Source organism: Phoenix dactylifera, unplaced genomic scaffold (genome assembly GCF_009389715.1).
Source record: "Phoenix dactylifera cultivar Barhee BC4 unplaced genomic scaffold, palm_55x_up_171113_PBpolish2nd_filt_p 000190F, whole genome shotgun sequence".
In the NCBI taxonomy this organism is placed as follows: Eukaryota; Viridiplantae; Streptophyta; class Magnoliopsida; order Arecales; family Arecaceae; genus Phoenix; species Phoenix dactylifera.
In genome coordinates, this window is record NW_024067717.1 from 346,355 (window position 1) to 397,743 (window position 51,389).

Below are 51,389 nucleotides of genomic sequence, written 5' to 3' on the forward strand. Positions count from 1 at the left end.
CTGTGGTTTGGGAAGGCTAAGCAACAGCTATATTTTGTTGTTCACTAAATATTCATCTGGTTGGTTCCTATTGATGTATAATGTCAACCAGCAGTGAAGCAGCGCTATGCTTCGGTTTTTTAATAGATAGAGAAGATTAAGAGTGGGAGTGAGAGTGAGAAAGAGAAGGCACAAGAAGGATTGAAGTCGAGTGGGTTGGGCTGGATCAAAGATAGGGCTTTTGCATGTTACAACACACATAATCCAAGCCCGGCCTAATCTAACCACAACCCAATAAGTGTGGCCCAAGAGCAGCCCAATGAACTGTAGGTGAGCTCTTGCTGAAATTGGGCTAACCCAATAAGTATAGTCATGCCCCTCTGCAATCACAATTGTATTATTTCAAAAGTGCTTTAATGGCTTGATTGTAGCTTGTGATTGGAAAGATATTCCCTACAATGACCACTAATTATGAAAGCATTGTAAATAAGTACATTTACTATCTTATTGTAATAAGTACATTTACATTGGAATTGTAAATAAGTACAATTCCAACCCAGTTCTTAATCGGTCAGAAAATTATGACCCGGCCTTAGCCTGGCCCAATGCGTGCTTAAGAAACAAACCAACGGGTGAGAGAAATTTTTGGACATGAAAGTAGATGAAGGTTGCCACCGAGGTGGTAGCACGGTTGGAACGGGGTTTAGATTCTACCGGACTGACCCATGTTCAAAACACGCGGGTGTCGATTAAACGTGGGGACCGGATGCCCCCTACATGGTTTGTCTGGTAGAATCACTATCTAGTCTGTCGGTACCAAGGTTGTGCTGGAGTGACGTTCTCACACGTGGGTAATGAACTAGTAGAGGAACCCACAGGTCGGAAAGGATGCGCGGAAACTTGCGGCCTGCATTGAATATTTCCTAGTGAAAGGGAGGCCTAGTGGGGGCTGCTACGCGGGTGAGATTTCCTCTTCCGTCTTATTTTTTATCAAAGAAGAAGAAGAAGAAGAAGAAGTAGATGAGGTTTCTTGCCATCTCAGCAACAAATTCTTCTACATTAATTTTTGCGATACACTGTAGTTTAAGCCTTTTTTCTCTTACCGGATTTCAAATGATTCTAATGCTGGGACATATGAGCATACCTACTTAAGTTTGATATATATTGCTGATCGATTCTGTATCAATTTAAGTTATTGTGGTGTATATGTTTGAAGAGGGCAACGGGCCTGCATAACTCTCTACCTAAAATCCTATCTACCTCATTATGTAATTGTTGTACCAAAGTAATAATTCTCTAAGGGATATAATAATCTCACCTTCTTCCTAACCTTTTCTTTTGCATGTGGGAGCTGCATAGCTAAGATCTTATTAAAATCAAATGATTGGGCATATATGGTCATAATGGGTTTTAGTAAATTTTCACAAGTTCAAACTATAAAAAGAAGAGGGAAAATAAATGAATGTGGATTTGGACAATATAGTAACAGAATCAATTGAAGTTATCAATGTCCCATATGTATTTGCATACAAAGAGAGAGAGAGAAGATGAGCCTTGGTGCGACAGTTAGGTAGCTTTATTATGTCTTGAGTGTCAGGAGTTCAAATCATGAAAATAGTCTCTTCACATATAGAGATAAGAGACTAGATACCTCTAGGACTTCCTAAATCCTGCAATGGTGAGAATCTCATATACTCGACTACATTGAGAGAGAGAGAGAGAGAGAGAGAGAGAGAGAGAGAGAGAGGATAAGCCTTGCTGTTATGGTAAAGTTGTTCTATTATATCTTGAGTATTAAAAGTTCAAACCACGGAAATAGACTTTTCATATATAAGGATCAAACTGCATACCTCTAGCCTTTTCCAGATCCTGCAATGGCGAGAATCTCATACACTCGGCTGCTTTGATATAAAGAGAGGAGAGAGATGCCTGACTACCAACTTTAACTCTCATCAGACATAGAATTGGATTTAATGCAGCCAATAGAACTCCTCCAAACTTTATTACTCTAGCCTACAATGGGAATGCTAGTTTTTTTTTATTTACCATGCAAGGCTGAAAAACTTTTAAGACTTGTTATCATATATTCATACATAGTCGGGCAATTTCCCTCGTCTTGATAATGTATTGTTGTTCGAAAATCTCTAGTAATATGAGGGTTAGTTGTAAATTTTAATGATTAAGATTTATCCACAAGCTCAAAAGGTTGCAAATAGCCTCTCTCTTTTTTTCGTTTTCCTTTTTCAGTAAAAGTTGGGTGACTTCCATCAATTCAATTCATGAGAAAGGCTGTCCTGTAGAGAAGTGAAAAAAAAAAAAAATCCTGAGAAAGGTTACAGATAGCCTTGCCAACCAAGTTAGTTACTCTTCTAATTCTTTCCATCTCAAGATACTGGATGTTATTGCTTATTCCAAAGGGATAAGAACCCATGGTCTTCACGTCTTCACCTTCTCATATTCTTCTCCACTGACTATATATTTTCCACAAAGCAAAATGTATATCTTATATAATCCTCAAGCATATTCTGTAAATTAGAAAAAAATTCTTTTCTGAAAATCCTCTTTTATTAGATACACTCTCTTAACTAGCTCTTAACTAGAAAGAGAGAAAAACAAAAGAGATTCCAACATTCCAATCAAAAACAAGAGAATATTTATTAAATATTAATAGAAATTAAAATTGACAAATCATAGTTGTCTCTTCTTCCTACATGGCAAATGCCAAAATACTTAATTATTATCACTTTCTTGGCTTGATTCATATTTTTACCATTAATGGCTCTACTAATAGTCATTAATGTGTGTTTGGTTTTAGAATTAAGTAAAGGTTGAATAGCAATAGTAGGTAAAAAGTTATCCTATTTCTGTTTGACTATAATTTCTAAAAATCCCCAGAGGCGGAGATCAGCCATTAGGGCGTCTTGTACAGCATATCAGATATGGCTGGCCAGGAACGCCCGGGTGTTTGGGGAGCGGCGGCTATCATAGCGTTTTGTGATGGAGCGGGCCTGTGCCCAAGCTGATGAGATTATCCATGTAGAGTCTGCTCATAGACCTTTGATAGCTCGGGACACCTGAGGCTCCCACATTGCTTCGGCAGCTCCGCATAGGGTATTCCTTACCTGGGAGCCCCCACCCCCGAGTTTCCTCTAGGTCAATTTTGATGGCTCTATCTTGGACGGTGGCAGGAGGGGAGGGGCCGGATTTACTATCAGGGGCCCCGATGCTGATGCGATGGCAGCAGGGGGCTGTCAGATTTTTTGATACTTTGGTTCCAGGGGCAGAGCTGCGCGCGGCCTGGATGGGTCTGTCCTACGCGCGGCGAGTGCTCCACGCGAGCTCGATCCTGCTCGAGGGTGACTCAGCTACGGTGGTCAGCTGGATCCGTAGGGGCCCGAGCAGTCATGGTGGTGCCCATCCCTTACTTCGTGACATTTGGATGACAGCGAGGGAGGGGGTTACATTACAGGCTATGCATGTGTATCGGGAGGTTAATGGGGCGGCCGACTGGGTGGTATCGTATGTAGCATGCCACTCGGAAGGTACCCTATGGGCTGGGGAGAGATATATGCCCGGAGCACTTTGGGACCTTTTGTATTCTGACTCTATAAGGTGTATTCGTACCCGCTATGTATGAATCGCCCGCTTTAGCCAAAAAATAAAATTAAAAAAAATAATTTTTAGCTGAGAATATTTATATTCAAAATAAAGAGAAATAAATATTAATGACGACTTTATATAAGGCATAGTTTATGGCAGTTTTTTTCATATAATAAGTATGTCTAACATGAAAGCTTAACCAATAATTCGTTCATTGCTTATCATTCTCAGAAAATTTGGTCTAGGCTTCGTGCCAGCTTTTGTTTTTTTTCTGGCATCATCCCATCAACCGGATCGGATCTACTGATCCAACGTTCCCCTCCTCTGAGGCGGCACCACAAGTGATTCCAGCCTGGCCGAAAAGATGGGCAATTAGGTTTTAATCTTGCGTTATTATTCGGTCTATTTTTTTTATATATACAACAAAAATGAAGTTGGTGCAGAGAGAAAAAAAAAAAGAAAAGGGAACAACTGTAGTGGTAGTCCAGTAAAAGCGTGGCCTTACTTCCAACCAAATGATTCTGAGTTTGAAACGTACGGATATCGATTAAATTATAAAGATCGGATGCTCCCTACTCGGATACGGGGTCTGAAAGAGCGTATAGCTCTGCTGGTAGCCTCGGTGGTGTCAGGTGTGACGTACTCACACGTGGTATTCGTGCCGGAGCCTAGAGGGGTAACCGAGCAGGACCCATGGATGGAAAGGGTATAAGTAAAACCGACCGGGGTGCCCAACACACGGTCATTTTTGCCCGCATCGAATATTCTCCTGGCGGGGTGGAGGCTGCTACGCAGGGGTGGGCTTGTCCCTTCCTCCTCCTTTCCTTATAAAAAATAAAAATAAAATAGAAAAGCTTGATTCTCTCCAAAAAAAAAAAAAATATATATATATATATATATATTTAATAGTCTAAATATATTGTGAAATAATCACTGCCCGTCAATATTATTATAGTGGTATCGAATCCACTCGACCACCTAATTTTTTTCAAAATAAATACAGAATATAGAGAGCGGAATCAGCCTCTCGACCTTCTCCCGTGCCTTGCCGGTGTCGGGAAGGGATCTGGGCGAGCTGACGACGAAAGAGAAGATTAAGAAGAAAGAAGTGATTCGACTCCTCGGATCATTTGTGCTTCGAATTTGGGTTTTTCTTTTTTCCTGGTGAGAACGAATTTTTGAGAAAATTTCTTGGTTTCGATATTTGTGGAGAGTTTTTTTTTTTTTTTCCAATCCCGCGGGAAGCAGGCCCTGATTGGTTTTATTTGCCTATTGATTAGGATTTTCTTTTTGATATTTTTCCTACGTGGATTTCTGATCAGTTGGTGCTCGATGATCATAAAAGAGTTTGTTTTTTCTAGAACTGATGTGGAAAATTTCGATTGTAAGGCAGGATTCTTGAGCAGGGATCATGGATTCGATAAATGGATCTGAAGCACCTCAAGAATCTGATGTGAAATCCTTCTTCGACTCAGCCCCGCCTCTGAGAGATGGCGATCTAATCTGCCGGAAGTTGAAAGAGTTCATGGATGGGATCGCTCGATCCTCAGGCAAATTTTACATTTAATTTATTGTCGACCATTTAATTGCGTACTCTTTATTAGGTTATCAGTTCTTGGTCTGTCTAATTTGATTGTTTTAAAGACGTTTTTTTTTCGGATTCTGATTGGTTTTTGCTCTGATATTATTCAGAAAGTGGGAGCCCTGTTAGGGTTGTTTGTGTGACTTCTGGTGGCACTACTGTTCCCCTGGAGCAGAGATGTGTGCGATACATTGATAATTTCAGCTCAGGTTACAGAGGAGCAGCATCTACAGAGTATAAATTGCTTTTTTTTTATTTTTTACAACTATCTTTTGGTATATCTATCTGAGCTTGATCCATATCATTCTATTTTAATTTAATTTATCTGAGTGTTTTGCAGGTATTTTGTGAAGGCTGGATATGCAGTTATCTTTGTTTATCGACGGTGAGATTGATGTTCAAATGTGTTGTGGCTCATACTTTTCTAAGTATCATATTATTGATTTTCTTAGAATATAATTTGTTTAGTTTTCATTTGTTATAGAATTGATTTGCATACTGTCTTAGATGGGTGCGTCATTGGTTTCTATCCTTATGTAACTAAGATCAGTGGCCTGTCCCTCTGCCCCTAAAAAAAGTATAAATCACAGTTATGTCTATTTTCAGGGGAAGCTGTCAACCTTACTGTAGTTATCTTCCACAAGATTCATTTCTTGAGTTCTTCGATCTCACAGAGGACTCATCAATTCAAGGTTTGCAAATTCAATGACTATTTGTTTGCATTATCCAGGATTGAACTTGCAAAACAAGAAAAGAAAAAGAAAACAAGCTTATCTTTGCTTCTGTTCCCATTCTTATTTCAAGTGGCAGATAAGTCTGAACTAGGAAATTGCAAATTTTGCAATTGATTTCTTTTATTATTATTATTGTTACTATTACTATTATTGTTATTTTTATCGATATTATTGTGTTAGATAATTTGCTGGAACCTTTTTATTGATCCCATAATAGAATTCTGCGTTAGTTTAGCAAGGCAGAAATCCATAATAGATGGAGGATGAGATGTTTATGAGCAAAAGATAAAATAAAATAAAATTATTGTGAATTATTTGTTTAAAGATTAGGACTTAGGGGAACTTCAAATATCTAAAATAACTCAGATCACCCACACAGAGCCCAAAAGTTAGGAATTTGTATTATGCTGCAATTTTCACAGTTAATGGATTTTCTTGTACTTAATTATATTGTCATTATTTACTTTGCTCAATTCTGACGTGAAGCTCAATTAATGAATAACACAAGATGGAAACTAAGATTATCTGTTTCAAGGATATGGGCTTTATGTATATGATAGTCTGATGCTACCAGTGGTTGATTGTTTTCATAATTCTCCGACCTGCCCCATTTATTTTATTAATTAACTTTTTAATTTTTCTCACTATAATTTGTTTTATGTTGCAAGTGTGCCAGTCACATGCTACGGTGGTCAAAAAGGCAATCAGAGATTACCGTAAGGTGACTATTTGTGCATACTCTTTATATTATTCAACCCCTGCTCCCCAAGCTGTTTTATTCAGTTCTTGGTCTTTATCTGTTAGGCAGGAGATGTGATTTGCAAGAAATAGTAATCAGCGAAAATTATCTCTTTTTGCAGGCAGTGGACGAAGGCTTACTGCTGAAACTTCCTTTCACCACTATTTTTGAATATCTCCAGGTTTCCCACGTGTTCACTAGCTATTATGATATTAGCTTAATATTAGTGTATGAAGGACACATTTGTTTGTTAGGAATCTATTATTTGAACCAGACTATTAAGATTTGTTCTGCCACAACCGTTAGCATGTCACTATGAGCTAAAAGTATCATTTATAATTTATGTGCATCTCCCTAGATGCCAACTCAATGACTGTCAAGAAGATGAATGCAACTACCAAAAAAGGGAGTGCATTTATAATTATAAATCGTTTTAGACCTAATACTGCAAACAGCTTCACACATATTGCATGCTATTTTATAATAGTTAATTGCTCAGTTTCTCAGAATTTGGAACTGATTCTACAAGGTTAAAATTTTGCATACAATAGAATTTAACATGTCCGAAAATATTTTATGAGCAACTCACAATTAGTTATGAACTTAAAAAAATAATTTTTCAATACTTACTGTTTTGGCAAGTAACACTTTGATGAGAAGTTCAATAACTATAGAATAGTTTTCTGAAAATTTGAAAATTTATTTGACTTGAAAAGTCATCATGTATTCAGAAGAAAAAAAAAATCTGTGTATCAAGCTAATGCATTGGACTTTAGCCGTCAATTTTATTCTGAAGTGTATCAAGTATTGATAACTGTGCAGAATTACAATGGAACTCGAAACTAAAGTTAATTATTCATTTTCATACATGTATTTTATATATCTAGACACAATGCACTGCTTAATTCAGAGTCGTTTTGCTGCATAGCAATAATCTGCAGGACCCACTGTAATAGCCTAAGCATGGATATAACTTTTCTTGTTTTTGATGGGAATGAGCATGCACATAGTCACATCATGTTCTAAGGAACTATTATAACTATTAATATGTGAGAACTCTGGATCTTTGTTCTATTTTAAGCCACTGTAAAAGACGGAGGAATTGTCTGGAATTGGAAAATGAAGTCAGCCCGAGAATTTTCCGAGATAAATATTTTATTACAGCCCTTGAATTGGCATCAGCCTTTACCTGACCAACGACCTAATACTACGCAGGCTCTAATCATGCCATCTGGTTAAATGATGCAAATAGCTTTTGGACAGTTTAGTATATAGAACATAGGCAATTTGTTAGAAGTGTCAGTATGCTGAAAATAACAACACTGGTTATGTTTATCTTAAAGAAGATGTATATTATGCTAGTATATCAGTGGTATCTCTGCAAGTAATGAAATATACTGAAATATGCTTACATATATAAGAAATTGTTTGTCCTCACACTTGTATTTGTTTAGTATATATTTAGTTGGGAGTTTGTGAAGTAAGAAAAAACTGCCAATCAGTTATGCTCGCACTTATTATCTAGGAAGATTTTGAAGTTGAATGATAAATGGGTATTTTAGCAGATAAAGAATTGAGTCCATTCTAAGAAGTGGAGCACTAGCATATCTGAAAAACTGCCAAGTGATGAGATTCTTCATCATGCTTATACTGGAATCAGACAGTTGTATCATTGTAGAAATCACCTAGATTGTTCTCAGAATGTTTGTTTTGCCATCTTATTTTGACATAATTGCTCTTGATGTTCTTGCTATTTGAATGCCGGGTGGTTGGGGGGTTGGCAAGTTAAAACTAGATATTCAGTTCACGTTCTGTCAGTTGTAACTTAATTACTTCCTGTCCATCATTTTCGCTTTATGATTGATAATGAGATACTAGGTTGTGCTTCTGATCATCCTTACTGGCCTTCATATTTTGTTTATCTTCACTTCTCTTCTAATCTGTTGATACCTGCATTTTTTTTTTGTTCAAAAGGTGTCCGGTAGCTTTCCTGTAATGTACAAAATTAGTTACATATAGTTAGTCCTTAAAGAATATGAAGACTTATTTTATAGAGATTGTTCATGAGCAATGGAGGGACTCCTCATTTTATAGACTTATTTTATTGATTTCTTAGAAGATTTGAGGATTCCTTATACTTCCATATAATACTCCAAGGAGAACCGGTCTCTGAATTGTGAAGTGGATAATTTTGAAGTCTTAAATGTTATGAAATAACTCCAAGGTGGAAATTGAAAAAAATGGAGGGAGTATATTTCCCTGATAAAGTCATCTTGTGAGTTTTTTTGATTCGGATGTCCTTAGTATTTTTGGTGGCTATATGCATGACGCTTGCTTTGGATTCCATTTATTTCATCTCTTTAAGATATTTTGTGATTGTTGTGCAATCAATTGTAAACTTTTAGACATTGACTCCATCCTTCTTCACTGTCACATATCTGTTGCTTTGCTGCAAACTAAAGTCTGGGCATCCTCATCTTTTTTGGGTTTTTATCTTTGTTAACAGATATTAAAGTTGGTGGCTACATCAATGAGTTGTACTGGCACACATGGGATGTTTTACCTTGCTGCTGCAGTGTCTGACTTTTATGTCCCATGGGAGAGCATGGTATGATTACGGCAGTATTGCATGTGTTATCATTTTATCAGTTATAGAAGTTACAGGGTACCTTTCTGTCACTTTAACATTGGTAGTCAGTAGTGCATACTGCAAAGTCATGTCTACAATTTTAGTATTTTGAAACTCTCAAGTCAGGTCAAAAAGGAGAGCCAAGTGTGAGAATGTAGGTAACCGAAGTTCTAAACTCTGAGACACTAATTTTGCTTAACACTTGTCTTCTTACAGAGTTACTATTATCATTAAAACATAAGCCTTTACAGTTTCCTAGACTTTTACATGATACATTCAACTTCTTTTTTTACTTTCATAATTATTAACCACATGTACTGCAATGATGAAGACGGTTTTTCTTTTGCAAACAAAGACAACTAATTTAGCAATCAACTATTCTGATATTTGATTCATTGGTGATACCATGAAAGTTTGCAAGTGGATGAGTTAAGATTTCTGCATGTTTCTTAAAAGCTGGGGAGATAGTTTAGTCGAAAATCTGCAGTTTCAGTGGTACTGTGCCCATACTTGAATTGTATGGTACTATACCATACTGTATTGATACTCAGTATGCAAATGTGTACCAATTCGTACAGCTACAGCATTTTTTGGCTTTTTATATTTTTTTATTTTTATGTATTATTTTAAGGTTTATGGATGCTTAGAAGTATTGCAGTGTACTTTTAAAGTTCTCAATTAAGCCTTAGTTACTTTTCAAAGAACCAATTAGGATTTTATAAACATTCAAATTACTTAAATTTTCTATTAGACAATTTGCAATTTTGAAATTTGAACAAAACTAGTAGTAATTAGAAATTCTAAGGAACACTTTATGGTATTATATATCTGTACTGTTCAAACCACAATCATAGATAGCTGGTACCAAAAGCTTCTAAGAACAACCCAAAAGTAATACTATCTTAACTCTTAGATTACGCGGTCAACCATGCTAGTAAATACCAAGAAAATCATCAAGCTTGAAAAGTTCCAACCTTTTCCTTAGACATTGTCTCAAAAGACTTGTACAACATTGGTGCTTGATGTCTCCTTCAAAAATAAACTAAAATAAAAATTAGACTTGGTAAGACTTGATTTATATGTCACCAAGTACTTTGATCATTCTCAAAATCATTTTCAAACTACAACCATTAGCCCTCAAAGAATTGCAATGGAATTAGAAAAAATAATGCCATTAGCGCTAAAACTACATGAAAGCACAAAATACTTATAAACTAGGTCTTTTAATGTAACAACCTATTAGAAAGAACAAATGGTGATACATCAACAGTAATTTGGAACATTCAAGTCCAGCAGTTTTGTATTTACTGATACATTGTTAGATGCTCAAAGTTATAATACTATCCTTATAGATCAATCAAGGCACATGATGCATTTAGATGATTAAGATTTATGATTGTTTGAAGTCTTCTAGCTAGAAAAAGGAGAAAAAGAAAAGAAGGAAAACAGAGGAAAAGGTAAGAAAGAAATGAAGGAAAGAAGAAGAAAAAAGAAAGAAAGAGAGGAAGGAAAGAAGAAAAAAAGGAAAGAGAGAAATAAAGGGAAGTAGACATGGAAGAAAAAGGAAAGAAAAAAGGAATGGAGGAGAAAAAGAAATAAAGGAAGGAAAAAGGAAAGAAAGAAGAAGAAAAAGAAAGAAACGAAGGGAGAGGAAAAGACAGGAAAAAAGGAAATAAAGGAAAAAAGGGAAGAAAGAAGAAGGAAAAGAGGAAAAAAGTAGGGGCGAATCACTCTGAACCGAGCGGAAGCGGGTGGTCCCATTCAGTTCAGGCCAGTTCGCCCAGTTCAGACCCCTTACCGAGCCGAACCACCTAATATTGTGCTAGTTCGGGTCAGTTCGGCATGCCTTGGACTTTAGTCCCATAGAACCAACAAATCTAATAAGAGAACCTGTTGAGTTTAGATAATGTGATTAGGTTATTGAGTTTATGTTGGTTCTCCATTTCTGGTTTAACTTTTGGAATCACATATTTATTAGCAATCATGGACAGGAGTTGCGGAACATGCCTTCCCTTCAAAATGAAAGCTGTAGTGATCTTTCCTAAAGTTCAGAATTGTCTTTTATTTCCTTAAAACACAACTAAAGAAAAAGATCTCTTGCTTGCATGATGTAATTTATGGCTGAGAGGTTATCAGCTGAGTCACTTATGGCAGAGATTGTTTATCATACAATCTTGTCAGAACTTGATTCTTTGATACTGTTGGCCAGTACTACCATAAGAGTGAGAACCATATGGTATGCCTTTTCATCCCATCCATTAGCATTAGCTTTCTGAATACTGCTTCCTTTTTTATGCTCAACTGATTACACAGGCAGAACATAAGATCCAGTCAGCGGTTGGTCCTTTGGACATGCGACTCACCCAAGTGCCTAAAATGCTCTCGGTGCTGAGAAGAGAATGGGCACCCTCAGCATTTTGCATATCATTCAAGGTTGGTTCCTTTTTACTACAATATAAACCAAAAGGAAATGACTCTATTAAGAAACTATCATATTTCCGTCCAAGCAAAAGAGGAAAGAAAAGAAACAAAGATGCCCTGTATGGTTATACTTTATAGAAATACATGAATATTCAATATCATTGGTGCAAATCGAGTTGCATTTGCAAGTTCTCTGTTGAGTGCAATCTCTAGTATCATATTTTCATTTCATGTTTTGAAGTTTAAGCAGAATTACTGTTAAGCAACATTTTGACACTTACTTGGAATGCTTAAATGTGCCAAGAGTACCTGTTTTTAGAAAGAAGACATTCTTTATGTTTTGGATGGTAACCCTGGATCTTTGAAGTTGATGAGAAAATCTGATCATCTGAGATTTCTCCATGTTTAATTGTCGCGTAGGGCTGCTATTTTGCTTTTTTCTTATTTTTTTCCCTTTGTTGTGTTCTTCTGTATGGCCATGGTTTATATTTTTCACTCATGCATGCTGCATGATCACATTGAAAAAATTAATTTCTGTATTATATGACAGAAACTATATAGAGAGGGCTCTTTGTTAAGGAACTAGATGTTGTTTCTGTTCCTTCAATAAGAACCTGTGAGTTGGACAAAGAGATCATTTTTGCTTTTAAGTTATAAAGACAAAGTCTGGCATCTAGCTGAGTTCACAAGGTCTTGAGTCAGCTTTCATGCTGCTTTTGATGCCCATTCATATGAACTAATATTTTATCGGCTACAGTTGGAAACAGATCCAGATATCTTACTTCAAAAAGCTGACGCGGCTATGAGAAAGTATGGAATGCATGTTGTCATAGCTAACGCGTTGGCAACATACAAGGAGGAAGTTATCTTTGTCACAAAAGGTGGGAGGACTACTGTTCGCAGGCACAATAAGGACAGTGACTTGGAGGAACAACTTACTGATCTCCTTGTAGAGACGCACTCTGAGTACATCAAGCAGCCTGGAGTGGAGCTCTAATGGGGCATGGTCACCAGCTTGGCATTAGGGACCAATTTTGCTCGGTGCAGAACTTTGGAATTTGGAAAAGAAAAATGCAGAGAAATTCCAAAAGTTTGGACAGATTTTAGATAATAAAAAAGGCTAATTATAAGTAACATATATAGCACAGAATTATTGATATGTTTGTACGTGTATTTGTCTAAAAACAAGCATGGGAGAGCTCATATTAGTGAGGGTCAGTGTACCTCTAAAAAAAGTCAAATAATATTGTTTTGGATAAATCATAAAATTTTTAAATAATTGAGTAAGTATTCATTGGTTTGATTAGCTCAGAACAATTCAGAGTATTATTCAGGCAATGGAAATATTGCTAATAATTCAATGGTTTTTTAGTACTAAAAGAAGTCATGGTGACTCGGTTGCATGTATGATATGCTTGGTTTAGCACAAAACAGATTACATATTCTGGCATTTCGCGTCTGATGTTGCTGTTGAATTTGCGATGGTTAGTTGACAGTGTTCAAATGAAAAGCGTTTCGTTATGTTTTCATTACTTTTTGATGTTTGAACACAGTAGAGCACCTTATCATTGCGCACTTCTCATTCTGCGCTAATGATGTAAACAGTGGTGAAGATGAGGTACCTATCTGCTGCAAAGGTAATTATGTTAATGCTATTTTAATTGACCAAACTCTTTTAAGGGAAAATTGGAGGAAAAAAAATGCAAAAAAAATGAGTGCTTTTCTGTTCGTTGATTTTCTAGTTTGCAATTTGTTCACTGAGTTGGGTATTGGATGCGTCAACTATTGATCCATAGGGTTTGTCATATCATACTTAATTGGATGATACAAATCGTACAATATCATATTAGTTCAGTACCAGTATATAGTACAGAGGATATATCAATATTTGGTGCACTGAATTAGATCCCATCCAAATGTACCAATATAATGATGGGATGACACCAACACAAAGCTCGATACTGAGATTGATGTATTTTGGTCTACAGAAATTTAGGTAACATGGATATAGCCATGATGGACGCATCATATCCAGACATCCAATTCACCCTTAAACGTCATCACCATCTCCTCCAAAAGAGGTTCCACCTGAGCGAAAGAGAATAGCTTGACAGTAGCCGCCAACTTTAAAGGCACGAGCACCTGCCCGTCAGGTCCCAGAACGATTAAACAGCAGATCTTACGCTGAACCGCTAATGGATTGGTGCCGATCCAAAGTGGAATTCTTTTCAATTCAGTTCATCTGCGGGATTAGTAGGTATGGCAGTACCCATTCTTGTTATTATAGAGCTATTGGGCTCCGTTAGTTGATCAAGTTGCATGCACAAGCGATACTGAGATGGCACGCTGCCAGTTCTTCCCACCAGCGGTCACGACAACGTATATCTCACAACTGAAAATTTTGAACTGTAATTGAACTAATTAAAAAAAATTATGGTGCTCTGATGCTTGCAGAGAAACGAATGCTTGATGCTGCAAATACTCCTTGAGTGAGAAGAAATTGATATAAAATCGATGTCAAGCGGGATCTAATAATATCAAGATCTGGAAGAAATTGTTTACATTTTTCGCTAACTAAAACCTCAAATGAGCACTCTAAAAATTTAAAAAGATGACCCAGAAGAAAGGGAAGTGCATGGGTCCAGGTGTGCTTGCAAAATCCACCTATATTATATATGTAACACTGAGCAAATTCACGAGAAGATATTCAGCATTTAAACAAAAAGAAACCAGAAATACAAGCATGCCTGATGACCAAAAATGAAAAGGGAACGACAGCACCGATGAAGCACCACATCAATCATTATCTGTCCCTTCCATTTAGATTGCTCAAAGATTCACTTTCGGCCACCAGTTCCTATACGCGGCTTCGCTTTAACCTCACTTTCCTGTTTCAAGGGAAAAGAAAAAAGAACTATATTAGCATCTAAGAATAGTTACGATCAAGAAAAAGGAGCCATAAGAATAGCAACTGCCGCAAGACGATCAAAGTGTAGCATCTAACCAAAGTGGGTTGAGAAACCTCGAACAAGATCATTGATATGAGTGGAAGAGGTGCATGGAACAATGAACACAAAGGTAAAATTGAAATATCAGAAGCTACTAGTTTCCCCGACCCTGATTCAACTAAAAATGGGAAGAAGAGATCTTAAACCTAGACTGACCTGTGGGCTATGAAGATAGATATACGTCTTTGCTGTAGCTGGATTATGATTTTCAGCACCTTTGCTCCAGTCATAGCAAACCTGTTTCATTATAAATTTGTAAATCTGTGAATGAAACAAAAAACTAATAAATCACAAATCACATGCGGTCATTAACATATATCAATTGTTAATCATAAAAAAAAAGTTAGTAGTTTTAATAATGATGCTCTTGTGTCTGGATTACAGATTTACAGCAGTTCACAGTTGCACCAGTGACAAGTGAATTATATATATATATTTCTGTTTCTCCTTTATCTAAACAACCAGTAATAGATAAAATTCTCTGCTGACTTGGTCATGTCTTTATTAGAATATTTTATAAGTATAAATTTTTTAACTATGTTTAACTCAGATGATTTTATGATTCCACAGTTATACCTAATTTTTCCAATTCTACTTTCAGCTTTCCGGTCCTAATTACTTGAAGGAGCAGGCACAAAGCAGATTCAGATGGTTTGTGAAGAAGTGGATCTCTCAAAATAAGATACTTGTTCCATTTCAGATAGTGAATACCAATATGTGGATTTGTTTTAGTGTTGCAGCAATAGTAATCCAAACTGTAAAAATGTACATCCCATAACATTTTAACATTATACAATTACAGTAGTACCCAAAATATTCTATAAACATAACATACTCGTGCCAGGGACCACTTATTTTATGTGTATGGTTTCATCCCGGTCCGTAGCATTGTAGAAATATTAGCAGTCTCCAGCTGCTGTAAAATCTTCACAACTGCGCTAGTCATACTGTCTTCAAGAAAATACATAAAGCTCTCACTTTCACTTTCTAGGATGTTTAGAGTCTATCAGGGTATAAATAAAGCCTAAGTAACATCACCATCACGATGGTGGGATGCCCACCATCCCACCAGCATTTAAAAACTTGCGTCAAAGGACTATTATGAGATAATACAGCAAAATCATCATATATAGGATAAGAATCTCACTGAATTAGTTGTAATGAGAACAACATATGGTTACAAATAAAAGCAAATAGGAGAGAAGTGCACGCCAAGAATCCAAGTGCAACCATTTCAAAACCAGGAGAGCGTGATCATTTGAAAACCAAAATTTTCTCTATAGCAATAATTACAACATGAAGAAATACGACTCACTGCATATGCAAAAATTGATCCATCATGGTTGAAAGCGCTGCATGGGATAGGATAAGGGCACCTAGCCATTGCCTGTCAATTTGAAAAGGTTGGAGTAATTGAAATGATGCAGCCTGATATCTATAATAGAAAGAGGATTAAAAAGGATTCACAGTTTATCGTTGTAACTAGTAGTCACAGATTGAACAAGTATAGCATAAATATTACTTGCAAGAGGAAAATATCAATGCCCATTTTTTAGGGCATATTGTATAAATCAAAATCTGAGAGGAATTATAAACAATAATAATGGAGTTGCAGTACATTAGAATATACTTAACATTAATCCTAGTGAATTTTATACTATAACTAGAATTCAGATAAGCCTCCAAGTCCATCAAAAAAAAAAGTAGTAATGCATTGCCTCCAGAAATTTAAAATCAGCGCGCTCAACAATAGCCAGATACACTTAGAATCATCAAACAGGTCTTCCCAGTACAGATACTATTATTTCTGGAAACTAGCCAAGAAGTTTGATCTACTTAGGAAAGAAAGAAATCTAAGTATCAAAAAAGGAAAAAAAATGTGCTACCTACAAAAATGTTTTTTAAGACATTTTTTTGTGATGCATCACAAGATAACAGATGAATAAACGATCAACAAGATGCTTGCTAACTGATCTAAATATCTAATGAATATATTCTTCCTTTCAATTCTCAAAGAGAACATCGTAGCCGCGTTGCAAATGGGTGCATATTGAATACCAGCAACTGCATGGTGAGACAAACCATTGAGATGAATAACAAATGTGCAACAAATTGCTTGATGGCTGATGTAATCATCAGATACATCCTATTGGTTCTGTATGCAGAACTCAATCCATCTTCTATTAAATGGGAAAAAGTTTTCAATTTCCTTCACAAACATTAAATTCAAAATCATGAAAATCAAAATACAAGCATTAGAATTCATGGACCCAGTATGTTTGGGACAAGCGATAACTTCCATAAGGTAGTGCAAGTTTAAACATAATTTGAATTCCAAAAAGTTAAAAAGAGCATTCAGTGACCCTCCTAATACTTATGACCATATCCTCATCCCTCACCATTCTTAGAGTGAATCATTAGTTTCAGAACTTATCATCGATCTCTGTGGTTATGGGTGTCATCACAGAATGAGAGAAGGGAAAGTCTTTGTCAAAAGGAAATGACGGAAGTGGATTTATGTCCTACAAATAGCTAAGCTTACCCATATTGTTATAAACATACGATCAAGGTGATGCAGTGAGAATGTGATGCAACTGGCAAGGCCATCTTTTCTGTGATTTCATCGAATGGTGATGATAAAGAGACAAGAAGCTTAGTAAAACACGAAAAAGCAAAACTTCTAAAAAAATCACCATAGGGGAATAATTCATTTAAGAATCTAAATATATGTGGAAAGGTGGATATTCAGAAAAATGATAGAGAAACCATCAAAAATAAAGAGCATGTAAATATTATTGTCTGCTGTCCTAAGCAGACCTTCAGTCTTTGTTTGCTGTCCTTGTCCCAAAAGTTGAAAGCACCATCAGATCCTGCAGTGGCAAACGTATGATGTACCTGTAACAAAGAACAACTAACTGAGATCCTAAATGTAAATATAAACATAAGTGGTTGAGAAGAAGGATATGGAGAAACTTAGAATGACATCAGATCTGGCCCTGAATAGAAATACTTGGCAAATAAGAATCCATAAAGCCAACCCAAAATAGTTGGGAAAAGGTGGATGGTTATGGTTATGCTTACAAATAGATGTATTCAAGTACATCACTGATTAGTAGGGCAGGTAAGTAATATCAAGAAGCAGAAATATATGAATTTTGGGTACATATCACACATTATAACATCCAAATGGAAGATTGCGTCATTCATCATAATCTAAAATTTATAAATTCCTCCTCAGAAATGAATCTCAATGTTTCTCACCTTCCCATCAAGCACTCAGAAAAAAAACAATATCTGACACATGCAATTAAATTGACGTAACACATATTTTGAGATTTTCTAAACAGCCCCGTATTGAACCAAATTGGTTTTAAAAATTGTATGCCACGTTAAATGGTGTAAACTCTCAATTTGGGTAGCATACCTAAAGAAAAAAGTGACCTACGAGTACTAAAATCACTGCAAAATACACATATATACAGTAGGCTTCCTAACAATAGAATATTAGCCCATGATCCTGTACTCACATAACCACACATTCTCCAGGTAAGATGTTCAGTGGCATTTTTCATAGATACGCTTTATGAACTTAGGAAGGCACATATCGTGTAAGTAAACTACTAGGTTTACATCATTTGTAACACAATCCCCCCCTTCAATATTTCTATCAAGAATCAGAGGAAAATGCCCCTGAGCTCTTGATATAAAGAAGTAGCTTCACATAAATATGAAATATTGGAAATGGATATTATCCCCAGATGAGATTGCACCATTTGATCTGTTTATCTAGGCAAAAGTACGTCAATTGTCTGCTTATTTCCCTCACCTAATGGCAATGCATATTCCTCTCTGTTTCTCTAGCTCTGCAATTTGCCAAAAATTCTGAAAATGAAATGAAACAATTAAATTTCAGCAGAAATTGATCTAAATTTGGGCCAGCAACGATGTTTTGGCAGAAAATTACAGGGTTAAATTAAGGTGGCATTTGGAGTAATCAAATCCCCAATGATCTAAAATCATCATATTTGATATGCTATGTTCTAGTGATTAAAGATCCTCAAGTATCCATGATTAACCTGTTTGGTATGCCATGGGAATCCAAGATCACTGGCTATGTAATACCAAAACTAGCCCTAATATATTCCATTTATGTTGCAACTATTAAAAAGGCATTCTCAAATAAATTATAGGAAAACACACATGAACATAAATCAAATTATCAAAACCTTTCATTCCAAACCAATTCAACAAGACCAAAAGCTAATCAAAACCTGTCAAAGTAACTCTTGGGGATTATCAAACCTTCCAACTAGAAGAAAAAAAATTTATTGGATTATCAAACCCTTCCCAGCTAGAAAAAGTTTCTCCAGAGATTGGCACTTGTGGAAACATTCTTTTCCTGCTGGACTAGGACATTTTTGTCCTCAAATTTTAGCCCAACATCACTGCCTTGGGGTGATCTTGGAAACCTTCCCTCAAGGATGGGTTTAGCATAATTAGATTGGATGGTGATTTTAAAAATGGGGGTAATTAGGGATTACTACCACAGGATCACTGAGATGCAACCAAACATGGTGATTTTGTCACCTCCGCTCACGTCACCATTGATACTGGGGTCTTCACCCCATACCAAACACCACCTAAGCGTACATAAGACCTATCTTGTCTATGTTTTTTAAGTGTTGGAAGCATTTTCTCCATATTAAACTTAGATTTCACTAGGTTTGGCAGGATTGGAAACACTGCAACATTGGGTTCCAAAAAGATTTGAGAGCAAATTTTGTCATAAATTCAGTTATCCCACAACCTGAGTTTAATATGCATGAAGATTATGGTAGTGGAATCAAACAGGTGGAATTACATATTATGCTAAAAGCGGTTTTTAATGATTATATTTTTAAAAAAATTTATAGTTTGTGCAAAACAAAAGGCTCCCAAACAATATCATATACTTTAAAATAATTTAATTGATATTTCTGGAACTATTATATTATTTTAAGAAAACTTTTTAGTAGTTTTAAATTTTTTTTGTAATTTTAAAATTCCAAAACTACAGCCAAAAATACCTAAACAGCTGAAACTGAAATTCATTTGGTCCTTGTTGAAACTAAAAGAAAAACTGAATGTTCTAACCTGTCTCCCTTCCCAATCTGGAAAAGTTAATCATAGCAAATGAAGCAGCCACATGCCTCCGTTCTACCTTCCAAGTGATCATAAATAAGAGGCGAAAATACTACACCCCTCACAAGGAGCAGCAAGAAGCAAATTCTCTTACCATGGTAGCTTGGCTACATGGTTTGGAGTTTAACCAACACTAACCCAATTCAATTGCATTCCCACCACAATTGTTCATGACAAGCAAACTATAATTGCTTTTCTCCTTCAATTCTGTATGCACTTCCCAGTTCCAACCAATTCATTCCCCTGATGTACACAAATTCTTGGCAAAAATAGAACGCCAGCTTCACTTCTGGCCACCTTCAGCTTCCTTGTCCTCTACTCCCATGATCCCATGAACACTTTATGTTTCCTTGCTCGTGGCCATCCAACCCTGACCTTTTTTCTAATTCAATCCCATAGTTACAAACTCAATTTGGCAAGAGAAAACATATGAGACTTAGAAAAAAACTTTAACAATATTAAAACAAATAAAGAGGTGAATCCAAGATGAAAGAAATAAAATTAAAAAAATGAGGAAAGTTGATAAAATGTCATGCCCTATTAAAACAAGAAAGAATACCAAAATGTTCCTGAACACTAATTCAGTCATGCTGCTGAAAATTCAAAGAAAAAGAGTACATCACAATTAGTCATGGTTAAACTTCAGAAAATCTTTAGGTTATATGTATGCTGATCATGTAGTAACAACTGCTCTGTCGCGTATTTCCTGATCCATCTTTTCCTTCAATCCCTTCAACTAGAGAAAAAGTTTGCCCGCCTTCTTATTGTTTCATCCTGGCCTCTTGGGCAAGGATGACCAATTAAAGTTCTTGTTTTTTGTAAAAGCATTGAGATCCATTGTGGTCCAAGTAGGTGATAAACTTGTTGGTAATGCCAAATGTTATCCTTATGCAGGACGACAACCAAATCATAATCTACCATCTAACAATGTAACCAAAATGTAAAAAGGCCCTCATTTAATAAGAAACATGTAGTAGGAATTATGGATATCTTCAGGCAAACCACATTAGGCTACAGCAATATATCCAAAATATCACCTTTCCAAACAACCAGGTCTGCCGATACAAGTAGAACACATGACCACTATTTTGTTGAATCGGGTGATCAGTAACATGGCCATGGAATTTTGATATGTCAAAAATCAGTCTCACAGCCACCCATATGATCAAAATTATAATATCCAGAATTTTAATATACCTAAAACATCTACATTGTCACCAAAATTATTTGGTATCACGGCCTCTGAAACCACTTAAGGAAAGTGCTAATTAGAAGCAAAAGATCATAGTAGTCAGGTTTAAAAGAGGGGAGGGCGGGTCGGGGGGGGATGTTCCATGTTACTTGAACTTGAGACATGATTTAATTGATAATAAGATGAAGAATTGTGCCAGACCTACATGTGAGAAGGTTTCCAGCAAAGACAAGCATCGTCTATCACAAACTACCCCTAACTACATTGATACCACAATCTCGTACCAGGGGCGAGAACCATCTAGATTTCAGGGAGATTCACGGTACACAGCACACGTAGGCACTAGAGACCATGCACCTGTAGGTTTAGCACACTTCCAAGAGATCTCAAATAGTCAATACTATGTCTCTTAGCACTTAACAAACAAATAATCAACAGGATTTTATTACAAGAAAAAAATAAAGGTATGTACATGATGTATGTTTCACTCAAAGGAGAAGGTAAATTGAATAATATTTGTAACTAGTAGCCTTGAAAAATGTGGTACTTTCTCTTAACAATAGTAACAATAACAAATGACATCAAATCATTACATGGCTGATGAGATAAAGCCAACCCATTCAGTCCGTTTGCAAGAACTAAAATGAAGTAAAAACTAAATTGGAAAGAAACATCACTGTGATCGAAAAGTAAATGTAGAAACTTACAGGATGAAAGTTCAAAGAATTCACAGAATAAATCTCATTGCCTTCTCTGTGGCATTTAAATGTGAAGTTTTTGCTCTGCTGTGCATCATCTAGATGGTGTACACCAACTCTTCCCTCTATCGATCCCACCTTGAAGAAGAGACACGGTTCATTAATATCCTTAAGGCACATAAAAGCTGTATTCAGACGAAAAACCATTTAAAAGTTCTGTTTCCTATTAATTGATAACATCAGAATTCAGGACTGAATTCAGCAAGTAACAGAAAGACTGCAAGCACGTGGCTGGGAGAAGGTAATTTGTCTGTGATCAGCAAGGGAGAACCAAACAAACCAACATAAGTATCAGATATGTTTCAAATGCACAAAAGTAAAAGGTTGAATTCAAATTTGTCAATTAGCACAGGACAAGATATATTTTATAAGCAAAAAACTCTAGCATAAGATATTCATAATCCATGTTACAAGAAAATACTTTAACAAGAATCCATGTTACATTTTATTAACTCGTTAGAGAAAATAAGAAAACAAATAGAAGGAAGAAGAAGCTTGTAACCTACAAAGAAAAGACTTAGGGACTCAACAGACCTCAAGCTACTAGGCTCCCAACCTCACCCATCACAGACCAGGCTCATAGGTAGTTTTTTCATTGGATTGAGGAAATACTGTTCTACCATGTCATAATGAGTAAAAGCTTGTACACTTATGTGTCTGTTCCATCTGCCTTGGGTGGGTTATTTTTTTAGATGTGAATATTTGTGGAAGCAGCTGATTGGGGCATGTGGAGCTGGCATTTTAGGCTAGAGAACAGAGTATTTGATAAAAGATTTAGCTTCTCTTGTCAACAGTAATTATCGTTTTTTATGAATCCACATATGTCATATTTTCTAGATCAGGCTCCAACTGTTGCACTTGAGAATATTGACCACTTGCAGAGATTTCCATAAAACAAGGAAATGTGAGAAATCCTGAATGAGTACTGCACATAAGAGATGACAGGAGAAAGAAAAATGGGAAGAAAACAACACCTACAAAGAGGATTTCCATTGGCTTACATGCATGATGGATACCATTACATTGTTTACATAAGTCGCAAAGATTTAGCCAATTTATCTTTAGACCACACTATACTCCTAGAAACTATAAGAGACAATAGATACATAATCCTCAGATTCTACATAGAATCAAGCAACATTGGAACGAAATCCCAGATGATTGAGGTGACAAGAAAATATGAGGGCTGTATACGATACTCAGTACAGCTCTTTGAGAAAAAGCTATTAATTCATGCTTTCCGACTCCAATTAAGATCAGAGGGCTGTGTTTGAATAACAATAGAACCAAAATGTTAAAAATGTCTGAAAAAAGAATTGTGGATATAAATGTGTGCAAGCATGAGGGATATATCAATATATACCAAAAGACAATCAGCACAGCCACATATAATAAGCACAATGTACAGGAAGTGAAATGCAAGCATACATGAATCTAAAGGACAAAACATTACCAAAAAACCTTGTTGATCAGGAAATGCAGCAAGGCATCTTGTCTGGTACTTCAACGGTGACGTGATTCTCTTGAACTCTGTCTGTTAGTCATAAGTGGCAAGTATTAGACTCATAATAACCTACATAAATAAGAGAAGAAAAGAAAAATAAGGAAAAGAAAAAAATAACAATACTTTTACTAGGTAGATAAACGACAAGCACATCCATTCTTTCTTTCTTTCCAATTAACTGGAATGCTGAAGTTCCCTCACTTGTCAGCATTCTGTTCTTTAACTGTAAGTGCCAAATTTGCCTTTTAAGTACATACACTGAAAAACTAGACTTACAACCCCTCAAATCCTCATCTCCAACCGACAATGTATGCATAAGAAATAGGCCCCATAATATTTTCTAAATCATTTATAAAATAAAATTAATTTATTTCATGTTATCACTGATAACGCTAGTAAACCAGTTCAACTAGTTCTCTTCTGTTATCATTTGAACTTCCTTACCTAAGATGGGAGCCATTTCAAATATGGGATCAGGGAGATAGAGCTTAACAAAAGAAAATGCTAGCTTATTCAGGCATGGCAACCTACATACAGGATTCCAACTACCGAGCTTCTGCATCTCTTTTGGTATAACCTATTCTTCTAAATATCTTCATTTCTTCCTTATAGTCTGAATAGATAGGCAAGTCTTTGCTTGAAAAGTTGTGATTATAATAACAGATAGGACATTTATGGTAAGTTAGTTTATGTGCTATACTTCCATAACAATGGGTATAACAGTCATCAACATGTAATGCAGACTATAAGCCCTGTTTGGAATTGTTATTGGTAGTAGAGCTTTTGTTAGCAGAGCTTTTGCTAGTCGAGCTTTTAACAAAAAGTTGTTTAATGTTTGGTAACTATTTGTGAAATATTAACATTTGTTTGGTAACCAAATTGAGAAAATGATTTTAGTATGAAAAAATGATAATAAAAGACATTATTCATTTTTTAAGTCCTTGTACTATCAAAAACTATTATAAAGTATTATTACTTTATAATTATTTATTTTCAATAGTACAATTATTAGAATAGTATAATATGTTAATATAGCAGTATAATATTATAGGAATATAACAATGTTATACTATTAAAATATGATTATTATGATATAATAATGACAATAACATAGTATTATCATAAAATATATTATATTATTGTATAGATAAAATAAAATAATATAATATACACCATATTATACCAATGTAATAATATTTTATGATAATATAATATATTATTATATTATAATAACTATAATATAATATAATGTAATGTTTATTAGTGAATAATTATAGTACAATATATTTGATATAAAGTATTGCAATTATTATTACATTAAGATATTATTACATATTATAATATTATTTTCATATTAATATAATATAGCACAAAGTTTAGGGGTATTTTGGTCACATGAATAGCTTCCGACAGGCTTCAAAAAGAGCTTTTGGGGAGAAGCTCTAAATTAAAGCTTTTGCCAAGTAAAAGATTTTCAACGTCTAGGATAATCATAAAGCTTTTAGGTTTTTTTTCCCAAACATCATATATCGTCTAGAAGTGTTTTTTAGGCTCCAAAAAGCGCTTTTGGCTCCTCCCAAAGTGATTCCAAACGCTCGTAGTACAAGTGTCAGAAAGCAAGAAAGGTACTGCTTAAGCCATCAAAATGAGACTTCACATGGATATATGCATGTTTTTGATACTCAACCATCATTCTTAAAAATCCATCAAGTTAAACAATTATGAGGGTGTTTAATTTTGGTATATGAATGTGTATATTGGCTAGAATTTTGATTTAGGAATGTCAAAATCCATTGTGTGCTTTTTCCGGTCCTACCCCACAAAATTGTTTTAGCTCATAGTTAACACACCGTAAGGTTCCTACAGAGCTTTTCAAGTGCAATTAAAATGTCAAATAAAGACTATAGCACTTTAAGAAAAGCCAAATCATGGCTAAGATTTGACCATACATATCCACTGACTAGGCGTCTCACAAGAATCTCATGCATGTAACTTATACATATGCATATGTAAAAATTACAATCTATAAAGTTTTGACAATTGATTTCAACTTAGAAAGATTTCCTTGAGTATCTGACTGGATCAAGGGCTTTAATGAAGCCAGATAATATAAACAATTGAGACACATAACAATAGATATAAAACTGATGTATCATCAATTCATCACATATACAAGTAACAGCCATAATTAATATCATAAAGTGCATAATCAATTCCAACAAATCTGTGACTAAGATGTGACTTACCTCCATATGTCTTTACTGGGGAAAAAAAGGTAAAGGTGCAGCATCTTATTTCGCATTGCTTTTAATTTATATAAAAAATTGATATACCTCCTAACCTAAGATCAGAAAAAACTGATCAGTAACATCCTAAGATGATGAGTATGAACTTTTTAGTGACAACTAATATACATATTGGATTCAGATGGGCCCTATTTCCAACTCCACCTCAGCCTAAACGACTCCTCTTTAGGTTGCCTCACAGCTTTGAAGACCAGAAGATCAAAGCATAAAATTTATGCTAATATACCAAGATGTTTTGTTTTTCCTAAATTCTCCTCTTCTGACTATACTATAACAAGAATTCAGGATGCTAGGGGGAGAGAGAGAGAGATTGTGCTTGTGAAGTAGAAAAATAAGCTTGAGAAAATGGAGCAGTAAAAGGTTGACATGGCTCAGGATGGTAACATGGACCATCAAAAAGAAATCAAGGAAGTGTCTCATTCACAAGTATAATATAGACTGATTGAGATTTATTAAGCAACCAATTTTTGTAACAATAACTACCATTAAAGTTTTGAAGCCTACATATTTTCTCAGTTTCACGCAATATAAACATGTCCATGGATACACATCAATCAATTATGATCACAAACTATAACATATGATTCAAGTCTTGGATTTTACTACTTCAGGTACAGCGTAAATAACTTATCTATCATAAAATCCATTGTACAAGTCAACTTGTCTCATTTTTATCTGAATTACCTGAGGATTTTGCAAGTTATATATAATTAGATGTCGATCTGCAGTGCCAACAACCATCAGAGGATACTGCACTGTTAGAGCATAACAGCGCTCTGGAAGTTGCTGAGTATGAACTGGTTGTGCTTGTCTTGTATCCCAATACCTGAAAAGATTGCACAAGCATGAGATAAAATGAAAATTAAACAGAGTGTTGTATCCTCTGATGGTTGTATCATAAGATAATATATGAAACAGAGTGTTGTATCATAAGGAAAAAAAATGAATATAAGATGATGGTCAGCGTGCTTAGGGTTTTGTACCAACCAAAGAAGACAAAAATGAAAACATGATGATCTCGGAACCAAGATTGATATTTCTCTATGAAAAAGCTTAAAGGCCCATGTTAATTCATACACAAAATGTCAATTCTGTAGTTATATGTCTTCCTACTCTGTCATGTTTCAATATAAAAAGAAGATTGCCATCCAAACTCTTGCTCCAGAAAAAAAACAAGAGCGCTTTAGAGCATTAACTGAGAACATAGGGCACAAAAGGAAGAGAAGGGAAAGACCATCAATGTGAGCAATATACATATATCATATATACATATATAAAAAGGACTACGAATTAGATTGCTCAATACAGTAATTAAGAAAAGACAGACTTTAAACTACTGAATAACTTAAATGCCAGGGCTCTGAAGAAACAACTACTTGGAAAACTTTCATATCCACCAGGGTGTTTATAAGATGAAATTCTCTACTTAAACTTACTGAGAAAGTCATAATACTAAGAAACATGTTGTGAGACCAAGCCAGCAGCACTCATAAATCAAGGAATCTCACAGATTTGAAATGAAGTCGGAAGACTGTAAACTGCTAATATATCTTCAAGATATTGAAATAGTAACAAAGCAAATTATGCATCAGAACGTAGAATTAAATGCTCTAAATTGATTTTGCTACTTAATAAAACCCAGTTATTAAACAATTATGCATATCAAAAGAAATTTTTACCTACAAGAAATACGATAGAATAATAAAGTTACCAAAAATTGATACGGTGAATCAAGTTTCACATGCCTCAGTGTCTTGTCCAAGCTTCCTGTGACAAGGAGATTCATCTGTTGAATCCAAGCCATTTCTTTAATGGGTGCATCATGCGCAGCAACTTGGGTGGGTTGGCCACCAGACATCAAAGGCCACATTTTAACCAGCTTATCACAGCCTCCTGAAAACACAGTCGTCCCATCATCCTTCCATGTCGAGCACAGAACCTAATGTAGAAAACAGACTAATTAGTATAAGATCAACCAAACAGCAACAAACAATGCCGTAGATTCTGCCACAAGTTCTAATTGCCACTTGACATGGAAACATCCACCATACTGGATGGTCATGTGATATCGATGCCTTTGGCTGACTGCTCCCTGCCAGAATTTCCCAACATCTGACCTATAGTTCACAAAAATAGTAGAAAGCATGAACTTTAATAACAGTGACCATGACATAACTGAAACCCTTTCAACAAAATCATCACAGAGCTACCGAAGATTATGTTCAGATAGGAATAGACCAGATACCTGATTATCCCAAGAAGTTGCCACCAGGTAATTACCCTTGGGACCGAAGCTAAGGCTGGAAACAGAGTCACTAGGAGCCGGAAGCACCTGTAGTAGACGTTATAAAAATAATTGAAGGCAACAGCAAAGCGAAAAAGAGTCAACTCTATGTGGTTACATGTCAATTTATATTCAAACAAATGGGAACAATATGGTACAGCACTAAAAAATTTGATCAAATAAGATAAGCAAATATAATACAGAGCCTTATACCTCGAATGATTTGTTAGGGTTTGGATTCACCGCTCCCGCATTTAGCCCAGAAAGATTGGCCATCGCTCTTTCCTAACTAAACTCTACAAACATGAACAACTAAGTAAACAATAAATCACATTACAAAATAAAAAAAGAGTCGATTCAATAACTAGTATATCTGCAAGAACCACAAGAAAAACTCTAAATTACTCACTAAACCTAGCAATATTCAACAATTTCCTTGCTCAAATGTCCACCGCGATTCATCAAATCAGAGTAAGAAATACCGTATTCCGTCAAAATTCTGGTTCTTTTACTTAATAGAACCGCATTTTTGGTAGAATGAAATCAAATCAATAAAAAAGCAAATATATCAAAGATGAACCAATTTAGCCAGCGAGTCCAGGCATAAACACTAACGATTCGGTGCAAAACCCTAAAGAAGAATGATATAACTGAGAAAACCCTAACAAAGAAAGAGATATCTACCGCGTTTCTTCTGCTGCGATCGCGTTCACCGACGAGAGCTCTCAGAAGAAGAGAAGAGGCGAGAGGGTTCACAAGAGACTTACAGTAACATTGCGGAGAGGTGAGGGAGGGAAGTGGGAAGCACATATAGCGATATAGACATGGAGAGAAGAGGACGGAGGTACGTTCATCGGAGGGCTGAGGAGGCGCGATCGTTGAGGCGGAGATCAACGGTAGATAAGGCGTCAGCGGGTTCCACCGCGTGGCGTCGGATCCACGCTGCGATCCAAGTAGGCCGTCAGGCGCCACGTCGTCGGACGTCGTGGGAGATGACTATCAGCTGGATGAGGCAAAACGCGAGACGCTGGAGCTAGCAAATAGGGCAACGCCAACTAAGGGAAGGGGAATGGCTTCTGGATTTGTATATAACGTGGCATTTTATGGCTTCAAATGTCCCAAGCAAATATATGCATTAAAGGATTGTAGTTGTATCCTTCGCGCGAAAGAAGGATTCACCTTCCTTTGCATCCATCCGCTATTGGATCATCCACTGCTCACATTGAGATTTGCACGTATCGATGGATGATGGAGTTCGGAGTGCTTTGAGAGATGTGCGGTGGATGATCCAATGGTGGATAAGCGCAAAGGAAGGAAATCTTTTTTTAGCGCATAGGATTCAACCACGGTCTATGCATTCAAAATATATTTAAACTCTTAGGGCTCGTTTGGTTCGCGAGAAAAGGAGGAAAAGTATGGTTAACGGAAAAGTAATAAGATGCCTCTTGTTTGGTTGGAGTTTTCAAAGAAGAAAGATAGAAAAGTTGTATTTCCATGGGAATATAATTCTCATATTTCATGAAAAAGTCTTTTTCATAAGAAACATGGAAAAATTACTTTCCCATAAGCTGGAAATCACTCTATTTTTATTTTTTTCAAAAAGGCCCTTCAGCATTAAAAAGTCATTAAAGACCTAATTTTTATTAAGGGTATAATAGAAATTACACATAACTTTTTCAGAAAAGTGGATGATCAACCAAACATAAGCACTCTGAAAATCTCACTTTTCCATGGTCAACCAAACATGCCAAAAGTACTTTTCCAAGCATCCTTTTTCTAAGAATCTACTTCCCAGAAATCATATTTGTAGGAGGAAAAATGCTTCCCACGAACCAAACGAGCCCTTAGAGATATGCTCTGGATATTCTACTTCTCAATAGGTATGTGCCTCTGTAGAAGTGTGAAGTTCTAGTTCTTATACATGACTAGTAGATCCGCCATGTCATTGCACCAAATTCGGATACTCATTCTCAATGCCAAGCCAAGATCAACTCCTATCGACTTTCAAAATAAGTCGCTTGTTTTCTAGTTTCCCGTCATAAAATGTAGTCTTTTACTTGAGCCCTATTCTGATTAGAGAAGCAAGTGTTCTCCATAAGACAAAGAGGGTATGGTTGTTCATTGAGTCGAAGTTATACATGGAACAGTGAGTTGCAAATAGTTAGTGCTATAGAGCAGTGCAAAAGGTATTCGATAGTGGCATAGTGCTTGTGTTGGTAAGAGAGAGAGAAGAAGGGAGAGAGAGGAGTAGAGATGGAAGAGAAGAAAATTCTTTTCTTGAAGTTTTATACCTTCTTCTATGATAGATCTCCCGGTGAGATCTATTGTGGTAATATTTCTTGTATTTTCTCTAGATTGATTTCTCTTGGCGAACATTGTTGAGGATTATGTATAAGGTCCCACATGGAATAGTTAGTGAGAGGTAAATGGATTGATAAAGTTAATTGGGTCCAAAACTTAATGGCTTAAGCTTTCAAGTAGAACTAGGTTCTGGCTTGTAAATGAAGGCTGAATTTGAACTTCTGTTGTCATGCATGAAGGGGAGAAAGTTGAGGATCTGGTACTAGATTTAGTTCTCTAAGAAATAATTAGTGAGAGGTAGATAGATTAGTACCCATCAATACAATCCCAAAATAGTTAAATAAAATAATAAAAAATAATAGAAAATTAAAATGGACACAATGTACCAAGATTTAATATGATCCACCTAAAAGCTAAGCTACATCAGAATCCACCATAAAAAATAGAGTGCGAAACCTTTTACAAGACTTCACCGAGATATCGAGACCGAGATAAAACCCAATGAATCTTGTTTCACACCTCATGTGGTGCCCAATCATGGCCCCTATATTTAAGGAAAGAGAGTACGAGTGTCTCTCTCTTTCTTGATCCGAGTCACAGAGGTCTTACCTCTCCCGCAATGGAGCCAAGTAACAGTCCTATTTGGACTCAACCAGTGGCTAAAGAAGCCACTTATCCCAACAAACACTTGTAAAAGCCTTGTTCACTATTTATTATAGTGGATTTCTCACCCCCTTAGTAGATCTAGCCTAGATCTCGAATGGTGCACATTAAATCTCAATGTGCCGTGACAATTTTATTTTCTATTATTTCTGTTATTTTATTCAGCTATTCTTGGGTTGTAACGATCGATATCATTGTTTACAGCCGAGGTCGAGAAAAATAGTAGATTGTTTGTTACATATAGCAGGCAGTTCAACCAAATTCGAGATTCCAAGATCAAATGGCACCAACTTTACACTTCAAAAAATTAAAGATTCAAGCTGTATTGGTGATGCATGCTCCAATGTGGCACTTGAATGTCAAAAGAGAAACGCTACTATGAAATGAAGAGCTTGTTAAGAGGGATAAGATGGCAACGGTTGATTTTTATCTAGCTATAAACGAGCCAGTCCTGTTTAAAAGAAAAGTTGAGAAGCATGTACTTGGAAAAATCCGCATCAAATAATTTTTTTCTTAGGAGGCAGTCGTATATCTTGAAGATGCAGGAGAGAGCTTCATTACAAGAGCACATGAATCAGTTTAACACATTAATTAGCAAGTTAGCTGCAGCTGAGGTTGTGATCGAAGATAATGAGAAAATTCATGGATTCCATCTGTATCTTGATGCACATAACTAGAATTTATATAAGCCTGCAACCACGAGCTTAGACACGGCATCGAACACCATATCAATTTGTCACAGAATATTACAATACCAGTATGATCAAGATAGACCGACTGACAAAATCGATATGAATGAAAAGCAACCAGCAGGTAACCAATGCGATTGGTATGCATTGTCAATATGCATACATCTTTGCAAAATACCCCATTCAGATTTCTCATTGTAGGATTCATCAGATCATTGTATCAATATTAACGGTGCCGCTTTCCTTACATCAAAACAAACAGCTGTAATATACTGTCCAACATACATCACCATAAATAGATACAAGAGGCACTTCAGGCATGCTGTTCTCATGGAGCTTTGAAGAATATATACATATATCCACCCTTCTAAGGCTCCTGTTTCCAGTTTTTAAGGGGCCAACAAATCGTATGTAATGTGGATAACACTAACAGCCATTTTGTTGCCACTGCATTTCCTTAGCTAGATGGTTGGTCACAGATTCACTTCAGAACATTAAGTTACCAAGTGATTGTTCCAAAAATTACTATGCTGGTTCATGAGGGCGAGCAGTCCATAGAGAACTCAGGGCTCGAAGTCGCTGGAAGTAATCACCTAAGACGAGGAGGCCTCGTGCTGCCTGGCGGGTTGTGAGAATCTTGTACATTTGCTGCAGGGTTTGCTGACGGAGGTGGTCTGCCTGTTTAATGAACAATGTCAAGGTCAGTAACATTATAAATAACCTCTTGCTCAACCCTCTATACATCAGCCAGGGGAGCATTCCAACAGAATAAGAGTATATGATCAAACTAGTCTCTTAATAGCAACAAATGCACATACCCAGATTTAAGAAACAGATATTATCAGCTAAAGCTCTAGGAAACCATCAAGGGATGGCAGTTGGTCAGGTCAAACCAGGGTCTGGTTGGGTCAGTTTAGAGGAATAACATATGCTAATTTGACTCATAGCCGACCTTGCCCGGTTGGGATTCCTCAGCCCCAAACCTGTGCAGAGGGCAATTCCCAATTCGACTCATAGCTGACTTGACCTGACATTGGGTAGGGATTCCTCAACCCAAAAACTGCCCACAGGGCAATTCCTTGCACCCAGCAATAGCTCAGAATACTCTCTCTGCACAACCTAATCCAACCCAGCCATCGTGACCCAACCTACCTTGCCTGAACTTTACCAGGCTTTTAAATACCTAACTTGATAAGGATTTAAACTTCACCCTCGTGACCTGAATCAAGTCAAAAACCCTAACATGCATCTGACATTTATAATTTGGGTAAGAAATTTAACCTAAACCTGACTCAAGCTGAAAAATAAATAAATAACCCAAGCAGGATCTAGTCAACTTGGAAGTTATGCCAACCTTACCTTTTAGTCAACCTAACATTTTTGAAAGTAATGCTGAGCATGCTAAAATACTACTGTAACATGAGGGCCTTACTAAGATCATGTTATGCAAAGTCAAATGAAAGAGGTTGTTTTAATATAACAGATATTGTATACTCTACAAAGCATGGTCGGCAGAACCGTCCTGAACCGAGTGGTTCGGGGTGTACCGAGCCGTACTGGCGGTGGACTGGGACGGTTCCAGCAACCGAAACGAAAAGCCGTTGATGGAGGGGAAGAAGGAAAGAGAGAAAAAGAGAGAGCGAGGGAGGAAGGGAGGGAGAGGGAGAGGAAGGAGGAGAGAGGGAGGTGGAGACCGGCCAATGGAGGACCACAGAAGCCCGTGAGCCGTGCGGAGGAGGGGCTCCGCCTCCAGGTCCCCTATTTCAAAGAGAGAGGGAGGTGAATGCCGGCCGGCGGAGGGCCACAGAGCCCCTCCTCCGCCTCCTTTGCACAGCTTGCGGGCCCTACGCCAGCTTCCGCCACCCTCCTCTCTCCCTTCTTCTCTCCCCCTTCTTTCTCTCTCTTTTCCTCTGCCTTGTTCTCCCTCTCCCCTGCCTCCTTTACTGTTCCGATATGGGCTCGACACGGAACGGTACGAGGGCGTACCAACCCATACCGCCGGGCAACCAGTCCGGGCTCCGGTTCCGGCACAACAGACCTTGCTACAAAGTATTATAGAAGCTTAGAGACTACACTAATGGAGAATTAAAGCAATTGATAACTAGTAGAGTCAACAAGATTTAGTGTTATTATTAATAACCATAAGGGACCCTATTCGGGAAAGACTTGGATATGTAATTTCAACTTTCAAGGGTCATAGATTGGACCTAAACCTCAAAAACACTCACAGACGATGATTACAAAGATATTTATATAGCCCATTATTGAAAACAACAGAGAAAATTATTAGCTTGGCCATACATATTTTTCCTTTATGGCCATTAGCTTAAAACATGAACTTAAATCCTCGAGAATTAGATGATAGCATTAACCAATTACTAATGGAGATCACTTTAATCGTCCCACAAATTACCATAATGTAACCTGATTTCATGCCATCCCATCATTGACAAAGGGACTCAGACACCAAAAAGGCTGCCAATTAGAATCCTTGATCTTTCCAACTGATGGTAGCCATATATATCCCTATTGGGATCCCTTGGCTAATGCACTATTACCATTGAGAATTTCAAAGAAAGCAGGGGAGCTTTCCACATAAAATTGATAAAAATGATATTATTTATGCAAATAGGATTATCTTTTCAATAGCTTCACATGGGTGAATGAGCTACAGGAGTATCCAGTTCCAGAAGAAGGCATCACCAGCATGCTTGTAGAACTTTGCCAAGGATTTCCACATCTACATACATAGGTTTTCTTTTTAGCCAATAAACCATTAAGAATGTAAAAGACGGGCTGCGGGGAAACTCCTGAATGTTAATTTAAGGAAATTTATAAAAATAAAGGAGATAAAAGAGGTTTTAAAAAGAACATTAATTAAGCAGAGAAAACATGAAATTGCCTATAGGAGGGGAAAAGGTATTAACCTGGTTCACAAAGTTTACAAGACCCTCCAACTTTCCCATTGCATTTGCCATTTGTCCCATGTAAGTTGCAACACCAGAGGCACCTAATGGATCTGATGTTAGCGTCTCTGCGAGAGTTTGTTGAAGTTTATCCATTCCTTGGGAAAGAGCATCCTCAGCTTGCTGAGAAGATTGTTGCAGGTTACAGACAGCTACAACTTGTTGCTCCGTCAGAGGCTCTAATTGTGGACTGAGAACCTGTAAACGACAAGAAGGAAAATAAAAGTAAGAATAATGCATGGAGCTGTACCCAAGGCTCCATAAAATATATCAACAAAATTTGACATGTTCTCCATGAAACAGTTTATTCTCTTTTTTGAGCGGAAGATGGGAGAAATCAGAGGGTCTAATTGTGGAGTGAGAACATATAAACCATTAGAAGGGAAACAAAATTAAGGATAACACACTTAGAGTGCATGGAGTTGTACTTAAGGCTCCATAAAATATCCAACCAAAAATTGTCATGTTCTCCAAAACAGTTTATTCTCTATTGTGGCCTAAAATGACCAAGTACGCACTGGTAACTGGTAAGTGGTGCAGTCAGCTGCCCTTTTGAAAGCAGAGGTGATTGATTCTGGTCGAGGAGGATAGAAGGAGGGGGATAGCATATGAAAAGAATACAGGGCAGAAAAATACATCCAAAGAAATAAAGGTATGAGTTCTGGACAAAGATTTCTAAAAATATCTTCCAAAATAAACAAAAAATGCAGCAACTTTTTAATAAAAAGCACAAAAATCCTAGCAGTGAAATGAAGAATTTCCATTTGTAGCTATATCAGATGCTAAAAAGGCATTGGATGAATAGACCCAAGGTTCGTCGGTACCGGATCCTGTACCGTTATCATTCTATTATAGTGTCAGTATGTGGTACGGTACGAGACAGCGAGACATACCGAGTATCAGTACCGGATCCCAAGGTACTGATATCAGATGCTAAAAAGGGCATTGGATGAATAGACCCAAGGTTCGCCAGTACCGGATCCCGTACCGTTATCATTCTAGTATAGTGTCAGTATGTGGTACGGTACGAGACGGCGAAACATACCGAGTATGTGGTACGGTACAAGACTACAAATCTTGAATAGACTATTTATAAAATTAACAACAAACTATTATCCTAGTTGTAGAAATAATACTTGGAATTGTCCTCACTCATTAAGTCACCTTTAAAAGCTCTGAAGGCCGAAATCCCCCAATCCATAGAAAAAACCGTTCTGCAGGTGTTTTCCACATGCCAGACATCAGATAGAAGACATCTGACTTTGCAGCAATTGCTTTTATATGGAAAAGATTATCATAGTGGCTCATTCCACTCTCTACAAGCATGCGGAGCTCTATGTCAGATACATGCGCTTGTAAAGCAGCTCTTAATTCGCCAGTTTGCCTGTTCTGCTCTTCAACCCAGTGCCCATATTCCATCTCAAAAGCAGCAACCCCTGCAAGAACCCGAGAAGTTGGAGCATTGGTAGCATAAGTAGCTAATACTAGATTATTCATTTTTGATAGAATCGGCAGATGAGAGGACTGGAATAGGAATGGTTAAAGCTAAAAGCATAAAGATTCAAAACTTGTCCTTATGTTATTACCGGTCAAGCTAGATAGAAGGGGAAAATTTTTTGTATCTTCCATTTTCTGAACGAAAGCAGGTTAGGATCTGCCTGACTCTCTCTCATTAAAAATAAAAAAAATAAAAAACATAGAGGGGAGGGGGGAATCAAAGTAGCCTTACTAAGATGCGATGTGCCTAAGGTCAATAACATAAGCTTCCGTATTTTACATCCAAAGTATTATATATCAATAAAGCCAATATCTATTGTAAATCCAGAGTTATATCGGTCAAGAACTGTGACTGGACCTGTATGTATTACATACTATAGTTAGTTGAAGGTGAATTAGTCCTTGGATTCATGGTAGCAGATGTTTCCAGTTTGGAAGGATAAACTTACATGCCCATTGGTTTGGTAAATAGCAAGTGAGATCACACTTACTGAAACAGATACTTCTCAGACTGCAATATTCTTAGACATGCATGGAACAGAAGAAAATACTTTATGCTCCCCAATTTGCATAAATAACAAAGTCTGATTCCCCAACTTGCACAAATAATCATGTCTGGTTCCGCAACATGCATAAATAAGCATGCTTGATTCCCCAACTTGAATAAGTAACCATTATGTCTGAATAATTGTGTGCAGTAACTTTATGTATTAAACCTTGTAGATTCACAATATTGTCATATTTGGCATCTCAAGACATCAACAACAATCAGAAACAGTAAATTTTGAGTAGTTTAAATCACATATTTGCAAAGCTGGAAACAACTAGTGCTTAAAACAGACATGAAGATGGATCTGTTGTTCTTTAAAATGCATTGGTTACGATCACAATATTTTTATATAACAGTACTACTTCATCCAAAGTTAATAAAGCCAGCATAAACAATGCAATGGACAAAATAAAATGGAGATCCATGTTTTACCTGAATTAACAGTTCCTGATAATCCAAGACTTGAATCCCCTAAATGCCCACCTACGTAAACACCCTGCAGCTCAGCAGTAACACTCGATTAGCTGATAAATGGAAATAAGATGTAACTTGCTTGTCCAAGAATTGGTACTTCCTGTACCTGTTGTTTGGCGTGCTCAAGCTCCTGCTCTAGCTGAGAAAGTTTTAGACGACTTGATTCTAGCTGCTGAACGTAAGCCTATGAAAGAAACGACAGATCAATATAACAATCTATCTCTATTCACTTGTTATCTGACGCTTTTCCTGTACTATAAAGATACCTTCTTCCTTAGACGACTCTTTCTAGCAGCTTCTCGATTCTGTGCAAGACGTCTTAATACCTACATATAGCCATTTAGTAAACCTTTAGTAAACCTTTAAAACTGCAGTCTCATCAAAGTATCCAGCATGCTGAATACTATACAGATACATAACTCACTGCCTCTGGTGCTATGCACAGATAATCACTGAGACTCAAGAGGAGCACAAAATATTATTACTATTTTTAATATGGAAGTGTAAATTATTTTCAAAGAACATGAATTCATTAAGCCGAATAAAAACAAAGTTTATCAATATTGGAACCAAGATATAATCAAAAATATTAACTCTATTAGCTATTTTTTGTTTGATTGAATTGCATTCCAGAAACCTTGCATCACTTTAATTATTCTAGATTCTAATCTTTTTTGATCATCCAACCCCATTACAATCCCATCAAACAGAATTAAATCAATTATAAATTATCAAAAAAACCAAGGGAACTCCAAATTTTATGTCAAAAAGCAGCTGGCATATGTAAAATGAAAAGATGTAAAGGGTTTTAACTTAACTCCAGTGAGTTGCAGCTAAAGGTTTACTACCTCCATATTTTTTTTCAGACTTTTGAGTGGTCTCCTATGGATCTTTGATGTAAAACTTCCATCCCTAATGCCTTTTCTAACCCAGTGCATTCTAAATTAATTACCTTGTTTTGGTACACCATGATAGGCTTCCAAGGAGGGTGAATCCTTTATATCTCATTTTTCCAATAAATTGTCAAGTACAATACTAGTCTCGATTGTTTGCCACTAAATTAGTTCTTGAAGTTCTCTATTAATTAACTATGAGCTTTGCTTCACCGCTGTCACTGTAGCATCATAGTTTGCCAAAGAAAAGGTCTGATTTCATGTATATTGGCAACTAAATCTGAAATATAATTACAGTTGATCCACACCCATTTGGTGCTTTTGTAAATAGAGCTTAACATCCCATTTCCTATATTGGCATTTTACATCTTATATTGGTTTTGTCCAAAATCTCCATTCCCGGCTCCAAATAAAATGTATGTGCAATTAATAGATATCTAGGGTACAATTGATTCACAAAACACGACAAAATACAATGAACAATTCTTAATCATGGTTAAGGGATGACAGTACGATATGATTTGACACAGCCATGCAATGCCCCTTGATTGTCCCTAAATTGCACATTAACTTTCAGGCACTAATTAAGCCTGCCAAGATCCAAAATGTTTAGTCAAATAACTTCAATTAGGGACAGGTAACTTGTGCCAGACTATGTTTCTTTGATTTGGTCAGAACATAATGATAGGTAGAGAGATTCTCTCAACGCATCAGATTTTTAAATCAACAAAAAATGCATGTAGACTTTTAGGTAAAGTGCATAGACAAGGCCATAGCCAGACCTTTGAGAGAGGAAAAACATCAAAAGTAATTAAGTTCATGTTGTTTACCTTATCTGCAGGCTTGTTTGCTTCTTGGTCATATTTTTTTGATGGTCCTGGGCTCTCCAGAGGAATATCTCCTAACTATAAAAGCATTGTGAAATAAATATAAACGTGAGACAAACAGAAGAAGAATGCTGCAATCATCTATAACACCGTAACAAAACAAAAAATGCTGTATCATTATATCCTCACCCTATTGTCATGTTTCGCATCTGCTTCCACAATTGTAGATGCACCTGTATTTTGACTGCTGTCAGCTTTAAAGGAGTCACCCCACATGCTAATTTGGCGGTTTGGTTCATATATACCTATCCTTCTAGAAGTTGCAAACTGAGCTGATGCAGAACTCATACTATTTGGACTGAAAGAAGAAAAATGAAAAAATTATTACTTCACTTGCAACATAGAATAGCTACAACCATGCAACAGAATTAAAGAAGTAGAAAGTATAACAGAGAGGAAACAATAGCATACTGAAGTCAGAGGAGAGACCATCAGTATAAACCATCAGTATAAAAATTTCAGTCATGGTAGCATCACAAACCTCATGCAAAAGCTGCCAGCTCTACTACTATTGGAAATTGGAATTACCAATACGGAGTAGATGGTTCTTCGGCAAACTTGGAAATGCACTGTTAATTTGAAAAAGATGTTTGCCCGGTAAATTGTAACAAAAATCTCTTCAGAAAAGGCAATCCAATTGATGACAAGATGCATAGGAAAACTTTGTGCAACTTTAGAAGAAACTACAATTGAAAGCAGTTTACAGATAAATTAACCCCAGTTCTCGATGCTACATTGTTGAGTCTTAACAGCATAAAAAGTGACAACGGCACTTTACTTCCTCAATAACTTGCAAGTCTTCTTCACTCCCGAATCCCAACTATAACAATCAGATTATTCTATAACTCAAAGACCTTCATCTTGATTAGATAATCCAGTTATTATTCGAAAATTCTTTTTCTTAGCTCAAACTTTACACAAAACATGATGAAACCACTTTTTCTTATCAAACTTTAGATCAGAAAGATAATTTTCTGCCTACTCCTTCTATCAGAAATTGTCCTCAAAATTAGCCAACTTTAAACAGTTACCTGTTTCATTTTATAAAATTCACCATCAGTTGTGCATTAAAATTACGAACCAACCTTAAGAAGCAAAAGCTGGTGGTCTATCATTTTCAATCCAAAAATACCAAAGAAATTTTGCCTATCACATGCCCCAGCTTCCATCTCCACTCTGGCTAATGAGCTACTAACACCGACAACCCATGAATTCTCCATTATTTTACCTTGAACCCAAATACCCAGCAGCAGGACCATATCCACCTCGCCGTGAAAAAAAAAATAAAAAAAGCAACTGGCTTTCATCTATCCATTCTGCAACAAGTGAAATGACTGATTTGGGAGTATTTCCTCAAACTTCCTAAGATACAGGCAAAAGAAAGTTTGCAAAAGAATATCAATATTTCTTCTCAAAAGACTCCCCCCTCCTCATAGCACCGTAAAGCACGATAAAGCTACTGAAAACTTAAACCATAGTATCTGGCGTAAAACTTTCTCTAATCCTCCTCTTCGACCAATACACGAGAAGGAGAACAAGAACTTCCACCCGTTTGCTCCTTCTAGATTTTCTCCAAATGAGTAACCGACAGCTTAACAACAAAGAATCCATTCGTTTTCTGAAGTGGGGAGAAGCTGCCAATCCCAAAGATGTCAGCTTTAGCTGCTTCCGTGATTGAAAGAGGAAACGAAGTAGCAAATATAAACAATCCTTCATCAATAAAAATTTCCGTCTAGCTTCCCATAACCCGAAACCTCAAGAAAGAGAATCTGATCCACTCCTCTACCACCAAAATTAATTCCCAACCAGAATAGAATATCATCGGTTTCACTAAATCGGCCAAGGAATTCATAAATAAAAAACGGGGGAAAAGAAATTTTTAGATTCCCAGATGGTACAAACAATGAAAAAAAAAAAACCAAGTCAAAAACCAAAAATTTCCAAAAAAAGAAAAAGAAAAAAAACCTTTTTTTGTGGTGAAGGAATGATTGTTAGATTCCCAGTTAGCTGAAATCACAAAGGGAAGCACATCAATCAAGTCAAAAATTAGGACAAAAAAAAAATCGGGAAAGGAAAGGGAAGAATTCGAACCTCGAGATCACATGGGAAGCTCCCGCCTGGCCCTGTGACATTGAGATTCCATCAAACTAAACGAATCAACCATAGACCCTAGCTTCCGAGCGCCAAAACCCCCGCCCCTACGAAACCCTAGCGGCCCCATCGCCTCCCTCCTCCCGATGATTGCTTCGGAGCGAAAAATAAGAGGAAGAAGCCACGGAAAAATACAAAGCGAAAGTGGAATTCCCGAAACCAACTTCCCTAGCTCTCTTTCCTCTCTCTCCTCTTTCTTTATTCTTTGTTATTTTATTCCCTTTATTTTATATTTTAAACTCTTTCTCGGCCGGTTCAGTCAACGGCCAAACGCCGTCAGTCCTCCGCTATCGAACGCGGGAAAGGGAAAGAAAATACGCAGGCGCACGTTAGCGATCACCCTACGTGACGTCGGCGTCCGTCACTCAAGGTGCGGTGGAGTCTGGTCACCGCGCTAGTTTACTTACCTCAGGCATTCATGTAGTGGATGCGGCATCCCACTTTCTATTTCTTTTCCCAAAAAAAAAAAATTTCCTATAATCCATCGTATCATACACATAATTATGCTATACAGAGAAAATTTTCTTAGCTCATAAGGAAAAAAAAAAGAGCTATGTATTTGAGCTCTATCTAAAATGACCATAATATTGTTCGAATATTTAATTTTTTAATAAAATTCCTTTGTTGTTTCAGTTAAATTAAAAATTTCTACCATCTCAATTAAGTCATTTATAAAACATCTTTGATTGATAATTTTAACTTGAGACAGCGTATTACAAAAGAAAATTCAATCTAGCAATGACTAATAATAATTAATTTGATTATTTACATAAGCTATTTGATCTATTTGACGAATCAAGGCGATATATGTTTAGTATATAATTTGACCTATTTAGTATTTCTACGACCATGACTAATCCAAATATGATTTATCTCTAAAACTACTCTAAGCCATTCAAGCCCTTAGCAACAATATATTAGCTCTAAATTATTATGTAATTCGAACAAAATTATATATATTTTTTAGGTTTTTTCTCACCGACGATGAATGCATACGGCTTGTAGGTTTTTTTATTTTTTTGGGATGGTTGATGCGGACAGCCACAATTTAGTAATTTGACCTATTTAGTATTTCCACGACCATGACTAATCCAAATATGATTTATATCTGAAACTATTCTAAGCCATTTAAGTCTTTAGCAACAATATATTAGCTCTAAATTATTATGTAATTCGGATAAAATTATATATATTTTTTGGGTTTTTTCTCACCGACGGTGAACGCATACGACTTGTAGGTTTTTTTATTTTTTGAGATGGTTGATGCGGACAGCCACAATTTGGTATAATGGCTTATAATAAAGATTAAAATATATTATCTTGTGGAGGAGGGTGATGGTGATGTCAACTCACACGTCATCAGGGACGTCACAACCGACGAGTGACTGAGTGAGAAAGTCCAAGGAGCATGGGAGAGGTACGCGCACCGACCGGTCGCGATGCGATTCGTGTCTCTTGATTAGGTGCTGGGCCCCATGGAGATGGGCCCCACGTGGTGGGCCGAGACGATTGGAGCAATGATGGGAGTGGTGTCATTGAGTGTCACGGAATAGGGTGCAGCCTTTTTTGTGGTGACGGAGATGATTTGATGAGTGGTCTTTTTGTATCCGATCTAAGGCTAATGGGAGCAGTTAGTACCATGGAACTATGGAAGGCATCATCGACCACAGTGCAACATTCACACGTGTGAGTGGGAGGGTTTTTTTTTTTTTTGGCTTGGATGTGTGGCCTGTGGGTCCCTTGCATTATGTATTTGATGTGGGTCCATCTCATGGGAAAAAAATAAATAAAAGAAAAATTCGTGGTTCATGTTAATTGTAGGCAAAAGTTTATATATTGAGCGTATCTCTTTAGCTGATGAATGATCTAGGTAAGATACATGAGTATCTTTTTTTTTTTTCTTGTGATAATATATACTATCATGCAACCTATAAGGACAGTTCTTTTTATCAAGTGCACCACTTTCGTTGCTTTTTTTTTTAATGCAAATAAGACTTTTGATTTCTTTGTTGGGTTTTACTTTGCATGAATATAGTGATGTGATTCGAACATCTAGCCTTACGATGAAGATTTAAAAGATCGAATTTTTTATGATTCTATATTTTATATGATTGAGTTGCGAAAGGTTTCAGGTAGGCAACCTATGTCTGAATTGAATATTTTCATATTCGAAATCTTTTTGTAGTTGTTCTAGAACAATAAAGGGATTCTCTAAGAGGAATATTTCGTTTTGCTTCTAGTAGCAATATTCTTTTGGGTGGTGATTTTGTTTAAGAATCCAATCAATACATACTCTAAAAGAAAATATTTGAATATCAATCTAATAAGTACTGTTGGGGGGAATAAAGTTTCCCCCCAGGTGACATAAATGCCCCTAAGAAGCCGTACAACCTCCGACCCCGGACAGCCGAAGTCAGCGTCCGACCTCGGAACGCTCGGCCACAAGACGACCGACCCCGAAACCTCCGACCTAAGAGAAACCCCGATGTCCGAGGACCGTACTCTAACACCCCTCCGGCATTTATTACGCATGGCCGCTGTAATCTTCCGGCACACTCAACAATAAATGCGGATCTCCGGCTTACTCCATAATAAATGCGGATCTCCGGCTTACTCTATAATAAATGCGGATCTCCGGCTTACTCCATAATAAATGCGGATCTCCGACTTACTCCACAATAAATGCGCATGGCTCCTGACATCTACGGATCCCCAGCTCTCCACGGCAAATCGACCCAGCAGGGTCTAGTCGACTATGATAAGTCTCTGATCTCGGCCATACCGCCGACATCAGTGCAATGATTCGCCTGACCGAGCGCCGACCTGAACAACATGCCAAGCCGTACTACGGCCTCGCCCTGTTACATCACAGGTAAACCGACCCCCGCATATAAAAGGGAGCCTTGGCCTCTCAAGAGGGGGGAGGAAAAACATTCATACACCCAAAAGTCACCGTTTATCTCCTTCTCCCCACTATTTGCCCCCTCCCTGACTTGAGCGTCGGAGGGCCGGCGCCGGAGAACCCGGCCACCGGTTCGTGTGCAGGCACCCGGACGGAGGACGTCGCCAGCCAACGGATCGCCGCCCCGCTGCGAGGACTTGCTGTTCCCTCTCTCCGACCGCCCTGGACGGAGGACACCGCCCGCCGACAGACCGCCGCCCCGCCGTGAGGACTAACAGTCGTTCCCTCTCCTCGACCGAAGGTTGCCCCCGGGTCCAATTTCCAGCAACAGTTGGCGCTAGAGGAAGGGCCCGAGTTGTGGCCATGAAGTTGAGAAGCAAAGGAGCCTCCAATGCCTCACGGCGTCCCCCACCATGCCTTGGGCACTCTGTTCAAAACTCACCACCAAGACCTCCGGCAGATCCAGTCCCCCAAGTCCAATCAGAGCAGTTCAATCTGCTTGTTCAACAAGTCCAAGCACTCACTACGGCCGTCCAAGGCCTACAGCAAGTAGAAGATCAGCCTCTACTTCCTCCTCACGAGCATGAGTCCTCAGGATGCCGCTCGCAACGTCATTTTTCTGTAGAGCGTCGCCACCATCAAAGCTCCCACCGAGCTCGACCCTTGAGCCGGGAGGGCTTGTCGCGCATCCATTATCCTGCGAGCTCGCGCCGAAGCCTGACGCCTCGAGCCCGAGAGCACCCATCTGAGGCGGGGCCTGCCCCATGCCGAGCTGCAACAGGAGTCCCACCCGAGCTCGGCAGAAAGGTCGAGAAACTCGAGCGGCAGATCGAGGCGCTCCACAGCCAGAAAGCAAGACGTGAAGATGACTTTGAGTTCACCACTAAGTCACCTTTCTCTCGCCAGATCGAAGATGAGCCGGTCCCACCGAGGTTCAAAATGCCTCAGATAGAGCCCTACAACGGGACCACAGACCCCCTTGACCACTTGGAGAGCTACCGAGCCCTTATGGCACTGCAAGGGTCCTCGGAGGCCGTGCTCTGCAAAGCCTTCCCTGCAACCCTCCGAGGAGCGGCTCGGCTTTGGTTCTCCGGTCTAAAGCCGAGCACTGTGTCCTCCTTTGAGCAGCTCGGCAGGCAGTTCGCTGCCAACTTCGCTAGCAGCCGACGCCAGCGGCGAACATCGGATTCTCTCCTCAATATCAAGCAAAAGGAAGGAGAGTCCCTTAAAGACTACATCGACCGTTTCACCACTGCAACGTGGGAGGTTCGCGATCTCGACCAGTCAATTGCGATTGTCAGCATTGAAGACTGGAGCTCGGTCCTACAAATTTGTCTTCTCGATTGAGAAGAGCTTCCCTGCCGACTTTGTTGAAATGTTGGCCCGAGCTCGCAAGTACGCCAAGGCTGAGGAAGCCATGGCCTCTCGGCGGGAAGCAGCTGAACGACCTGCCAAGATGCAAAAGAAGCACTCCGAGGAGCGCTCCCAACTAAGCAGCAGATCCCCATGGCACGAGAATCCTCCTCGGCCCAAAAGTCCAGCTCGGCAGAGGTTTTCCCTCCAAAAATTCGAGGAATACACTCCCCTCACATCCACCCGAACCGAGATCCTCATGGAGATTGAGGGTCAGGGCTACCTTCGACCTCCTCCAAAAATATGGCCGTCAGAGTTGCAGAAGCACTCGAAGAAGTACTGCCGCTTCCACCGAAATTACGGCCACGACACGGAAGATTGCTACCGGCTCCGTGACGAGATCGAGGCACTCATCCGTCGAGGTCGACTGGGTCGGTTCGTCCGTGACTAAAAGGGAGGAGCCAGAAGAACGGGACCCAGAGCTCCCTTTATGAAGACCAAAAGGGTGTTGAAACCCCTCATAGCCATGCTGTAGTTATTGCAAAGTCTGACGTAAAAGGACTTGTGGATAATAAAAGCACTACGGACATCTTATTTCTTGATGCCTTCCGATGGTTGTAAAACAACTGGAGAAGATGAGCAACCCTCTGGCCGACTTCACAGAAGGTCCCGTACCGGCGAAAGGGGTTCTCGGCCTGCTAATCATGGCTGCACGCGCGCCCCGAGAAAGCTCTCTCCGAGCTGCGGTCCCTATCTGCCACCCCCTCGTGCAGTTCTCCACTGGCCGAGCTTAACATGGAGAAGAAGACTCTCTCAATATAGCTCCTATATACTACATGTCGACGACTTTGTGGCCTTGGGGGGCAGTGGCGCAGCCCAAAACTCAATGCCTGCCCCCTAGGGGTCTCCAACGACTCTCCGCCAGTGCTGAGCCAAGTCCTGAGGGACTTTGGAGCTCGGGAGCTGTCAAAATGCCTCCAAAAGGTACGAGACGTCACTTCGGCTTTAAATAATTTCAATATTCAATATATTTCTAGGTCGGAGAAGGCAAAAGCTGACCTGCAAAAATCTACATCTCCAACGCCGCCCCGATCTGAGTGGGGGCGCGCGGTCGCCAACGGACAAGGTCCGTCGTCTCCGGATATCTACATCTCCAATGCCGCCCCGATCTGAGTGGGGGCGCGCGGTCGCCAACGGACAAGGTCTGTCGTCTCCGGATATCTACATCTCCAACGCCGCCCTGATCTGAGTGGGGGCGCGCGGTCGCCAACGGACAAGGTCCGTCGTCTCCGGATATCTACATCTCCAACGCCGCCCCGATCTGAGTGGGGGCGCGCGGTCGCCAACGGACAAGGTCCGTCGTCTCCAGATATCTACATCTCCAACGCCGCCCCGATCTGAGTGGGGGCGCGCGGTCGCCAACGTACAAGGTCCGTCGTCTCCGGATATCTACATCTCCAACGCCGCCCCGATCTGAGTGGGGGCGCGCGGTCGCCAACGGACAAGATCCGTCGTCTCCGGATATCTACATCTCCAACGCCGCCCCGATCTGAGTGGGGGCGCGCGGTCGCCAACGGACAAGGTCCGTCGTCTCCGGATATCTACATCTCCATGCTGAGTCGACCACAAGCCAAAAAAGGCCGCTGAGTCAACCTGGAGCACTTTACTCCAACTGCATTAGAGGTACACCCTACTTGGCACGTACATCTCTATACATATTTGGCTATATTACAGGATGATCGACGACTGGACTACTTCCTTCGTCCGAGCCAAAAAGCAGCTCGAACTCGGAAGTCGGGGGGTAGTGTTGGGGGGAATAAAGTTTCCCCCCAGGTGACATAAATGCCCCTAAGAAGCCGTACAACCTCCGACCCCGGACAGCCGAAGTCAGCGTCCGACCTCGGAACGCTCGGCCACAAGACGACCGACCCCGAAACCTCCGACCTAAGAGAAACCCCGATGTCCGAGGACCGTACTCTAACACCCCTCCGGCATTTATTACGCATGGCCGCTGTAATCTTCCGGCACACTCAACAATAAATGCGGATCTCCGGCTTACTCCATAATAAATGCGGATCTCCGGCTTACTCTATAATAAATGCGGATCTCCGGCTTACTCCATAATAAATGCGGATCTCCGACTTACTCCACAATAAATGCGCATGGCTCCTGACATCTACGGATCCCCAGCTCTCCACGGCAAATCGACCCAGCAGGGTCTAGTCGACTATGATAAGTTTCTGATCTCGGCCATACGCCGACATCAGTGCAATGATTCGCCTGACCGAGCGCCGACCTGAACAACATGCCAAGCCGTACTACGGCCTCGCCCTGTTACATCACAGGTAAACCGACCCCCGCATATAAAAGGGAGCCTTGGCCTCTCAAGAGGGGGGAGGAAAAACATTCATACACCCAAAAGTCACCGTTTATCTCCTTCTCCCCACTATTTGCCCCCTCCCTGACTTGAGCGTCGGAGGGCCGGCGCCGGAGAACCCGGCCACCGGTTCGTGTGCAGGCACCCGGACGGAGGACGTCGCCAGCCAACGGATCGCCGCCCCGCTGCGAGGACTTGCTGTTCCCTCTCTCCGACCGCCCTGGACGGAGGACACCGCCCGCCGACAGACCGCCGCCCCGCCGTGAGGACTAACAGTCGTTCCCTCTCCTCGACCGAAGGTTGCCCCCGGGTCCAATTTCCAGCAACAAGTACCATATTTAATCTTGGTGATTGAAAATCGAAACTATTATTTACCATGCAAACTGGTCTAGAAATGAATAAGGGGAAAACCAATAATGATAATGATTATAGATGGGATATGATTAAATAAGATTCTCCTAGACAACTTGTGAGGTGGATATTATGTTAAACATTGGTGACTATCAACAAAGAAGAAAGACAACAGGATAACATATAATAAATCAACAAAATATCTAATAAGATTCTATAGATATAAACAATGTCGACATTACTGAGCAATGTTATATGGATTCAATTAGAAAATAGGACCCATATGAATGGACAAAATAATGTATGTCATTTAACTATTTGCCCCAAACAATATAAAACTTTTGATCTTCTATAAGATATTTTTCAAACCGTAAAATTTATTTCTTAATTGTGCAAAATGTGTTCATGTAGGTGTGCATGTAGCAACATCTGATTCCTACTATTTGTCCAATGAGATTTCTGACTTTTTTTGCAATCTTGTGGTGTTAATTCATCAATAAATTTTAATAGAATTTTCCCAAACCTATTCTTAATTTCTCGTGTTAAGAGATTCTTTAAGTTGATAATCTATGAATCTTATTTATTTGAGTAAAAAGATTCTGAAGATATATCTCTGTAATCACAAATGGTGTCTCATAATAATTTCCTGTTTGGTGTTAATTTGTTAAACATGATCAAGATGAGTCAACAATATTTTTGATTATCACACTTTAAAAGAGATCTGGGTTTTATAAGGGAGAAAAAGATGCTCACCTTGGCTTGAAGCGATAGAAGTTGTCTTCAAGATAACCCAGATAAAGCTCCATCATACCATATCAAAGTCCCCTCCTATAACCATCACATGTTCTGTTATGTAATGAACATGATATTGCGATTAAATTCATGAGTTGTTTTCTTAATTTATAATCATTCATAAAATATTGAAACAAAGAAAATGAGCAGATTCTTATGATTATTGAAGATGGTTTTGAGAATTGACATGCATTCAAGAAAAGAAAATTGTTAAACATGCTAGAGAAATTTGGTGCCCTGTTAAAGAAGAAGAATAGATAAAGCACATGATAATGGCATGCATTATTTGGAACGATAGAATTATTTTGCATGAGGTAAAGGAGAAAGAAGTTAATTCTGCAGTAGTAAAGAAAATTTTTCATCATGCTTTTGCTACTCTATCTGTAATCGAGGAGGAATCTAGTAGCATTGCTAATAAGAATAAAGCAACAAAATGTTATGCTTAAACTGACTCCTATATTTACCTCAAAAAAAAAAAAGCTCCCATATTGTCTAAGTGTAAAGAGTTGAAAGATTGATTGTTGATATTTCGGAGATGAAATGTATCTGCCCACAACAATAACATGGGTGAGGTCTTTGGTGGCAAAGAAATCAGATCATTATGAGAGGAACAATGAAAAGTTATTGTTAATTGAAGATAAAGATTGGTGATAAAGGAAGAGTGGGTTGTTTTATGTCTCAATTGCAGGAGAAAATGGGCATATATAAAGTGATTTGGTCCATTTAATTGAATATTTCATTCTTATTTTCAGAAGGTTTGATTCAAAGGTTGGTTAACAAGAACTTTACATTGCACTCAGGTGCATAAACCAACCAGGAAGCAACACCAAGCATGCATAAAAAGTGCATGGTAGAAACTGTATATATACTCAGGGACTAGTCTGCTGCAATTAATCTAGGTCTTTAGCAGTTTGCATTCCATAATTTGGAATCTGACATCTTTACTCCTATATTTTTTTCCTTCATAGCAATGCAACCTTTACAAAACAAGTTCTAGTTGCTTGTATAATAACAGGATTTTAACACATGAAAAAAGATTATTAGATGAAAGAATGATTCTATCTAAATAACTTCCCATTATCTCAATCTTAGACTGCCCATCTGTGATTAAAAATAAAAGAGGTGCATCTCTAGCAGAGTCAGAAAACATGCACCTTTATTATGCTCAGGTTCCACTATTAAGTTACATAAAAAAAAAAGAAGTTCCACTATTAAGATCCATCCACATGTCCAAAGTATAGAAAATTCCTTCAAGAAGGGTTGTACAGGCCCATCTTCTACTGTTGAAAACTCAAGGATATCCCTACTCTTGTCGTTCATTTCAAGAAGTCCATGCCCTTGTTGTTCAATGAATTGACTCTTTTATCAGCTATTTCCTTGTGTATGTTATGATGAATTGTGCTATCTCAACAACAACAAAAAAAAGGTGGTGAATATACTTAAAAACGAAGTAATCATGACTTCTTCCATACAAGAATCACTAAGTAGTGTTTTAGGTAGGCTTATGGCCTTGCTGTTTAAGACTCCATTTATAATAAGCACCTCAAGTTCATTATTTCCCATCCCTGAATTCCTAGTGTCATTAGTTCCTATAAAACCCTAGACATTTCCATCAAATAACCATCCATTCCCAATCAGACAGAGATGGAATTACATCCACTCCATATTACCTTCTTGACTTGAAGAGAAATAAAATCCATTAGCTTCATGTCAATTTCAAAAACCTGGTACAAAACCTATGTTAATATTGTGTAAAATAGAGCCTACTGTAGATCCATAAAAATGTTCCTTCAATGTGCTTTAGGCCAAATCTGTTATTCAAAAGCTATAATATAAACAAGGATTTTTCTCATAGATAAATTTTAAGGATATTAATTTTAAAAGATATTATATATGCACTAATACTCACTCTGAACAGAGCATATTCATAGGACATACTATACTTCTAATGTAGTAAAATGTTATTATAATTTTCTACTTAATCCCAATTGACATAACAGCTACAATATCTTCATTAGAGAGTTACAAAGAACCTATTAAACTTAAAAGTTGACAATGATAATGAAAATAAACTACTATCAGTCTCAACAAACATCTGAAAAACTGCTTTGAGATAAGGCCATGTAGGATCTTCTTAGAAAAGAGAGAGCCATTTAGGAGAAAAGTTCTAAACTGCTTTGAGATATGGAGGAAGGATCGAGGACTAGTACCCGTCTGCGTTAATCTGGATTTGGAAGTCTGATTGGACATGAGAGGGGAGGAAGAGAGCTCCACTTAGAGCTGGGGAGGAGAAGATGCAGGCTTCCACAAGCGCACTGGCTAGTGCCAAGGTATGCTAAACCTAGTAAATTGATTACTTTATAATGTCCAAGGAAAGGATGCCAGCCATTAACTTTATAATAAAGTATCTGCAGTGGCTATTCCGGATCGATTTTGATGTCCAGCACACTAGCCTGATAAAAAGCCAATATGAATTAGTTGTAGTTTCAAATTTATACCAGGATCTGACCTCTTTATTTGTCAAGCTTAGATTTGGATTGCACCTGCTGCATGATTGATGCATGTTAATCTGAAATTATTGGCTGCTATGCATTGGATCCAGACTTGCTCAACCCTGCACATAATT

At 38.1% G+C, this 51,389-nt stretch overlaps 3 protein-coding genes across 9 annotated transcripts; 1 reads left to right on the forward strand and 2 right to left on the reverse strand.

The window, feature by feature from the left end:
• The first annotated feature begins 4,561 nt into the window (after nt 1–4,561).
• LOC103715234 (phosphopantothenate--cysteine ligase 2) lies at nt 4,562–12,998 on the forward strand. 2 transcript variants are annotated; one of them, XM_008802804.4, is made up of 10 exons: nt 4,562–4,743; nt 4,973–5,129; nt 5,272–5,395; nt 5,502–5,546; nt 5,768–5,853; nt 6,564–6,616; nt 6,756–6,815; nt 9,141–9,242; nt 11,577–11,696; nt 12,442–12,998. In XM_008802804.4, exons 2-10 carry the CDS (start codon nt 4,991–4,993, stop codon nt 12,679–12,681), a joined length of 969 nt encoding a protein of 322 aa, XP_008801026.2. In that variant the 5' UTR covers nt 4,562–4,743; nt 4,973–4,990; the 3' UTR covers nt 12,682–12,998. The 2 variants fall into 2 exon arrangements, with proteins under 2 accessions (XP_008801026.2, XP_008801027.2); XM_008802805.4 differs by having other exon boundaries at nt 4,570–4,743; nt 4,969–5,129.
• Nucleotides 12,999–14,174: 1,176 nt separating this feature from the next.
• Nucleotides 14,175–28,740, reverse strand: LOC103715233 (protein RAE1). The gene is made up of 12 exons (XM_008802803.3): nt 28,602–28,740; nt 28,131–28,213; nt 27,879–27,965; nt 27,685–27,750; nt 27,379–27,572; nt 26,318–26,459; nt 23,277–23,357; nt 21,773–21,901; nt 17,510–17,587; nt 16,008–16,079; nt 14,849–14,929; nt 14,175–14,572 (listed from the first exon to the last, which is right to left on the reverse strand). The coding sequence occupies exons 2-12, from the start codon at nt 28,191–28,193 to the stop codon at nt 14,522–14,524; spliced, it is 1,044 nt and encodes a 347-aa protein (XP_008801025.2). The 5' UTR covers nt 28,194–28,213; nt 28,602–28,740; the 3' UTR covers nt 14,175–14,521.
• Nucleotides 28,741–31,734: 2,994 nt separating this feature from the next.
• LOC103715231 (transcription factor TGAL6-like) lies at nt 31,735–51,089 on the reverse strand. Of its 6 annotated transcripts, XM_039117218.1 has the most exons (11): nt 50,974–51,089; nt 48,725–48,799; nt 39,083–39,135; nt 38,967–39,010; nt 38,781–38,855; nt 37,324–37,383; nt 37,164–37,241; nt 37,016–37,079; nt 35,701–35,972; nt 34,498–34,734; nt 31,735–32,248 (listed from the first exon to the last, which is right to left on the reverse strand). In XM_039117218.1, exons 2-11 carry the CDS (start codon nt 48,778–48,780, stop codon nt 32,096–32,098), a joined length of 1,092 nt encoding a protein of 363 aa, XP_038973146.1. In that variant the 5' UTR covers nt 48,781–48,799; nt 50,974–51,089; the 3' UTR covers nt 31,735–32,095. The 6 variants fall into 6 exon arrangements, with proteins under 6 accessions (XP_038973146.1, XP_038973144.1, XP_008801023.1 ...); XM_039117216.1 differs by having other exon boundaries at nt 38,967–39,135; XM_008802801.4 differs by lacking the exons at nt 48,725–48,799; nt 50,974–51,089 and adding an exon at nt 40,929–41,181.
• Between the last annotated feature and the right edge of the window lie 300 nt (nt 51,090–51,389).

Excerpts from the sequence above, each read along its gene's own strand:
- LOC103715234 (XM_008802804.4), top strand. The coding sequence starts at position 4,991 with ATGGATTCGATAAATGGATCTGAAGCACCTCAAGAATCTGATGTGAAA. Across the intron at positions 6,617-6,755 it reads CAATCAGAGATTACCGTAAG|GCAGTGGACGAAGGCTTACT; the intron begins GTGACTATTTGT and ends CTCTTTTTGCAG. Across the intron at positions 11,697-12,441 it reads CATTTTGCATATCATTCAAG|TTGGAAACAGATCCAGATAT; the intron begins GTTGGTTCCTTT and ends TATCGGCTACAG.
- LOC103715233 (XM_008802803.3), bottom strand. The coding sequence starts at position 28,193 with ATGGCCAATCTTTCTGGGCTAAATGCGGGAGCGGTGAATCCAAACCCT. Across the intron at positions 27,751-27,878 it reads CAACTTCTTGGGATAATCAG|GTCAGATGTTGGGAAATTCT; the intron begins GTATCTGGTCTA and ends TGTGAACTATAG. Across the intron at positions 27,573-27,684 it reads CGATATCACATGACCATCCA|GTTCTGTGCTCGACATGGAA; the intron begins GTATGGTGGATG and ends TTTCTACATTAG.
- LOC103715231 (XM_008802796.4), bottom strand. The coding sequence starts at position 39,491 with ATGCATCTTGTCATCAATTGGATTGCCTTTTCTGAAGAGATTTTTGTT. Across the intron at positions 38,856-38,966 it reads ATGCGAAACATGACAATAGG|TTAGGAGATATTCCTCTGGA; the intron begins GTGAGGATATAA and ends ATGCTTTTATAG. Across the intron at positions 34,735-35,700 it reads GGCCTTCAGAGCTTTTAAAG|GTTCTCAGTCCACAATTAGA; the intron begins GTGACTTAATGA and ends TGTCGTTTACAG.